The 72089-nt window shown below is 48.0% G+C and overlaps 6 pseudogenes; all 6 read left to right on the top strand.

Annotated features, from left to right (window-relative positions):
- The first annotated feature begins 38737 nt into the window (after nucleotides 1-38737).
- LOC143932328 (5S ribosomal RNA) lies at nucleotides 38738-38856 on the top strand (annotated as a pseudogene).
- A 273-nt stretch (nucleotides 38857-39129) lies between these two features.
- Nucleotides 39130-39248, top strand: LOC143931757 (5S ribosomal RNA; annotated as a pseudogene).
- Nucleotides 39249-39996: 748 nt separating this feature from the next.
- On the top strand, nucleotides 39997-40115 carry LOC143931370 (5S ribosomal RNA; annotated as a pseudogene).
- Nucleotides 40116-40647: 532 nt separating this feature from the next.
- Nucleotides 40648-40766, top strand: LOC143931249 (5S ribosomal RNA; annotated as a pseudogene).
- A 110-nt stretch (nucleotides 40767-40876) lies between these two features.
- On the top strand, nucleotides 40877-40995 carry LOC143931062 (5S ribosomal RNA; annotated as a pseudogene).
- Nucleotides 40996-41102: 107 nt separating this feature from the next.
- On the top strand, nucleotides 41103-41221 carry LOC143931587 (5S ribosomal RNA; annotated as a pseudogene).
- Nucleotides 41222-72089: the final 30868 nt, after the last annotated feature.

Here is a 72089-nt window from a genome sequence, read left to right as displayed (position 1 = left end):
TCCCATAGCAATGGCAACTGAAGGGGGGAGACAGAATCAAGGAAACAGCAGGCCAGAGGACTCATACTGCAGTCTGCAGTGTATACTGTGCCCAAAGGCAATATCCTCATGACCTTTAATATCGATTTGAAAAAAACAAATAAACGTCTGAACCAAAGACCAAGTTGCGGTCTTACAGATCTTAGCCATAGAGGCCTAATAATGCACCACCCAAGAGGCACTAATCGCCCTGGATGAATGTGCTCTTAATATGAGAAGGAAGAATTTTCTTCTTTAAGCTGAAGCTTGATCAATCACTTGACAAATCCATTTGGAAAATAGTGGCTATGGATGCTGCCTGTCCATATCTTGGACCCTCTGGCTGTACAAACAAAACCTGTGTTTTGCGAATCTGAGCGGTCGCCTTTAAATAGATTCTGATCGCTCTTACTACATCAAGTGACTGTAGTGCTTTCTCTTCCCCAGATTAAGGCTTCTGGGGAGAAAAAAGGAAGAATAATATCTTGGTTTAAATGAAAACCTGTTACCACCTTTGGTAAGAATTCAGGATGAGGACATCAAACCACCTCATCCTTATGCATGATGAAATATGGCTCTTACAAGACAGAGTCGTTAGTTCCAATACTCTTCTAGTAGAAGAAATGGCAAGCAAAAAAAGATTATCTTACTTGTCAAAGAACCAAGAGAATTTCTCGTAAGGTTCAAACGGCTGATTTAACAAAGCCGACAAGACCAATTTTAAATCCTAAGTATTTAGAGGTGCCTTGATATGGGGGATAAACTGTGTTACCCCCTGAATAAGCTACGCACCAAGAGTAGGAAGCAACAGGCCGTAGGAAAAGACATTGACATGGCCTGGATCTGGCTCTTGATAAAAGTCAAGGCCAGCTTCATTTCAGATCACATAGGCAGGAATCCTGCCTATTGACACACTTCCTGGGGTGCCAACTCCTGGATCCATACCAAGAAACCTATGCCTTCCAGATTCTATAGTAAGTAATTGTGGAAGCCGGCTTCCTGGCATTAGTCAAAGTAGACACTACTGAAGGAGATCACCCACGATCTTTTATAGAGTCTTATCTTTATCTTTTTATATACTCCTTATCCATAAAGTTGGATGAAATACCGGACCTTGTGCAAGAAAGGTCTGGCTATAATGGCAGAGTCCAAAGGACTCCTACTGCCATCTTTATGATCTTGAAAAATTAAGATCTTCTGGGACCTGGCTGGGGTCACCAGAATCGCCTCTTCTTGTTCCTGCTTAATCCTGCGGACAAGGCGCGGAAGTAGCAGAACTGGAGGAAAAGCATAGATCAGTGAAAACTGATCCCCTGGGAAGACTAATGCGTCTGTTCCTCCTGCTAGCGGACCCCTTGTTTGACATAAAGTTGTCGACCTTCTTTTTTTTTTATCCAGAAAAAAAACTAGTATCCAGCCACGGCCCCCATAGTTTTTCAAATTTATCAGGGCAACCTCTATGCTGATAGACAATTTTGTCTATTCTCAGCGTATTACTAACAGTGGTGGTCCACTACCGGACCGATGGAGTCCGATTTCCAGTGGAGCATTATCAACTTGCGGGCAATAAAGAGCGCCCTGGTCAGAGCCTCTCTAGTATGCCATTCCCAGTCCAACTCATCCAGCAAGTTCAGAATGCAACACCGAGGATCCCAGGGGACTGACACCCGAAACACCGTGCTCAGGGTGCCCCTCACCCCCCTCCAATAGACATGAAGTTTGGGGCATCGCCACAGCATGTGTAGTAAGTCACCGTGATCCCTTTTTACATCTGGTACACACCGGTGTCGGTGTAAGGCCCATAGAGTGTAGCCTACGGGGAGTATAGTAAATTCTCAGTATGGTGTACAGTTGGGTAAGTCTATGCGTCACATTCAGCGAGCAGATTGCCACCGATTGCAACACCTCCTCCCACTGCTCATCTTCCAGGGGTCCCACATCTAATTCCCATTTCCTTTTAACCGCAGGGGGTGTTTCAACAAGAACCTGCTTAAAAGGGTAGCATAGCTCTGCGAGATAAATCCTTTTGAGTTGGCAGCTGATTTAAGCTGGGACACAAGAGGCAATCCCTCCAGCTGCCAGTCCGAAACCTTTGATTTGGCCAGAAAGGCGTGCCTAAGTTGCATATAATAAAAGTACATATGTGCCGGGAGTTGATATCTCGCTCTCAGAGTATCAAAGGATAACAGTTGACCATTACTGATTATCTGCGTTAGATAAAACACTCCCCTCCTCTGCCACCTTTCCTTATGCTGCAGCTTTGCTAATTCAGGATATGACTCATTAGCCCAGATAGGGCTGTATTCACTAATACTCGTAGCTCCCTGCAAATATTTGGTTTTGTTACATACTTTCTGTATTAAGTTATATGTGGGGAAACTTTTTTGGGGGGGTTTGCCGAAGGCCTGAGCCTCCAGGGCAGTCCGAACAGATCCCCCGCCCACCGTGTACAACATGATGGCCTCAGAAGCGCTAGGGACTCTGCCAGTGGGGTCACTCTCAGGGGCCATAGTGCCTATTAAATGTTGTAGTTGAGAGGCTAAATAGTACAGCCAGGGATTCGGCAGCGCAAGCCCCCCGTCCCACTTTGGATGTTGGAGATGCTCTAATTTAATCCTAGGGGGTCGGCCTTTCCATATTAGCTCACGAAAGATGGAGTTCACTATCCTAAAAGTCTTCAGCGGGATCACCACAGGAGAGTTGTGCAACATGTATAACAGTTGGGGCATTAGGATTATTTTAATAAGGTTCACCTTGCCTGCAGCCAACATACACAGCAAATTCCAAGTCTTAGTCCTGGAGCGAAACCTGGTCAGCAGCGGTGCAATGTTTAACGCAACATAGTCTCTGATTTGCGGTGTCACCTGTATCCCCAGATATTTAAACTGGAGGGCGATAGGGATCTCTCCCACTTGTCCCCCCTGCTGTGGTTGTGGCTCATCTATAGGCATAAGTGCGGATTTGGACCAGTTTATCCTAAGACCAGAGAACTCCCCAAAGCGGGTCACTGTATCTAATGTGTTATCCAGAGACTGTGCTGAGTCCCCCAGCAAAATCATAGTATCATCTGCATAAAGCATCACCTTTTCCTGTCTATCCCCATAGCAGAAAACTGTGATGCCTCTGTGCTCCCTGATCCTAATGGCCAGTGGTTCTATTGCCAGGGCAAACAGCAGGGGAGATAAAGGGCCTCGACCAAGACAGAATGACAAAGATAGCCTACCGGCCTCCCTAATGGCCGCGCTCGGGTGGTAATAAAGCAGCCGTACTCAGGATATGTACCCAGCGCCAAAGCCAAAACGCCTCAGTATCTCCCAAAGATACGGCCGTTGTCGACTTTCTTAATGAATCTGGACACGAATAGCTCCATGTCAGGATACCCCATCTGACATATTGCTAGGAAGATATCAAGGTGAAGAGATCATTCTCCCAGAAATAATTGTTGGCGTCTCAAGTAGTACACCTGAAATATTAAAATTGCCGCTAGGCAAGGAGTGTTATGTTCTGCCAAAGCTAGAACATTATTCACCTCTTTTTTTGGGTTGCACGACTCCCCTGGTGATTGATGTAAACCACCGCCGTGGCTCTGTCAGACTGAATCCTGTCAGGACAGTCCCGTAATCTGACCACCAAGATTCTATGGCCAGATGTACTGCCTGAAAACCTCCAACAAAGTTGATAGGCAAGGTCCTCTAACCTGGACCATCTCCCCTGGACAGAATCTTCTTCCAGGGCTGCTCCCCAGCCTAGAAGGCTGGCATCTGTTGTTAACACCTTGCAGGATGAAGATTTTCCCTCCTGCTGGATAACAACCACCAATTTAGGCTCTAACCTATGTCGGGAGCCAAGTCACTGCTGTGTCCTTTATTGACATAGGGATTAAAGGGCATAGCACTAAGCACTATATGGTTGACAGAAGACGACACTCCCAGAGTGTCAGTTTCTGCATAGACATTAACTGAGAATTTCTCTTGATCAAAGCTGAGATCAATCGAGCAGGGAGCAGGAGAGTATTTACATTTCTCTTCACAGGTACAGTTTTAATTTATAAAAAAAAAAAAAGAAGTTTAGTGACAGTTAGGCCTCATGCACACGGACGTTTTTACAGCCGCTTTTTTGAGCCTTTTTTGCAGCTTAAAAACGCCTGTCCATGTTAGTCTATGGCTTCATGCCCACCTAGGCGTTTTTGAGCTGCAAATGGCATAGGCGTTTTTAAGCTGTAAAAAGAACCCAGGAACAGTGAGTTCCGTGGCGCGGAGCTAGAGCTGTAAAAACGCAAATCGCGGGAAAACGCGCAAAAACGCGCAAAAACGCGCATAAACGCGCAACATAATTTCTTTGTTTTCTGAGTGCTATAGCCAAGAGATGTGTTTCTTTCAAAAACGCTACATAACGCTAATGCTAAAAAACGCGCAAACACGCCAATGCAAAACGCGGTAAAAATCGCGTTTTTAACGCCGATTTTTCCAGGCGTCGGAGCTAGCTTTGCAGCCAGTATTTTAAAATGTCCGTGTGCATGAGCACTTAAAGTATATGTATAGCCAAAACTTTTTTTTTGTTTTTAAAGTTTTGGATAGAGTGAGAACAGGTTAGTTTTTATTGTTGTCTGTATCCCCATAAAGAATGATAAGATGCAGCTCTCTATACTAGTGACCATTGTCAGGGGAGCAGAAAATTATGCCAAATCATAAAATTTTAAAGTAAAACTGTAGGCATTTCGGATAGAGTAAGGAAGGGCTATAACACGTCCAATTTTTTCTTGTTATCTGTGCCCCATTGGAGAGATTTACCTTTATTTCCTGTCCCATAGCCTAAACAGGAAGTGAGAGGAAATCCCTGCAAATTAGTGGAATCCATTGGGGCCCGCCAGGTCACCAGAACGAATGTCCCCATTGGAAGATTTCCCCTCTATAACTGTTCTAGGGACAACCCAAAATTTGGCATTTTCTTTTACTGACACTTTTGATGATAATAGGAAACAAATATAAAGAATGAATATTCCTAATGGGGCATAGGTAGCAATACAAACCTAAAAGGTGTTCCAGTCCCTCTCCACTCTGTCTAAAACTTAAAAAAAAGTTTTGCATTTAGCTTTATTTTAAAAATAGTTGGTATCTACTTAGTAACCAGCAATTGTTGAGATGATTAACACTTTAGTCAGCACAGTAAAAAACGCACCCTAAATCATAGGTGGTTAGTCTTCTTCCCCATTCCCTCCCCCCACCAAGGCATTAGTAATCATTTGTAGATAGTGAAATCTCAAACTCAGAAGACCACACCAGAAGCAGACCCCCAAAGGCACCAGAAGCAGACCCCCCAAAAGCACCAGAAGACCGAAACAGAAGCAGACCGCACCAGAAGCAGACCCCCCTAAGGGCACCAGAAGCAGACCCCCCAAAAGGCACCAGAAGACCGCACCAGAAGCAGACCCCCCAAAAGGCACCAGAAGACCGCACCAGAAGCAGACCCCCAAAGGCACCAGAAGACCGCACCAGAAGCAGACCCCCAAAGACTGCAACAGAAGCAGACCCCCCAAAGGCACTAGAAGACCACACCAGAAGCAGGCCCCCCAAAGGTACCAGAAGACCGCACCAGAAGCAGACCCCCCAAAGGCACCAGAAGCAGACCCCCAAAGACTGCAACAGAAGCAGATGCAGAGGTTCTTGGGCAGGTACCTGGGCTTACGGGATGTCCTGAAGCAGGCCAGGAAAGTCTGTGTGCATTTCCGCCAATCATTTAATGCCTGTGCTCAGCTGGCTGAGCTCCAAAAGGAGTTGAACCTGCCCAAGAACCGCCTTATATGTGACATGCCCACCAGGTGGAAATCTCTGTTTGCAATTGAGATTGTTTCAATATTTTTTCTTCTTGCTCCATGCTTGATGAATATTCCCCTCAATACACATTTTAATGTTTCCCATTGAATTGGGAATGATGTTTCATCTCCTTCATGAGTTATTAAAAATTCTTTTATAGTTTGTTGTATCTCTACCTCACATTTATTATCTTTGATTAGATTATCATTCAATCTCCATATCCCACTCCTTTTCTTTGTCGCAATTACTGCAAACTCTAGATATATTGGGGCGTGATCTGACCATAGAAATCCCCCTATCTCTGATATTGGCTTCATTATTAAACCTTCCCTATTTACAAAAAAATAATCTAATCTGTGGTATGAGTTGTGAATATTTGAATAGTATGTATAATTTTTCTCCATTTGATGTTGGGCCCTCCATATATCAGTTAGCTGGTATTTTCTCAAGACATTTTTAAATTCCTTTATTTTTATGTTATTCTTCTTTTTTTGCATATTAATATTTGTAGTGTCCCTTTTTATATCCATCAGGAAATTAAAGTCGCCTCCCACAATTACTATTCCCTCAGCTTTCTCCATTGCGTCTGATAGGGCTTTTATTCCAGTCTCTATTTGCCCATAATTTGGAAGGTACAAATTTATTATTGTAAATATTTTTCCATACAGCTTAAGTTTTATTATTAATAACCTCCCATCCTTACCTTCATATTTTTGTATTATTTGGACTGGTATATCCCTATGAAACGCAATCGATACACCTTTTGATTTAGAGTAAGGAAATGTATCATGTATCCACACACTATAATTTCTATTATTTATTTTAGGTATGTGATCTGATCGAAAGTGTGTTTCTTGAAATAGCACTATATCAATTTTCTGTTTATTCATAAAATTCAATATTTGATTTCTTTTAGAGGGGGAGTTTAGACCTCTGACATTAAAGGAGCAAAACCTTACATTTCCCATAAAGAAAAAAAAAAAAAAGACAAAAAAAAATAATAAAAACACGCAAACACTTACTATACTAACACAAATATCACTTAATACCTTCCAATCTACTTCCTTATCCTACCCAATCCATTACCACTCATTCGCCCTAAAATTTACACCCACATATACTCCAACCCACTCCTTTGACACCTCTTATCCCCTAATTATTGACTATACTAGTCTATCTTACCCTAGGTAAGGTCCCTACCATTCGGCCGTTACATGCTATTTTTCTATTCCTATTCGAATTATTCTCCTTTTCTATATACATCTATTTGCCTTATCATTTATTTATACATCTTCCATCTTACCATCAAGCTTTGAGATATTTTTTCCCCTTCCAACTATAACGAGGAGACCATAGGAAAATAAACCAGGGGAGAGAGAGGGATATGGTGGAGAGTAGTGAAGAGGGGGAGAGAAAAAAAAAAAAAATATATTAAAAAAAAATTAAAAAAAAAAAAAAGGGGAGGGGGTAATATTACACACCAATTACTAAGTGTTTAATTAAGGTTAAATATACCACTACATATCTAACATATCCAAACTATATATTAACCTCCCATATCAATAGTGTTTTATTAACCCTAAATTAACATAACCAACCCCAATGTGTATATTTAATAATCTTGTTAACAAATTCATTATTACTATTAAGGCCTGTGACATATCAAATACAATACATCCATACAATTTAGTGACTCTTTCTTGCCTTTTCGACTTACTTCCTTTTACCCATTACCATTATACCCCCCTACATCCCCTCCCTCCCAACACCTATCCTCACCACCCCTTCCACCCTTTACCCACCTATATCCAACCCCCCCCCCCAATCCACTCCCCCTCCCCTCCACCTCAGCCCCCATTTCCCTCCTATCTCCTTCTAATAAAATCCTTAGGCCAGTCTAGTATTTTCACTTCTGGAAGCTGCAATTTCTTCTGAAAGTCCTCTAAATCAGCCATTTCTCTAAATATTACAGTCTGTCCTTCATGCTGAACCTGTAGCTGAAAGGGAAATTTCCATCTATATTGCTTATTTTTAATCCTTAACTGCTCCAATAATGGTTTCAGAGCCCTTCTTTTATCCAATGTTAATTTAGATAAGTCTTGAAAAAAAAGCAAATTTGATCCTTCATACTGTATATGATTATTTTTCCGTACTGCCGCCATGATCTTCTCCTTAGTTTAAGGATAGTGAAGTTTACATATCACATCTCTAGGCATATTGACATCCCCTTTCCTTGGTGCCATAGCCCGGTGCACTCTATCAATTAATATTTCTGCTTTTGATAAGTCCTGCAATATATTACTAAAGATCTTTTGAATTACTTCCAGGAGCATTTCTGAAGTCACGCTTTCCTTTAAGCCTCTTATTCTTATATTATTCCTTCTACTTCTGTTTTCTTGCTCATCCATAGTACTTACTGCTTGCTTTAAATCCTTTTCTTGCTGTTGCATTTTTTCCTTCACCTGCTTTAGCTCCTTCTCCAAACTTTCCATTCTTATATTCATACCTTCTATTTTACCATGCGTTTCCAACGCAATTGTTTTTATCTCTTGGATTTCTGTTTTATACGCTTTCTCCATCCTCTGAACATAGTGATCCATATCCACCCTTGTGGGTAAGGAGGTCATATAAGCTTTAATATCCCATTCTTCCTTCTCCCGGTAGGCTATCTTTGTCATTCTGTCTTGGTCGAGGCCCTTTATCTCCCCTGCTGTTTGCCCTGGCAATAGAACCACTGGCCATTAGGATCAGGGAGCACAGAGGCATCACAGTTTTCTGCTATGGGGATAGACAGGAAAAGGTGATGCTTTATGCAGATGATACTATGATTTTGCTGGGGGACTCAGCACAGTCTCTGGATAACACATTAGATACAGTGACCCGCTTTGGGGAGTTCTCTGGTCTTAGGATAAACTGGTCCAAATCCGCACTTATGCCTATAGATGAGCCACAACCACAGCAGGGGGGACAAGTGGGAGAGATCCCTATCGCCCTCCAGTTTAAATATCTGGGGATACAGGTGACACCGCAAATCAGAGACTATGTTGCGTTAAACATTGCACCGCTGCTGACCAGGTTTCGCTCCAGGACTAAGACTTGGAATTTGCTGTGTATGTTGGCTGCAGGCAAGGTGAACCTTATTGAAATGATCCTAATGCCCCAACTGTTATACATGTTGCACAACTCTCCTGTGGTGATCCCGCTGAAGACTTTTAGGATAGTGAACTCCATCTTTCATGAGCTAATATGGAAAGGCCGACCCCCTAGGATTAAATTAGAGCATCTCCAACACCCAAAGTGGGACGGGGGGCTTGCGCTGCCGAACCCCTGGCTGTACTATTTAGCCTCTCAACTAAAACATTTAATAGGCACTATGGCCCCTGAGAGTGACCCCACTGGCAGAGTCCCTAGCGCTTCTGAGGCCATCATGTTGTACACGGTGGGCGGGGGATCTGTTCCGACTGCCCTGGAGGCTCAGGCCTTCGGCAAACCCCCCCAAAAAAGTTTCCCCACATATAACTTAATACAGAAAGTATGGAACAAAACCATATCCACCCTTGTGGGTAAGGAGGTCATATAAGCTTTAATATCCCATTCTTCCTTCTCCTTCTCCTTTGTCATCTATTTCCATTTCCAGGATATCTTCTCCTGATATACCAGATACTAAAGATGATTCCACAGAGTTTATTACCTCCTGAGATAACTGTGATGAATGTGTTATATGTGATGTTTGCATCGATATTTGAGGCTGTAATTGTTGGAAAAATTCCTTAATATGAGTGGTTTGTGTGGCTTGAGCCTCTGTATTGCTTTTACCTTTACTGTCCTTTTTATTCCCTCCAGAGCAAAGTGGTTTATTACCCTTTTTAGGTGCCATTATTTATATATATATATATATATATATATATATATATATTCCTTTCTTTTTTCTTTTCTTCTCCTCCTCCCCTTTACTCTATTCCCATTTATCACTGTTTATGCTCCAAATCAAAGCCTCTCATATAACCTCTCATATACTATTCAAAAGCATCTACTTAAGATGGCTGAGGAAAAAAAAAAAAAAAACACACCATAGAAAAGATGCTATTAAGTTGGCAGTAATCACAGATATAAAGGTTGCTTACAGATTATTGGTAGCGATTTTCAAGCTTCATGGGGATATGCAAAAAATGCCAGAAAAATGCAATTAAGTTGCCAGTAATCGCAGATATAAAGGTTGCTTACAGATTATTGGTAGCGATTTTCAAGCTTCATGGGGATATGCAAAAAATGCCAGAAAAATGCAATTAAGTTGCCAGTAATCGCAGATATAAAGGTTGCTTACAGATTATTGGTAGCGATTTTCAAGCTTCATGGGGATATGCAAAAAATGCCAGAAAAATGCAATTAAGTTGCCAGTAATCGCAGATATAAAGGTTGCTTACAGATTATTGGTAGCGATTTTCAAGCTTCATGGGGATATGCAAAAAAAGCCAGAAAAATGCAGTCACTCAGCCCCCCCTGAGCCTTCAGTGATATCACTTTATGCAAAATTGCATCACAGTTTGTGCTCCACCTCGAAACCTCCCATATACTATTCAGCAGCGACCAGCGATAGCAGATGAAAAATAGAGTGCAGTTTAGTCCCCAATATTCACAAGTATATAGGCTGCTCACAAGCTGTTAGCTGTGCTTTTTAGGCTTCAAAGAGAAAAGCGCCCCCCCCCCCCCTGAGCTTTCAGCGGTATCGCCTTGTTCAAGATTGCTTCTCCTTTTACTTTTTTACTTTATTTACTTCTTTTTACTTTATTTCCTTACTAACCTTGAACAGTGTCCATAGAGTGGTGGTCAGCATCATATTTTGCTTGTTCAGCTTTACTTTCTCCTGTCACCTTTCACCATCCTTTCACCATCCAGCTCTGTTCTTTTTCGTACCCCCTCGGAGGTTCACGAGCTCTCCCGAGGTTCCCCGAAATCTTTCCGGGATCTCCCGATCTCTGCCGTCCTCTGCCCGACTCCTCTGTGACACTTCCGAGGCTTCCGAAGGGAGGATCACATCTGTCGGCTCCGTCTCTCAAGCCTTAGACACGGACCGGCGTTCGGATCCACTCCCTCCCCCAGCCTCTCTCAGCTTCAGATCTGGCGGCGCAGGGACCGGCACTCCACGGGGTCCTCCAATCCACCGGACGTACGGCTCCACAGAACGGCGTTCCACGGGCTCTCCACCTCCTCACAGTGATCACGCCAGGCACTCCATCCACTTAGCCACAGGTGAGGGGGTGAAAGGGATATCCCTTATGCAGCTTGGAAATTTGCTGTGTTAGCAATCCCTGAGTGAGTCCTTCCAGGGAGATTTCATATGCGGCTCAGAGTCTCCATAACGTAGCTTAACTTCTGTGCAGATATTAATATGTAGGCTCCATAATCTCTTTATGCCACAGCACAGGCACCAGCAGCAGCAGCTTCCTACACCAGTGTGTCAGCATGCCGACCTCATGGAGCTCACCTAGTCAGCAGCTCCTCCCCCCTCCATCAGGTGTCTGGTGCCTTTGGAGGTCTGCTTCTGGTGCCTTTGGGGGTCTGCTTCTGGTGCCTTTGGGGGGTCTGCTTCTGGAGCGGTCTTCTGGTGCCTTTGGGGGTCTGCTTCTGGTGTGGTCTTCTGGTGCCTTTAGGGGTCTGCTTCTTTTTCGGTCTTCTGGTGCCTTCTTTGGGGGTCTGCTTCTGTTTCGGTCTTCTGGTGCTTTTGGGGGGTCTGCTTCTGGTGCCTTTGGGGGTCTGCTTCTGGTGTGGTCTTCTGAGTTTAGGATTTCACTATCTACAAATGATTACTAATGCCTTGGTGGGACCAGGTTTCGCTCCAGGACTAAGACTTGGAATTTGCTGTGTATGTTGGCTGCAGGCAAGGTGAACCTTATTAAAATGATCCTAATGCCCCAACTGTTATACATGTTGCACAACTCTCCTGTGGTGATCCCGCTGAAGACTTTTAGGATAGTGAACTCCATCTTTCGTGAGCTAATATGGAAAGGCCGACCCCCTAGGATTAAATTAGAGCATCTCCAACACCCAAAGTGGGACGGGGGGCTTGCGCTGCCGAACCCCTGGCTGTACTATTTAGCCTCTCAACTAAAACATTTAATAGGCACTATGGCCCCTGAGAGTGACCCCACTGGCAGAGTCCCTAGCGCTTCTGAGGCCATCATGTTGTACACGGTGGGCGGGGGATCTGTTCCGACTGCCCTGGAGGCTCAGGCCTTCGGCAAACCCCCCCAAAAAAGTTTCCCCACATATAACTTAATACAGAAAGTATGGAACAAAACCAAATATTTGCAGGGAGCTACGAGTATTAGTGAATACAGCCCTATCTGGGCTAATGAGTCATATCCTGAATTAGCAAAGCTGCAGCATAAGGAAAGGTGGCAGAGGAGGGGAGTGTTTTATCTAACGCAGATAATCAGTAATGGTCGAATGTTATCCTTTGATACTCTGAGAGCGAGATATCAACTCCCGGCACATATGTACTTTTATTATATGCAACTTAGGCACGCCTTTCTGGCCCAATCAAAGGTTTCGGACTGGCAGCTGGAGGGATTGCCTCTTGTGTCCCAGCTTAAATCAGCTGCCAACTCAAAAGGATTTATCTCGCAGAGCTATGCTACCCTTTTAAGCAGGTTCTTGTTGAAACACCCCCTGCGGTTAAAAGGAAATGGGAATTAGATGTGGGACCCCTGGAAGATGAGCAGTGGGAGGAGGTGTTGCAATCGGTGGCAATCTGCTCGCTGAATGTGACGCATAGACTTACCCAACTGTACACCATACTGAGAATTTACTATACTCCCCGTAGGCTACACTCTATGGGCCTTACACCGACACCGGTGTGTACCAGATGTAAAAAGGGATCACGGTGACTTACTACACATGCTGTGGCGATGCCCCAAACTTCATGTCTATTGGAGGGGGGTGAGGGGCACCCTGAGCACGGTGTTTCGGGTGTCAGTCCCCTGGGATCCTCGGTGTTGCATTCTGAACTTGCTGGATGAGTTGGACTGGGAATGGCATACTAGAGAGGCTCTGACCAGGGCGCTCTTTATTGCCCGCAAGTTGATAATGCTCCACTGGAAATCGGACTCCATCGGTCCGGTAGTGGACCACCACTGTTAGTAATACGCTGAGAATAGACAAAATTGTCTATCAGCATAGAGGTTGCCCTGATAAATTTGAAAAACTATGGGGGCCGTGGCTGGATACTAGTTTTTTTTCTGGATAAAAAAAAAAGAAGGTCGACAACTTTATGTCAAACAAGGGGTCCGCTAGCAGGAGGAACAGACGCATTAGTCTTCCCAGGGGATCAGTTTTCACTGATCTATGCTTTTCCTCCAGTTCTGCTACTTCCGCGCCTTGTCCGCAGGATTAAGCAGGAACAAGAAGAGGCGATTCTGGTGACCCCAGCCAGGTCCCAGAAGATCTTAATTTTTCAAGATCATAAAGATGGCAGTAGGAGTCCTTTGGACTCTGCCATTATAGCCAGACCTTTCTTGCACAAGGTCCGGTATTTCATCCAACTTTATGGATAAGGAGTATATAAAAAGATAAGACTCTATAAAAGATCTTGGGTGATCTCCTTCAGTAGTGTCTACTTTGACTAATGCCAGGAAGCCGGCTTCCACAATTACTTACTATAGAATCTGGAAGGCATAGGTTTCTTGGTATGGATCCAGGAGTTGGCACCCCAGGAAGTATGTCAATAGGCAGGATTCCTGCCTATGTGATCTGAAATGAAGCTGGCCTTGACTTTTATCAAGAGCCAGATCCAGGCCATGTCAATGTCTTTTCCTACGGCCTGTTGCTTCCTACTCTTGGTGCGTAGCTTATTCAGGGGGTAACACAGTTTATCCCCCATATCAAGGCACCTCTAAATACTTAGGATTTAAAATTGGTCTTGTCGGCTTTGTTAAATCAGCCGTTTGAACCTTACGAGAAATTCTCTTGGTTCTTTGACAAGTAAGATAATCTTTTTTTGCTTGCCATTTCTTCTACTAGAAGAGTATTGGAACTAACGACTCTGTCTTGTAAGAGCCATATTTCATCATGCATAAGGATGAGGTGGTTTGATGTCCTCATCCTGAATTCTTACCAAAGGTGGTAACAGGTTTTCATTTAAACCAAGATATTATTCTTCCTTTTTTCTCCCCAGAAGCCTTAATCTGGGGAAGAGAAAGCACTACAGTCACTTGATGTAGTAAGAGCGATCAGAATCTATTTAAAGGCGACCGCTCAGATTCGCAAAACACAGGTTTTGTTTGTACAGCCAGAGGGTCCAAGATATGGACAGGCAGCATCCATAGCCACTATTTTCCAAATGGATTTGTCAAGTGATTGATCAAGCTTCAGCTTAAAGAAGAAAATTCTTCCTTCTCATATTAAGAGCACATTCATCCAGGGTGATTAGTGCCTCTTGGGTGGTGCATTATTAGGCCTCTATGGCTAAGATCTGTAAGACCGCAACTTGGTCTTTGGTTCAGACGTTTATCTGTTTTTTTCAAATCGATATTAAAGGTCATGAGGATATTGCCTTTGGGCACAGTATACACTGCAGACTGCAGTATGAGTCCTCTGGCCTGCTGTTTCCTTGATTCTGTCTCCCCCCTTCAGTTGCCATTGCTATGGGACATCCCACATAGTTATTACTATGGCTCTGTGTCCCCTGATGTAAGAAAAGAAAATAGGATTTTTAAAACAGCTTACCTGTAAAATCCTTTTCTTTGATGTACATCAGGGGACACAGAGGTCCCTCCCTTCTTCTTCTTATACACTTTGATTGCTTGGCTACAAAACTGAGGACTCCCAATAATGGGAGGGGTTACATGGGGGAAGTTCACGCCTTAAGGGGCGTGCCAGTGTCCAGCACCTGATATGTCGATATAACCCACATACCCTGTTTCCCCGAAAATAAGACCTAGCATGATTTTCGGTGATGGCTGCTAACCTTCAATCCTGTGTCTGGGTTTTGCTGGAAACTTGCAGCCTTGAGTTCTCATCCCAGGAGTCAGGTTTGCTCCTATCAAGAGGGCAGAGTGTGTATCTGTGCAGTAAAGCTGAACGATTCTGGCTAAAATGAGAATCATGATTTTTTTTCGCTTAAAATAAAGATCACGATTCTCGCTGCGTAACATCATCTTTTACAATATATAAAAAAATCGGGCTAACGTCATTGTTTTTTTATTTATTTTTTATTTGTTGAAGTGTATTTTTTTCCCAAAAAACTGTGCTTGAAAGACCCCTCCACAAATACAATGTGACATAAAATATTGCAACAACCGCCATTTTATTGTCTAGGCTCTGTTAAAAAAAATATATGTAATGTTTGGAAGTTCTAAGTAATTTTCTAGCAAAAAATACTGATTTTAACTTGTAAGCAACAAGTGTCAGAAAAAGGTTTAATCTTTAAGTGGTTGAACTGACCTCATTTACACAAAGTTCATCCCTTTCATCTCTAAAAGTACTAAATGTTACAATGTTTATAGTTATCTCCCAGCGCTGACAATTTTGTGAAAAATGTGGCAAGCTACCTGTTTTTTTGACAGCTGAGTGAGCAGAGAACTTTCTGCACTTGTTACGGGAATGAATCAGGGAAATGCGCATAGAGATCAGGAGGGGGGGTTGAATCAAGATCACAATTTTTGAACGAATAATTGTGCAGCTCTACTGTGCAGCAAGGTGCAGCAATCTTCAAGGCTAAGCGAGTCTGAACAGCCGCTGGTCTGAGGGACTGGTATGCATAGCAGCAGGACTATGGAAGCATAGCCAGGTTGGCTAGCATTTTCTCCAGTTCATGTTTTGATGTTGAAGAACTCTTGTATGGGAACCTATATTCATGGACTTTTTTAACACTAGGGCGGTGCTGGCGTCGGCGGTAAAGTGCTGCTATTTTTAGCGGGGCTTTACCGTCGTTTTAGCGACGGTATGCGGCCACTAGTGCTGCAGTTTTAACCCCCGCTAGCGGCCAAAAAAGGGTTAAAACCGCCCACAAAGCACCGCTGCAACGGAGCTTTGCCGGCAGTATAGCCGCACTGCCTTATTGATTTCAATGGGTAGGAGCGGTGAATAAACCGCTCCAAAGATGTGGCTAGCAGGACTTTTTTCACTGCCCTGCTAGCGCACCACTCCAGTGTGAAAGCCTTCCGGCTTTCACACTGGAGTGAAAGGGGCTGTTTTTTTCAGGCGCTACATAAGTGCTATTTTTAGCGCTGTAGCGCCTGAAAACCACCCCAGTGTGAAGGGGGCCTTAGGCTCGATTCACATCTATGCATGTTGCTTTTGAGCGTTTTTGCAGTTCTTGTTGCGTTTTTGGACATGCATTTTTGCCACGTTTTTTTTTTTTTTCTTCACTGTGGTTGCTTGCCAACCAGCTATATACAGTGGAAAAAAAAATGCAAATCGCAGTAAAAATGCAGTGCTTGCGTTTTTTGATGCAGCTCCATTGACTTCTATTACATGAAAAAACGCTGCATTTTTGCATGAAAAAAATGCCCCACCCTTTCCAAAAATGCAGAGGCACAAAAATGCATTGATGTGAACATGTTCCATAGGAACCCATGTTAAAAAAATGTCCCTGCATCTCTGCAAAATGCATCAAAAAACGCGTTAGTGTGAATCCAGCCTTAAAATCCATTATATTTTATTTAGAAATTTCCTCTAAATGACTATAGATGCAGCCGTCAAGGCCAGTGTAAATGAGGCCTAATAGTCAATAGTCTGGTGTAAAATGCATAAAAAAGCACACCTATGCTTTTTTTTTTTTTTTTTTTTTTTTTGTGCATTTTCAGTTTTGCATAAACACCCTACAGTCCATTTAACATGGTTTCCTATGGATGTAGTTCACATCTGTGCATTTTTTTTAAAGGGCCAGGGATTTTCTGTTTTTTGGTTACATTAGATGGTTTAAATGGTCTAAAGATGTGCATTGAAAAATGCTAAATACACCTGCAATATGCAAACTGCAAACTGCACAAGTGTGAATCAGACCTTGGACAGATTTAGAAGCTGCAGTGTGCATGGGCACTTAGGCTGGATTCACGCCTGTGCATTTTGGAGATTTGTACTACAGAATGTGTTCCATATGAAAACATGTTAAGTGGGCTGTAGTGAAAATCTGCAGAATGCAAAAATCACAAAAAATGCATGGGTGTGAATCAAGCCTTATAGCTTATGAAGAAAAAACTATCCAAGGAAAAACCCTTACCTTTTTTTATGTATAGGTTTTGCTTGCAAAAGCTTTCTTCTGTCTCCCAGGATGCCAGTTTTTCAGACAAGAGATTGGCAGCATTTTTTTAAAATTTGGAGCACTGGCCTTTGCTTGTGACCAGACAGTGAACCCTAAGGCTGCGTACACACGGGCGGACTGTCTGACGGACTTGGTCCGCTGAAACGTGTTTCAGCGGACAGTCCGCTCGTGTGTGGGCTTCAGCGGACTTTTTCAGCGGACAGTCTGGCGGACTAAGTCTTTCGGAATTTCCGTAATATTGTCCGTCCAAACTTGGTTTCAGCGGACAGTCCGCTCGTGAGTAGGCAAGTTGGACGGACTAAGTATGGCGCATGCTCAGAAAGGATTTACACGGCCGAAGGTTGCATTGCAGTGTATTGGACGTCGTATTTCTAGTCCCGTCGTACGTGCTGTACACGTCATCGCGCAAGCTTTCAGCGGACTGTCTGTTCATCGTGTGTGGTCAAGTCCGTTCATTCAAAAGTAGGACGGACTGTCTGTCGGATTGTCTGACGGACTTAGTTGGACGGATAGTCCGCCCGTGTGTACGCGGCCTAACTTGTTACAATGTTGTATCCTCCTATCAGGACATGTTTTGGACTTTTAAACTCAGGTGACTCTGTGCTGTTTCTTCCTTTGCATTTTGGATTTTATCTAGAGTGGATTGAATTTATCAGAGTCTGTGACCAGATCATCCAGTGCGTTGGAAGAAGTGAATATCAAGTCACATTCAGGTATGTACACCACTTTCATGTTGTGAAGTTTGTCAGTCACTAGAGAGGTGACATATGGGCTTATTTTTGAAGTGCAGTTTGCCGCTTTTGTAAACTTGCGTGATGCTGTCTATTGGTGAATGAGGGATTTATCTGGAAAGTTGGTTTGCAGGGTTTCTTCTTCCTTTTTTATTTTTCAATGTTATATACTTAGAATGCAAGGGTAGAGCATACTGCTGTATACTCTATATTGTGTAGTATGTGATATGTAATGCAAACATCTTGCATTCTGTAGTTTTTCTGTATTGTAAGCACATTTAAGCTCGCCATACACTGTACAATGTGATTTTACAACCTTCTTTAGAACTACCAGAAACTATACGGTGCAAGTGACTGTCCATTTGTGTTCTTTCGCATAGTTTTATTCAAGCCATACACATGGTGGTTTTTATTTTTTTATTTTTTTTATTTACTTTAACATGCAGGTTGAAGGAGGGAAAAGCGGATCCCCCCCCCCTCCCCCCATTCACACATTTCTCTTTGGATGGGGTAATCTTTCCTACTGTGGCATTGCAGTATGACAGTGGGCTGTTTTCAAATTACTAGTGTTGTCAGCTATAGCCACACTGATCATTGGGGAAAATTGTCTGGTTGTACACAAGTCATCCAATAGATCAACTTCTGTACAACCAGCCAGCCTGTACATGGATCAAAATTCAGCCATTCCTGCTAAACAAGCAACATTTTTTGACTCCATGTACAGCCAGGCTAAGGCCGCGTACACACGGGCGGATTGTCTGTCCAACTTAGTCCGCTGAACAGTGTTTCAGCGGACAATCCGCTCGTGTGTGGGCTTCAGCTGACTTTTTCAGCGGACTGTCTGACGAACAAAGTCTTACGGAATTTCCGTAATTTTGTCCGTTCAAACTTGGTTTTGTCCGTTCAAACTTGGTTTTGTCCGTCCAAACTTGGTTTCAGCGGACAGTCCGCTCGTGTGTAGGCAAGTTGGACGGACTAAGTATGGCGCATGCTCAGAAAGGATTTACACAGCCGAAGGTTGCATTGCAGTGTATACGTCGTTTTTCTAGTCCCGTCGTACGTACTGTACACATCATCACGCATGCTTTCAGCGGACTGTCTGCTCATCGTGTGTGGTCAAGTCCGTTCATTCAAATTTTGAACGGACTGTCTGTCGGATTGTCTGACGAACTTAGTTGGGCAGACAATCCGCCCGTGTGTACGCGGCCTAACTCTAAAGCACAACCTCTGTACAATCAGATTGTCTCTTGTATGGCCAGCTGAAAATGCAAAAGATTTTAGTGTCTCTTGTCAATAACAGTCCAGGTGATAGAGGGGCTTATTTTGAAGTGCAGATACCCAAGTGTATCTTTCAGTTTACTGTAAGTTGGCGATTATGTTCTATTTGTGAAATGAAGCATGAGGGAAATTGATTTGCTGTGTTCCTTATGTTTACTGTATTAAAGCGGTAGTAAACCCGCTATTTTCTTTTAACACCTGCAAATCAAAAGGCATAATGAGCTAGTATGCACCGCATACTAGCTCATTATGAAATACTTACCTTAGAACGAGGCCCCGACATCTGGCCCGATCCACGCCAAGGGAGCTGACATGCTCCCTCTGTGTTTCTTCCGGGTATCGCGGCTCCGGCGCTGTGAGTGGCCGGAGCCGCGATGTCGTCACTCCCACGCATGTGCGTGGGAGATTTCATTCCGGCCGGTCGGCCACTGCTGGATTTTCAGACCGAGAATCCCCTTGTGCGCATGCGCCGCTGCAGTCAGCGGTGCATACCGAGGGGAATATGTCCTAAACCGTACAGGTTTAGGAGATATTTTTTTTACCTACAGGTAAGCCTTATTATAGGCTTTCCTGTAGGTAAAAGTTAAAAAAATGAGTATACAACCACTTTAAGACACTACAGATTAGGGAATATGCCAGGGACTTGTATACTATTTGAGATCTTGACTTCAACCATAACAAAAAACGCATTGCATAGACCTAGTTTTTCTGTCTTGTTATGCACATTTAGGGTGGTCATACACTATACAATCTCCTTAAGACCCCTTTCACACTGAGGCAGTTTTCAGACATTTTAGCACTAGAAATGGCCTCTAAAAAGTGCCTGGAAACTGCCTCCCATTCTGTGCATTGTGTGCTTTCACACTGGGGCAGTGCACTTGCGGGATGTTAGAAAAATTCCTCCAAGCAGCATTTTTTGAGCGGCTTGGAAGCACTGTATTTAGCGCTTTCAAAATGCCCCTGCCCATTGAGTTTTACTTTTTCTACCTTTCCATTTTTAAATGCAACGCATAAACAGTGATCATTGCTGAGCTAGCAGTCTGTCAAAATGGACATGTCATGTGTGAAATGCACCTAACATTAACCACTTGCTTACTGTGCACTTAAACACCCTTCCTGCCAAGACCAATTTTCAGCTTTCGGTGCTCTCACACTTTGAATGACAATTACTCAGTCATGCAACACTGTACCCAAATGAATTTTTTGTCCTTTTTTTCCCACAAATAGAGCTTTCTTTTGGTGGTATTTGATCATCTCTGGGGTTTTTATTTTTTGCGCTATAAATGAAAAAAGACTGAAATTTTTGAAAAAAAAACGCATATTTCTTTGTTTCTGTGACAGAATTATGCAAATTATACATTTTTCTTCATAAATTTTGGCCACAATTTATACTGCTACATATCTTTGGTAAAAAATAACCCAAATTAGTGGATATTATTTGGTCTTTGTGAAAGTTAGAGAGTCTACAAGCTGTGGTGCGAATCGCGCAAAATTGATCACATCTGATGTACTGGTGGCCTATCTCGCTTCTTGTGACCCGAACAAGCCAGGGAAGTACAAATACCCCCCAAATGACCCCTTTTTGGAAAGTAGACATCCCAAGATATTTAGTAAGAGGCATAGTGAGCTTTTTGATGTTGTCATTTTTTTTCCCACAATTCTTTGCAAAATTAAGATTTTTTATTTTTTTAATTTTTCTCCACAAAATTGTCATTGTAATAGGTTATTTCTCTCACATGGCATGTGTATACCACAAATGACACCCCCAAAAAAATTCTGCTACTCCTCCTGAGTATTACAATACCACATGTGTGGGACTTTTTCACAGCCTGGCCACATAGAGAGGCCCAACATGCAGGGAGCGCCATCAGGTGTTCTAGGAGCATAAATTACACATCTAACTTGTTGACTACTTATTACACTTTTGAAGGCCCTGGAGCACCAGGACAATGACACGTAACACTGATGACAGATGGCACTGATACGTGGCAATGATGACACTTATACGTGGCACTGATGACACGTGGCACTGATGACAGATGGCACTAATATATGGCACTGATGACAGATGGCACTAATACGTGGCACTGATGACAGATGGCACCAATACGTGGCACTAATATGTGCCACCGATCACAGATGGCACTAATACGTGGCACCAATGACGCGTGACACTGATGACAGATGGCACTGATAAGTGGCATTGATGACACGTGACACTGACAACAGATGGCACGTGACACTGACAGGTGGCACTGATGACAAATGGCACTGATACATGGCACTGATGACAGATGGCACTAATATGTGGCACTGATGACTGATGGCACTATGTGGCACTGATGACACGTGGCACTGATGACAGATGGCACTGATACGTGGCACTGGGGACAAATGGCACTGACAACAGGTGGCACTGGGGACAGATAGCACTGACAACAGATGGCACTGGGGGCAGGTAGCACTGGGGTGGATGGCACTGGAGTGGATGGCACTAGATTTTGTTTTTGTGGGGAATGCTGGTATTTATGTGTTTGTTGTCATTCTTGTTGTCTGTGTTTTGCTTTTTCTTGCAGGTTTCGGTGATGAGGGTCATCATAGCAGCTGTAGCGGTGGTGTCTTTTGGTCTTTGCTGGGGCAAAAGAAAACAGATGATGGAAATGTGGGGGGGAGCTCATAGCGATATGGGCCCCCTTTTGGTGTATCCCAGCGGAAGGGTAGGCTGGAATACGGGATTTGGTGGCACTGCGGGAAAGGTGGTTGTCTCCGGGCTGATAAACGGCCGGAGGCCTGGTATGGTAAATGTGGTCCCACAGTGTAATGGTGGAGAATGTTATGTTTAAAATTGGAACGTGATACCGTCAAAGACCAACTGACTGGGAGTTCTTTCAAATTGCCGTTACTAAACAGTGGTTATATATATATATTTAATAAAGTTATTTAAGTTATTGGTTTGAAGAGTTGTTAATAAAGGCTGCTATGGCCATTTATACTCCAAAACTCCTGTGTGGCCTGATTATTGGGATAGAGGGGGAGTTATATAGAGTAAAAGGTAATGAGAAATATATGAAAGGTGAAGGGAAAGGTTAAAGCCAAGGGTAAAAGTTCCTGTACTACTTCAATCTAGGGTTGCCACCTTTTCTTCAAGCCAAACCTGAACATTTTCACGGCGCATGGCAATTTTTTTGTAGTACACGCTTTAGGATTGTAAAATACCTTGGGTTACCCAAAAAGAGTAGTAATGAAGTGTGCTACAGTGAACAGTTGCTATAGCCAAATTGCATTAAAAGTGGGGGGACTTAAAGGGGCATGATTAAATAAAACAAAAGCATTTAGTGTACCCATAAAATATGATTTGATTAATAAAAGAAATGTCAGTGAAAATAGCCTACCTTAAAAGTGGACACTGTCAGCCAGTAGAGCAGAGGACGGTGTCAGTAGGGCAGTGGACGGTGTCAATAGAGCAGTAAATGGTGTCAGTAGGGCAGTGGACAGTGTCAGTAGGGCAGGCAGTAGACAGTGTCAGTAGGGCAGGCAGTAGACAGTGTCAGTAAAGCAGTGGATGGTGTCAGTAGGGGCAGTAGACAGTGTCAGTAGAGCAGCGGACACTGTCAGTAGAGCAGCGGACACTGTCAGTAGAGCAGCGGACAGTGTCAGTAGAGCAGCGGACAGTGTCAGTAGGGCAGGCAGTAGACAGTGTCAGTAGGGCAGTAAATGGTGTCAGTAGAGCAGTGGACGGTGTCAATAGAGAAGTGGACGGTGCCAGTAGAGCAGTGGACGGTGCCAGTAGAGCAGCGGACGGTGTCAGTAGGGCAGGCAGTAGACAGTGTCAGTAGAGCAGTAAATGGTGTCAGTAGGGCAGTAAATGGTGTCAGTAGGGCAGCAGATGGTGTCAGTAGAGCAGCGGACGGTGTCAGTAGGGCAGGCAGTAGACAGTCAGTAGGGCAGGCAGTAGACAGTGTCAGTAGGGCAGTAAATGGTGTCAGTAGAGCAGTGGACGGTGTCAATAGAGCAGTGGACGGTGTCAATAGAGCAGTAAATGGTGTCAGTAGAGCAGTAAATGGTGTCAGTAGAGCAGAGGACGGTGTCAGTAGAGAAGTAAATGGTGTCAGTAGAGCAGTGGACGGTGTCAGTAGAGCATTGGACAATGTCAGTAGGGCAGTGGACAGTGTCAGTAGGGCAGGCAGTAGACAATGTCAGTAAGGCAGTAAATGGTGTCAGTAGAGCAGTGGACGGTGTCAGTAGGGCAGTAAATGGTGTCAGTAGAGCAGTGGACGGTGTCAGTAGAGCAGTGGAGCAGTAAATGGTGTCAGTGGAGCAGTAAATGGTGTCAGTAGAGCAGAGGACGGTGTCAGTAGAGCAGTGGACGGTGTCAATAGAGCAGTGGACGGTGTCAGTAGAGAAGTAAATGGTGTCAGTAGAGCAGTAAATGGTGTCAGTAGAGCAGAGGACGGTGTCAGTAGAGAAGTAAATGGTGTCAGTAGAGCAGTGGACGGTGTCAGTAGGGCAGTAAATGGTGTCAGTAGACCAGAGGACGGTGTCAGTAGAGCAGTAAATGGTGTCAGTAGAGAAGTGGACAGTGTCAGTAGAGCAGCGGACAGTGTCAGTAGAACAGGCAGTAAATGGTGTCAATAGAGCAGTTGACGGTGTCAGTAGAGCAGTGGACGGTGTCAGTAGAGCAGTGGATGGTGTCAATAGAGCAGTGGATGGTGTCAATAGAGCAGTGGACAGTGTCAGTAGGGCAGTGGACAGTGTCAGTAGGGCAGGCAGTAGACAATGTCAGTAAGGCAGTAAATGGTGTCAGTAGAGCAGTGGATGGGGTCAGTAGAACAGTGGAGCAGTAAATGGTGTCAGTAGAGCAGTAAATGGTGTCAGTAGAGCAGTAAGTGGTGTCAGTAGAGCAGTGCACGGTGTCAGTAGAGCAGTGGACGGTGTCAGTAGAGAAGTAAATGGTGTCAGTAGAGCAGTAAATGGTGTCAGTAGAGCAGTACATGGTGTCAGTAGGGCAGTGGACGGTGTCAGTAGAGCAGTGGGTGGTGTCAGTAGAGCAGTGGATGGTGTCAGTAGAGCAGTGGACGGTGTCAGTAGAGCAGTGGATGGTGTCAGTAGAGCAGTGGACGGTGTCATTAGAGCAGTAAACGGTGTCAGTAGGGCAGTAAGTGGTGTCAGTAGACCAGAGGACGGTGTCAGTAGAGCAGTGGACGGTGTCAGTAGAGCAGTGGACAGTGTCAGTAGAGCAGTAAACTGTGTCAGTAGACCAGAGGATGGTGTCAGTAGAGCAGTAAATGGTGTCAATAGGACAGTGGACGGTGTCAGTAGGGCAGAGGACGGTGTCACCCGGTGAGAACTCTATATATGGATGCTGTCTGGGGAGTGGAGAACAGTATATATGGGGGGACTGTATATATGGATAGTGTATGGAGGGGGGGTGTTTGCATAGTGTATGGTGGGGGAGGGGTGTGTGTAAATGGTGTCAGTAGAGCAGTAAACGGTGCCAGTAGGGCAGTAAATGGTGTCAGTAGGGCAGTGGACGGTGTCAGTAGGGCAGAGGACGGTGTCAGTAGGGCAGAGGACGGTGTCAGTAGAGCAGTAAACGGTGTCAGTAGGGCAGTAAAAGGTGTCAGTAGACCAGAGGACGGTGTCAGTAGAGCAGTAAATGGTGTCAGTAGGACAGTGGACGGTGTCAGTAGGGCAGAGGACGGTGTCAGTAGAGCAGAGGACGGTGTCAGCAGAGCAGGAGGACGGTGTCAGCAGAGCAGGAGGACGGTGTCAGCAGGGCAGGAGGACGGTGTCAGCAGGGCAGGAGGACGGTGTCAGTAGGGCAGGAGGGCGGTGTCAGTAGGGCAGAGGGGTGTGTGTATAGTGTATGGTGGGGGGAGGGGGGTGTATGTATAATGTATGGTGGGGGGGTGTATGGTGGGGGAGGGGGTGTATGTATATTTTTAGATTGCGAGCTCTAGCGAGCAGGGCCCTCTGATTCCTCTTGTACCAAATTGTAATGTAAATGTGATGTCTGCCCTCATGTTTGCACTATATAAAACCTGTATAATAATAATAATAATGTATGGTGGAGGAAGGGGGTGTATGGTGGGGGAGGGGTGTATGTATAGTGTATGGTGGGGGGAGGGGGGTGTATGTATAATGTATGGTGGGGGGAGGGGGGTGTATGGTGGGGGGAGGGGGGTGTATGTATAATGTATGGTGGGGGGAGGGTGCATGTATAGTGTATGGTGGGGGAAGGGGTGTATGTATAGTGTATGGTGGGGGGAGGGGGGTATGTATAATGTATGGTGGGGGAGGGGGGTGTATGGTGGGGGAGGGGGGTGTATGTATAGTGTATGTTTGGGGGAGGGGGTGTGTGGTGTGGGAGGGGGGTGTATGTATAATGTATGGTGGGGGAGGGGGTGTATGGTGGGGGGAGGGGTGTATGTATAGTGTATGGTGGGGGGAGGGGGGTGTATGGTGGGGGGAGGGGTGTATGTATAGTGTATGGTGGGGGAAGGGAGGTTTATGTATAATGTATGGTGGGGGGAGGGGGGTGTATGGTGGGGGAGGGGGTGTATGTATAGTGTATGGTGGGGGGAGGGGGTGTATGTATAATGTATGGTGGGGGAGGGGGGTGTATGTATAATGTATGGTGGGGGAGGGGGGTGTATGGTGGGGGAGGGGGGTGTATGGTGGGGGGAGGGGTGTATGTATAGTGTATGGTGGGGAGAGGGGGAATGAGAGGTGAGAGTACTTTGAAAACCTGACAATGAAAAAACGTACCTTACAAGCTTGGCTGCAGTCCAGCGCGATCTCTGCACACATTCCAGAGCAGCAGGGAATGGGGAGGCTCTGCCCACCTCCTTGTCCCTTCTACAGCCAGCCAGAGGATTGGAGGAGAGCACCATGGAGGCTCCGCCCACCTCCTTGTCCCTTCTGCAGCCAGCCAGGGGATTGGAGGAGAGCACCATGGAGGCTCCGCCTCGGCCTCCCGCCTCGCGTTCTGTACTCAGAGTCTCAGACAGCTAAACAGGAGCAGAAATTAATAAGCGATACGCCGCTGCGGACCCCGAAATTGAGGAGACACGGCCGTGCAGGAAGGGAGCCACTGACGGGTCTGAAAGGAATAATGTGCCCGGGTCTCAGGTGGTCAGAGACCCGGACACATGTTTCAAAACCCATACTGTCTGGGTTAATCTTGGACAGGTGGCAACTACTTCAATCTGACTTCTAGGCAACTTGTACCCATTGATTTCTATAGAAGTTGCCTCCAAGTCTGATCCCCTGTCTTAACTGAAGTAACTTTCCAGGAAGTAAAAATAGGCAAACCCCTCCCTCCCACAGAGCTGATTATTATGTGATTGACCACTGGTAAAGTCCCCTGTCCTGGAAGCAACTTCAAGTTGCCTTATAAGTTGCCTCAAGTCGTGCTGTGATTCATACTCAAGTCGTGTCCAAGTTGCCTCCCAAAGTCTTGCTCGAAGTCATGTTGCCCCTGTGTGAATGGACTATAACTGGACCCCTGCTGCGAGCCACATCTGTCTACCAAGCCTTAAGCCTCGTACACATGATTGGATTTTTGGCCAACAAAACGTCAGACTTTTGTCCGAAAGGCGTGTGCCGTAAACTTGTCCTGCATACAAGATTATACACAATTGTCGGCCAACAAACACGAATGCAGTGATGTACTACGTGGAATTTCAGCTCTTGGGCGCCACCCTTTGGGCACCTTCTGCTAATGTCGTGTTTGGTGAGCATTTATTCCGCTCATGCGTGCTTGTACTTTGGACTTTTGTGCAACAAGCTTGTGTACATACGATGCAAAAATCTGACAACAGACCATTGTCTGCCAAAAATGTCATCTAACATTTGTTGTGATTGGACACAGCTGATCATGTGGTAAAGAACCTATGTGTGAACCGTGTGTATACAACAGTTTCGGACAAAATCCGTCGGACAAAAGACGGATTTCGTTGTCGGAATCTCCGACCGTGTGTACAAGGGCTTATGCCCCATACACACGATGAGATTATCGGACGAATGAACGTCCGTTTTTTATTGCATGCTAATCTCAGATCGAATCTGATGAGTTTACTAAAGTCACGAAAATTCCCGCACGACATAAAAAAAATTCGTACGTGATGTCATGTGTTGTAATGCATTTGTATTGCATTTTCGAACGATAGCTGTACTGATTACACGAAAATCGTACGATCTAGCATCGTACGAAAAAAATTTCCGTGCACGTCCGATAGAATAATATCGGATGTACTGTTCGAATCGGCTCTCGAAAGCTCTGTACTAACGATCCGATTATCGTACGATCGCATCGAAAGCGGTATTTTCCGTACGATTTTCGTATCGTGTGTACGGGGCATTAGAGTTGCCCTCTCATCCCTTTAAAACCAAACACATGTGAATTTCACGGGTTCTGTGGCTGATTCAGGTGGTAATTAAACTCACTTGGTGCCTTATCTGCATTAAATTGGTTTCAGAACCTGTGCAATTCATATGTGTTTGGGTTTAAAGGGATGAGGTGGCAACTCTAGGTCCAGTGAGGCCAAATTTTTGGTGCCTTTTGGGGGGTCTGCTTCTGGTGCGGTCTTCTGGTGCCTTTGGGGGGTCTGCTTCTTGTGCGGTCTTCTGGTGCCTTTGGGGGGTCTGCTTCTGGTGCGGTCTTCTGGTGCCTTTGGGGGTCTGCTTCTGGTGCCTTTGGGGGGTCTGCTTCTGGTGCGGTCTTTGGGGGTCTGCTTCTGGTGCGGTCTTTGGGGGTCTGCTTCTGGTGCCTTTGGGGGTCTGCTTCTGGTGTGGTCTTCTGGTGCCTTTGGGGGTCTGCTTCTGTTTCAGTCTTCTGGTGCCTTCTTTGGGGTTCTGCTTCTGTTTCGGTCTTCTGGTGCTTTTGGGGGGTCTGCTTCTGGTGCCATTGGGGGTCTGCTTTTGGTGTGGTCTTCTGGTGCCTTTGGGGGGTCTGCTTCTGTTGTGGTCTTCTGGTGCCTTTGGGGGTCTGCTTCTGGTGTGGTCTTCTGGTGCCTTTGGGGGGTCTGCTTCTGTTTCGGTCTTCTGGTGCTTTTGGGGGGTCTGCTTCTGGTGCCTTTGGGGGTCTGCTTTTGGTGTGGTCTTCTGGTGCCTTTGGGGGGTCTGCTTCTGTTGTGGTCTTCTGGTGCCTTTGGGGGGTCTGCTTCTGGTGTGGTCTTCTGGTGCCATTGGGGGTCTGCTTCTGGTGTGGTCTTCTGGTGCCATTGGGGGTCTGCTTCTGGTGCAGTCTTCTGGTGCCATTGGGGGTCTGCTTCTGGTGCGGTCTTCTGGTGCCTTTTGGGAGGTCTGCTTCTGGTGCGGTCTTCTGGTGCCATTTGGGGGGTCTGCTTCTGGTGCGGTCTTCTGGTGCCTTTTGGGGGGGTCTGCTTCTTGTGCGGTCTTCTGGTGCCTTTGGGGGGTCTGCTTCTTGTGCGGTCTTCTGGTGCCTTTGGGGGGTCTGCTTCTGTTGCAGTGTTTGGGGGTCTGCTTCTGGTGCGGTCTTCTGGTGCCTTTGGGGGTCTGCTTCTGGTGCCTTTGGGGGGTCTTCTTCTGGTGCCTTTGGGGGGTCTGCGTCTGGTGCCTTTGGGGGGTCAGCGTCTGGTGTGGTCTTTTGGTGCCTTTGGGGGTCTGCTTCTGGTGCGGTCTTTGGGGGTCTTCTTCTGGTACGGTCTTCTGGTGCCTTTGGGGGTCTGCTTCTGGTGCGGTCTTCTAGTGCCTTTGGGGGTCTTCTTCTGGTGCGGTCTTTGGGGGTCTGCTTCTGGTGCCTTTGGGGGGTCTGCTTCTGGTGCGGTCTTCTGGTGCCTTTGGGGGGTCTGCTTCTGTTGTGGTCTTCTGGTGCCTTTGGGGGGTCTGCTTCTTGTGCGGTCTTCTGGTGCCATTGGGGGTCTGCTTCTGGTGCGGTCTTCTGGTGCCTTTTGGGGGGTCTGCTTCTGGTGCAGTCTTCTGGTGCCTTTTGGGGGGTCTGCTTCTGGTGCGGTCTTCTGGTGCCTTTGGGGGGTCTGCTTCTTGTGCGGTCTTCTGGTGCCTTTGGGGGTTCTGCTTCTGTTGCGGTTTTTGGGGGTCTGCTTCTGGTGCGGTCTTCTGGTGCCTTTGGGGGTCTGCTTCTGGTGCTTTTGGGGGGTCTTCTGGTGCCTTTGGGGGGTCTGCGTCTGGTGCCTTTGGGGGGTCTGCTTCTGGTGTGGTCTTCTGGTGCCTTTGGGGGTCTTTCTTCTGGTGCGGTCTTTGGGGATCTGCTTCTGGTACGGTCTTCTGGTGCCTTTGGGGGTCTGCTTCTGCTGCGGTCTTCTAGTGCCTTTGGGGGTCTTCTTCTGGTGCGGTCTTTGGGGTCTGCTTCTGGTGCCTTTGGGGGTCTGCTTCTGGTGGGGTCTTTTGGTACCTTTGGGGGGTCTGCTTCTGGTGCGGTCTTCTGGTGCCTTTGGGGGTCTGCTTCTGGTGCGGTCTTCTTGGTGCCTTTGGGGGTCTTCTTCTGGTGCAGTCTTTGGGGGTCTGCTTCTGGTGCGGTCTTCTGGTGCCTTTGGGGGGGGTCTGCTTCTGGTGCGGTCTTCTGGTACCTTTGGGGGGGTCTGCTTCTGGTGTGGTCTTCTGGTGCCTTTGGGGGTCTGCTTCTGTTTCAGTCTTCTGGTGCCTTCTTTGGGGGTCTGCTTCTGTTTCGGTCTTCTGGTGCTTTTGGGGGGTCTGCTTCTGGTGCCTTTGGGGGTCTGCTTCTGGTGTGGCCTTCTGGTGCCTTTGGGGGGTCTACTTCTTGTGCGATCTTCTGGTGCCTTTGGGGGTCTGCTTCTGGTGCGGTCTTCTAGTGCCTTTGGGGGTCTTCTTCTGGTGCGGTCTTGGGGGGTCTGCTTCTGGTGCCTTTGGGGGTCTGCTTCTGGTGCGGTCTTTTGGTACCTTTGGGGGGGTCTGCTTCTGGTGTGGTCGTGGTCATCTGGTGCCTTTGGGGGGTCTGCTTCTGGCGTGGTCTTCTGGTGCCTTTGGGGGTCTGCTTCTGGAGCGGTCTTCTGGTGCCTTTGGGGGTCTGCTTCTGGATTGGTCTTCTGGAGCCTTTGGGGGTCTGCTTCTCGTGTGGTCGTCTGGTGCCTTTGGGGGTCTGCTTCTGTTTCGGTCTTCTGGTGCCTTCTTTGGGGGCCTGCTTCTGTTTCGGTCTTCTGGTGCTTTTGGGGGGTCTGCTTCTGGTGCCTTTGGGGGTCTGCTTTTGGTGTGGTCTTCTGGTGCCTTTGGGGGGTCTGCTTCTTGTGCGGTCTTCTGGTGCCTTTGGGGGTCTGCTTCTTGTGCGGTCTTCTGGTGCCTTTGGGGGGTCTGCTTCTGTTTCGGTCTTTGGGGGTCTGCTTCTGGTGCGGTCTTCTGGTGCCTTTGGTGGTCTGCTTCTGGTGCCTTTGGGGGGTCTGCTTCTGGTGCATTTGGGGGGTCTGCTTCTGGTGTGGTCTTCTGGTGCCTTTGGGGGTCTGCTTCTGGTGCAGTCTTTGGGGGGTCTGCTCCTGGTACGGTCTTCTGGTGCCTTTGGGGGTCTGCTTTTGGTGCGGTCTTCTAGTGCCTTTTGGGGTCTTCTTCTGGTGCGGTCTTTGGGGGTCTGCTTCTGGTGCCTTTGGGGGTCTGCTTCTGGTGCGGTCTTTTGGTACCTTTGGGGGGTCTGCTTCTGGTGCGGTCTTCTAGTGCCTTTGGGGGGTCTGCTTCTGGTGCGGTCTTCTAGTGCCTTTGGGGGGTCTGCTTCTGGTGTGGTCTTCTGGTGCCTTTGGGGGGTCTGCTTCTGGTGTGGTTTTCTGGTGCCTTTGGGGGTCTGCTTCTGGTGCGGTCTTGTGGTGTTTCAAAAGTCCTTGCACCAGCCCTGCCACCACCAAATCTGCGGTGGAAGCGTCAGTTACTTCAAGAGTCCTTTTTACAATGAGAAAGACCTCCTCAGAGCAGTCTTTTGGGTGGGTGAATAACCTTTTGCTCTTGCTGTTCTTTAGGTTCTGGGGTTACAGGCACACTGGTTTCTTCTTCCTGCATATCAGCTTCAGTTTCCTCAATGAAGGATGGAAAGTCTTAGGGGTCTGTTGTCAGCAGGTAAGATTGAGCGTCTTCCAACTCTTCAAAAGGTGGACTTTAAGGTCCAAACTCAGGATCCTCTGGCCTGAGAGTCACCTCAATCACCTTGGGAGGAGAAGAAAAGGGGAGGTGGCAGGCCCTGACATTTGAGATGGCCACAGACAATCTTTCTCTTTATCCTCTGTTTTCATCTTCAGAAACGGGTAGAGAGTGAGATACAGTCACTGGCTGAGATCTTTGTGAGTCCATGGGTGTGAACTGTAAATCTGGCTCTGGTGGCACGTTGTGGAAAATGTTAGATGTATTTTTATATGTATTGTCATAAGAGTCCCCCTGCGTTCATTCTCCCCTAGCCCGCGCTAAAGAGCTGACTGGGGCAGACTGACACTGGTTGAGATCCGTTAGGTAACGTTAACACCACTTGATCTTACCGGATTTAACGAATATCTATTAGCCTGAATGATTTTTGGCCAGAAAATTTGATAAGGGGGGCTAACCCTTCCTTATGTACCACCTAATATCTCTTGATGTGGAATATCTCTGAAATGATGTGAGATCAAACGTTAAAACCAATTGCTCTTCCCGGATCTAATGAATATCTATTTTTCAGGGCTGGTTTAGCCCTTACTTCTCTGGGTTGGCTGCTCAACTGTCGGCTAATTGCCAGCTCTCATCTCTCTCCACAGTTACCAGCTGTTCCTTATCATGCTCGTCTGACCTGCCTACTTAAAGCTGTCCAGCTGACTTCATCTCTGCCTTCGCCTTGGTCACATCACAAGAAACCATCTCCTGCAGTTCTGTTTAAAGACTGGCTTGCTGACATCCCTTCTGGCTCCTTTTTCCGCTTGCTGCTGTTTCACTTGGATCCCTGACTTCTGGCCTGGCTGATTACCCAATCTGGTTATTGAACTCTGGCCTGGCTGACTACTCGATCGGGTTGCTGGAGTCTGGCTATGCTTTGACTACACTTTCTCTACTTACCTTTTTATTTTTATTTAATAAACAAGTGTGATTTAATTGTACTTCTGTCTCGGTCTGATTCATGGTTTCTGACACTATTAGCCTGAATGATTTTTGGGCAGAAAATTGCATGTGGGGGGGCTAACCCGTCCATATTTACTACGTAATATCTGTATTTTGATGTGTAATATCTCTGAAATGATGGGAGATCTAACATTAAAACTACTTGATCTTACCGGATCTAAGGAATATCTATTAGCCTGAATGGTTTTTGGGCAGAAAATTAAATAAGTGGGGCAACCCCCCTCATTATTCACTTAATAAGTCTCTAATTATGTGAGATCGAACGTCAAAACCACTTGATCTTACCGGATCTAATGAATATTTTTTTCTGGCCAAAATTGCATGTGGGGGGATAACCCGTCCATATGTACCACCTAATATCTCTATTTTGATGGGAAAGGAGATAAGGGGAGGGGGCAGCCCCCCTCATTAATCTCTTAATAAGTTTCTAATTATGTGAGATCTAACATTAAAACCACTTGATCTTACCGGATCTAACAAATATTTATCAGCCTGAATGATTTTTGGCCAGAAAATTTGATAAGGCGGGCTGATGACGGGTTAGCCCCCCCTGCAAATAACTGTTAATATTGCTCCTTCTGTATGAGATCTAACGCAAACAACAGTTGATCTAACCTGATCTAAAAAAGATCTAACAAACTGAATACGATTTTTTTAAAATACTGTACATTGTAATAAATCACAGCAGAGGGAGGCTAGAGGTTACAGAAAGGTCACTGTGCAATACAAACAACCAAACATTGAATACCAAAAATGGTCCTCAGTTACCAAAAAAAGCCCGGACCTTCTAGGCTAAATATTATCCTTGGAGGCCAAAAATGGGCCCCAGTGAAAAAAAACAGCACACCCAGCTATTTTTGGTCACCGACAGGGGCGGACTGACCAGTCGGTCACTCGGGTGCCGCCCGAGGTCATTAGGTGCCCGGCCCGGTCTCGGCCAGATGAGAGGCCACTTGAAGCGGATGTGCCGTATCACATGCCGCGATCATGCCGATTACAATACTGCAAACGGTACTTCTAACGGCACGCTGCTCCCCGCCGCCCCCTCCTTCCCTCCCGTCCGTCCCAGGTGATGTCGCAACGCATACCGTACAAGCACCTGGGACGGACGGGAGGGGAGGAGGGGCCGGTGGGGAGCAGCGCACCGTTAGCAGTATTGTAATTGGCATGATCACGGCATGTGATACGGGCACAGCAGATAAGTGGAGGGGCCGGCAGGGAGCTGCGCCGTTATTATCGGCATCCGGTAAGTGAAGCCTGGGCCTGCCACAAGTGATGGGAGGCGGCAGTACAGAATGCATGTGGCCCCGGATCCCCCCAACCCACAGTGTCCCCCTCTGTGAGTGCCCCCCCGTTTGTGAGTGTCCCCCTGTGTGTTTGTCCCCCTGTGCCCCCGTGTGAGTGTGTCCCCCTGTGTTTGTGTCCCCATGTGTGTGTCCCCCTGTGTGAGTGTCCCCCTGTGTGTGTGAGTGTCCCCCTGTGTGTGTGTGTGTCCCTGTGTATGTCCCCCTATGTGTGCGTCCCTGTGTGTGTGTCCCCGTGTGTGTGAGTGTCCCCGTGTGTGTGCGTCTCCCCGTGTGTGTGTCCCTGTATGTGTGTGTGTGAGAGTGTCCCCCTGTGTGGTGAGTGTGTGTCCATCTGTGTGTGTGTGTCCCCCTGTGTGTGTGTGTGTCCCCCTGTGTGTGTGTGTCCCCCTGTGTGAATGAGTGTGCGTGTCCCCCTGTGTGTGAGTGTGTATCCCCCTGTGTGTGTGGTGTGAGTGTGTGTGTGTCCCCCTGTGTGTGGTGTGTGTGAGTGTCCCCGTGTGTGTGTGTCCCTGTTTGAGAGAGTGTCCCCTGTGTGTGTGTGTGTGTCCCCCTGTGTGTGTGTCTCCCCTTGTGTGTGTGTGAGAGAGTGTCCCCCTGTGTGTGTGTCCATATGAGTGTGTGTGTGTCCCCATGTGATTGCGTGTGCCCCCCGTGTGAGTGTGCATGTCCCCATGTGTGGTGTGAATGTGTGTGTCCCCCTGTGTGTGTGTGTGTGTGTGTATGTTTCTTCCCCTGTGTGTGTGTGTCTCCCCCTGTGTGTGTATTTCTTCCCCTGTGTGTCTCTCCCCCTGTGTGTGTGTCTCTCTCCCCCTGTGTGTGTGTCCCCCTGTGTGTGTGTCCCCCTGTGTGTGTGTCCCACTGTGTGTGTCTTCCCCTGTGTGTGTGTGTGTCCCTGTGAGAGTGTGTCCCCCTGTGTGCGTGTTTTCCCCTTGTGTGAGTGTCCCCTGTGTTTGTGTGTGTGTGTGTGTGTCCCTGTGCTTGTGTGTGTGTGAGAGTGTCCCCCTGTGTGAATGTCCCCCTGTGTGTGTCTCCCCGTGTGTGTCTCCCCGTGTGTGAGTGTCCCTGTATGTGTGTGTGTGAGAGAGAGTGTCCCCCTGTGTGGTGTGAGTGTGTGTCCACCTGTGTGTGTGTCCCCCTGTGTGTGTGCCCCCTGTGTGAGTGAGTGTGCGTGTGTATCCCCCTGTGTGTGTGTGTGTGAGAGTGTATCCCCCTGTGTGTGTGTGGTGTGAGTGTGTGTGTGTGTGTGTGTCCCCCTGTGTGCGGCGTGTGTGAGTGTCCCCGTGTGTTTGTGTCCCCCTGTGTGTGTGTGAGTGTCCCCCTGTGTGTGTGCCTCCCCTTGTGTGTGTCTTCCCTCTTTGTGTGTGTGTGTGTGTCTCCCCCTGTGTGTGTGTGAGAGAGAGTGTCCCCCTGTGTGAGTGTGTGTCTCTGTGTGAGTGTGTCCCCCTGTGTGGTGTGTCCCCCTGTGTGTGTGTGTCCCCCTGTGTGTGTGTGTGTCCGTGTGAGTGTATGTCCCCCCATGTGATTGTGTGTCCCCCCTATGTGAGTGTGTGTGTCCCCCTGTGTGTGTGTCTCCCCCTGTGTGTGTGTGTCTCCCCCTGTGTGTGTGTGTCTCCCCCTGTGTGTGTATGTCTCCCCCTGTGTGTGTGTGAGTGTGTGTTTCTTCCCCTGTGTGTCTCTCCCCCTGTGTGTGTGTGTGTCTCTCCCCCTGTGTGTGAGTGTGACCCCCTGTGTGTGTCTCCCCCTGTGTGTGTGTCCCCCTGTGTGCGTCAGTGTGTCCCTGTGTGTGAGTGGTTCCCCCTGTGTGTGTAAGTGTGTCCCCCTGTGTGTGTGTGTGAGTGTGTCCCCCTGTGTGTGTGTGTCCCTGTGTGTGTGTGTCCCTGTGTGTGTGTGTCCCTGTGTGTGCGTGTGCGTTCTTCCTCTAGTTTCCCCCTGTGTGCTCCCCCCGTGTCTCCCTGTGCAGGTGTGGTGCCCAAGGGGGCCCCATGAGCTTCTATTGCCTGGGGGCCCCATTAGTTGTCAGTCCGCCCTTGGTCACCGAGGACCTTTTTGGCATTCAAAGGTCAGGAGTGTGCCTTTTTTAGTCACCAAGGACCATTTTGGGCATTTAATCACTTCAGCGCAGGACCATTTGGCTGGCCAAAGACCAGAGCACTTTTTGCGATTCGGCACTGCATCGCTTTAACCACTTGCCGACCATTGCACTCTGATGTACGTCCCTACTTTGGGAACAAACAGAGGCATCTTTAGGGGGTGGCTGTAGTCTGGGACCAGTAGCCCAGAGTCTCGGTCCAGAATGCAGGGAACAGGGGCAGACTGAGCCTTGGTTGGCTCCAGCTCCAGCTTTAGCTCTGCCCCGCTTCCACCCGACTTTACTCTTGGTCACTGATTGCTATAGCCGCCTGGCGGCTAGCAACCATTAACGTCACTGCCCACTGTGCCCACACTGCCCAACATTCAAAGCAGAGGAGGATTGCACTTCCTCCTCCTCCGTGCTAGTGCTCGTGGGGCCTGGCCTACGACTTCTGGTCTGGATTGTCCCGCAGCTGTTATGGTAGCGTGGAGTGTAGAGCCCAGGAGGGAGAGAAAGGGATGACGCCGCCACCCTGAGCAGCATTCGCAGCGGCTCCCTTAGCCTACACTCCTGCAATCTTAGTCCTCTCCCAGCTTGCTGTGCTGGAGCAGGAAGAAGGCAGAAATGACAATGCGGTGGCCGCACCACATCAATACCCACTTGGACGGGCGGCTCTCCTCTTCTCCTCTGGCTGCCTTGCACACCAGCACCACGGATGAGCTGCTGCTGTAGTACCTGAACACATGAAGTCTATCTCCTCCTGGTCAGGTAGGTCAATCAGAGTTTGTATGTCATGTCCCCCTATGTGTGTGTCCCTGTGTGTGTCCCCCGTGTGTGTGTGTCCCCCGTGTGTGTGAGTGTCCCCGTGTGTGTGTGTCTCCCCGTGTGTGTGTCCCTGTATGTGTGTGTGTGTGAGAGTGTCCCCCTGTGTGGTGAGTGTGTGTCCCCCTGTGTGTGTGTGTCCCCCTGTGTGTGTGTGTCCCCCTGTGTGTGTGTGTGAGTGTGTATCCCCCTGTGTGTGTGGTGGGAGTGTGTGTGTCCCCCTGTTTGAGAGAGTGTGTCCCCTGTGTGTGTGCCTCCCCTTGTGTGTGTCTCCCCTTGTGTGTGTGTGTGTGTGTCCCCCTGTGTGTGTGTCCCCCTGTGTGTGTCTCCCACTGTGTGTGTGTCCCTGTGTGTGTGTGTGTGTGTCCCTGTGTGTGTGTGTGTCCCCCCCTGTGTGTGTGTGTGTCCCTGTGTGTGTGTGTCCCTGTGTGTGTGTTCTTCCTCCAGTTTCCCCCTGTGTGCTCCCCCTGTGTCTCCCTGTGCAGGTGTGGGACACACACACACACACAGGGACACACACACACACAAGGGGACACACACACACAGGGACACACACACACACAGGGACACACACACACAGGGGAAGACACACACACAGTGGGAGACACACACAGGGAGACACACACACAGGGGGACACACACACACACACAAGGGGAGACACACACAAGGGGAGGCACACACACAGGGGACACACTCTCTCAAACAGGGGGACACACAAAAGATGGAAAATACCAGCAGTTGACACTGCAATTTACAATGTGAATAAAGACCTAACTTGTCCAGTAGACAATGCACCGATTCTTAAGGATCCAACAGATAAGGAGTTGAAATCCCTGTTAAGATCTACTTTTTCCATGGCAGGTGAAACTACTTAGTCTGCAGTCGCTGCAATAAGCGTCTGTCAATCCCTAAAGGACCAATTTAAACAGGCCCTTAGAGAGCTTCCTGCACAACAAGCCAGAGATTTGGCTGAACTACCAAAAGCATTATGCTTTGCCATATTTGCTATTAAAGATTCTATTCACCAGGCGTCATGTCTTATGCTTGTGCATATGCGTAGAATCCCGTGGTTAAAAAATTTGGTCAGCTGAAGCATCATGTAAAGACCTTGTAACTGGGCTCCTTTTCATGGGGAGTGACTATTTGGAGAAAACTTGGACAAATATATCCAAACAATTTCTAATGGGAAAAGTACTCTTTTGCCAGTCAAAAGAAAGTATAAACGCCCTTCATTTAAAAGGGCTCTTTCCCCCTATGCCAGGGGCTTCCGCCTCTAGGCAGAGGTGACGGCCTCCACCGTCACACTCTAGAGGAAAATCCCAAAGTCAGACCCAGGCTTTAAAAGAAGTCCTGGGGTCGGAAACCTGCAAAGCAGAATCATAAAGCCTCATCGTGAAGAGGCAACACCCCTCACCAAAGTGGGGGGAAGACTTCTACAGTTTCCAGAATTCTGGAAAGCAAGAAATTCTGGACAGATGGGTCATCTCCACTGTAACGATGAGGTACAAGCTGGAATTTTGGCACTTTCTACCGTCTTGCTTCCTGAGGTCAAGCACTAGACCAATTAATATCTCAAAGGGTGATCATACAGATCCCCCAAAAAGGAGCAAGGCTTGGGGTTTTATTCAAACCTTTTTACAGTACCGAAACCAAAAGGGACATGTCAGACCCATTCTAGATTTAAAAAATCTAAAGCCGTTCCTAAAGATACATGCCTTTCGCATGGAGACTATCAGGTCAGTAGTTTATATCCTAGGAGGAGAGCTTCTGGTATCAATCGACATCAGGGATACATATCTGTATGTCCCTATATTTCCCACTCATCAAGAGTTCTGCGGTTTGAGTTGGAACAGCAGCATTTCCAGTTCGTAGCCCTACCCTTTGGGCTAGCCACAGCACCCCAGGTGTTCACTAAAGTGCTGGGTCCACCTCTAGCCAGATTAAGGGCACATGGCATAAGTCGTAGCATACCTAGACAATCTGTTACTAATCAGTTGGCTCATTTGGAGCAAAGCATACGCACTACAACCATCTGAAGAGTTCGGATTCTAAACCTAGAGAAATCTTCCTTAATACTGCTAAAAAAGCTGGAGTACTTGGGTCTGATCGTAGACAGAGCCCACGAAAAAGGTGCTCTTGCCTCGGGCAAAGATCAACTCCATAAGAGTTGATGCGGATGGTCAGGTCAAATGGCCTAATCTCGGAGGCTAAGCAGGGTCAGGCCTGGTTAGTACCTGGATGGGAGACTGCCTGGGAATACCATGTGGCATAGGCTTCTTTTTTTTTTTGCCGTTGACTTGTTATTTTCCCTTGTTTACCAAGGTGACAATCTTGGTGTTTGTCAAGAGAGTTGAGGGTGCCCAAAGCAATTGCCTATGGGCACATCACCCTGAAAGCACCCTATCTTGTCCGATCTCGGAGGTTATGCAGGGTCGGGCCTGGTTAGTACCTGGATGGGAGACCACCTGGGAGTACCAGGTGCCGTAGGTTTATTTTTTTAAATTTTTTTGGTGTTGACTTTTTTTTCCTTGTTTGCCAAGGTGACAATCTTGGCATTTGTCAAGAGGGTTGAGGGTGCCCAAAGAGATTGTCTACGGCACATCACCCTACTACTCTGAGAAGTAAGGGCGGGCTGGGTTAGTACGCAGATGGGAGACCGCCTGGGAATACTAGGTGCTGTAGGTTTCTTTTCTTTTTTTCTCTTTTTACCCATGGATACCATCTTGGCATTTGTCAAGAGGGTTGAAGTTGCATAAAGAGCTTGCCTACGGCCACATCACCCTGAAAGCGAACCATCTCATCTGATCTCGGAGACTAAGCAGTGGCGGGCCTGGTTAGTACTTGGATGGGAGACCGCCTGGGAATATCAGGTGCTATAGGCTTCTTTTTTTTTTCTTTTTGGCATTGACTTGTTTTTTTCCCTTGTTTCTCAAGGTGACCATCTTGGCGTTTGTCAAAAAGGGTTGAGGATACCCAAAGGGATTGCCTACAGCCATATCACCGTGAAAGCGCCCAATCTCATCTGATCTCGGAGACTAAGCATGGTCGGGCCTAGTGGCCATCTTTGCATTTGTCAAGAGGGATGAGGGTGCCCATAGAGATTGCCCATGGGTAGGGTCGGGCCTGGTAAGTACCTGGATGGGAGACCACCTAGGAATAGGCTTCCTTTTTTTTTTCATTTGGGGCGTTGACTTGTTTTTTCCCTTGTTTCCCAAAGTGTATTTTGGCATTTGTCAAGGGGGTTGACGGTGCCCAAAAAGATTGGCTACGGCCACATCACCTTGAAAGCGCCCCATCTTGTCTCACCTCGGAGGCTAAGCAGGGGCTGAGCCTGGTTAATACCTGGATGGCCAGGTGCCGTAGGCTTATTTATTTTTTTGCGTTTACTTGTTTTTTTCCCTTGTTTCCCAAGGTGACTATATTGGCGTTTGTCAAGATGGTTGAGGGTGTCCGAAGAAATTGCCTATGGCCACATTGCCCTGAAAGTGACTAATCTCGGAGGCTAAGCATGATCAGGCCTGGTTAGTACCTGGATGAGAGACTGCCTGGGAATACAAGGTGCCATAGGCTTCTCTTTTTTTCTTTTTTGGGCTTTTTTTTTCAAGAGGGTTCAGGGTGCCCAAAGCGATTGCCTACAGCCACATCTCCCTGAAAGCAACTGATCTCATCTGATCTCGGATGCTTAGCAGGGTTGGGCCTGGTTAGAACCTGGATGGGAGACCCCCTAGGAATACTAAGTGCTGTAGGTTTCTTTTTTTTTTTTTGTTGACTTGTTTTTTTTCCCTTGTTTCCCAAGGTGACCATCTTGGCGTTTGTCAAGAGGGTTGAGGGTGCCGAAAGAGATTGCCTATGGCCACATCACCCTGAAAGCTCCTGATCTTGTCTGATCCCGGAGGTTGAGCAGCATTTGGCCTGGTTAGTAACAAATGGGAGACCTCCTGGGAATACCCAGTGCCACGGGCTTCTTTTTTTCTTTTTTTTTTGGCGTTGACTTGTTTTCTCCCTTGTTTCCCAAGGTGATTATCTTGGCGTTTGTCAAGACGGTTGAGGGCGCCCAAAGAAATTTCCTATGGCCAAAACACTTTGAAAGCGACCAATCTCGTCTAATCTCAGAGGATAAGCAGGGTCAGGCCTGGTTAGTACCTGGATGGGAGACTGCCTGGGAATACCAGGTGGCATAGACTTTTTTTTTTTTTTGGGTGTTGACTTGTTATTTTCCCTTGTTTACTAAGGTGACCATCTTTGCGTTTTTTATGAGGGTTGAGAGTGCCCAAAGCAATTGAATACGGCCATATCTCCCTGAAAGCAACAAATCTCATCTGATCTCGGAGGCTTAGCAGGGTCGGGCCTGGTTAGAACCTGGATGGGAGACCCCCTGGGAATACCAGGTGCCGTAGGCTTTTTTTTTTATATGTTGTTGGCGTTGAAGACCTGTTTTAATTTTTTTGCTTGTTTGCAGAGGTGACCATCTTGCCGTTTGTCAAGAGGGTTTAGAGTGGCCAGCACGATGGTCTACGGCTACATCACCCTGAATGCGCCTGATCTCATCTGATCTCGGATGTTAAGCAGGGTCGGGCCTGGTTAGTACCTGGATGGGAGACTGCCTGGGAATACCAGGTGGCATAGACTTTTTTTTTTTTTTTTTTTTTTTTGGGAGTTGACTTGTTAATTTCCCTTGTTTACCAAGGTGACCATCTTGGGATTTTTCAAGAGGGTTGAGAGTCCCCAAAGCGATTGCCTACGGCCACATCTCCCTGAAAGCAACCAATCTCATCTGATCTTGGAGGCTTAGCAGAGTTGGGCCTGGTTAAAACCTGGATGGGAGACCCCCTGGGAATACCAAGTGCCGTAGGTTTCTTTTTTTTTATGTTGACTTGTTTTTTTTCCCCTTGTTTCCTAAGGTGACCATCTTGGCGTTTGTCAAAAGGGTTGAGGGTGCCGAAAGAGATTGCCTATGGCCATATCACCGTGAAAGCGCCCAATCTCGTCTGCTCTCGGAGGCTAAGCAGGGTCGGGCTTAGTGACCATCTTTGCATTTGTCAAGAGGGATGAGGGTGCCCAAAGAGATTGCCTATGGGCAGGGTAGGGCCTGGTTAGTACCTGAATGGGAAACCGCCTGGTAATACAAGGTGATGTAGGCTTCTTTTTTTTTGGGGGGGGGGGGGGGGGGCGTTGACTTATTTTTTTCCCTTGTTTCCCAAGGTTATTATCTTGGCGTTTGTCAAGACGATTGAGGGCACCCAAAGAGATTTCCTATGGCCACATCACCTTGAAAGCGACCAATCTTGTCTAATCTCGGAGGCTAAGCAGGCTTAGGCCTGGTTAGTACCTGGATGGGAGACTGCCTGGGAATACCAGGTAGCATAGGCTTCTTTTATTTTTTTTTGGCGTTGACTTATTTTTCCTTGTTTTCCATGGTGACTATCTTGGCATTTGTGAAGGAGGTTTAGGGTGCCCAAAGAGATTGTCTTTGGCCTCATCACCCTGAAAGCTCAAAATCTCGTCTTATCTTGGAGGCTAAGCAGGTTCGGGCCTGATTAGCATCTGGAGGGGAGACCGCCTGGGAATACCAGGAGCTGCAGTCTTCTTTTTTTTTTTTTTGCGTCGACTTGTTTTTTTCCCTTGTTTCCCAAGGTGACCATCTTGAGGTTTGTCAAGAGGGTTGACGGTGCCTAAAGAGATTGCCTATGGCCACATCACCCTCAAAGCCCTAATCTCGTCTGATCTCGGAGGCTAAACAGGGTCAGGCCTGGTCAGTACCTGGATGGGAGACCGCCTGAGAATAGCATGTGCCATAGGCATCTTTTTTTTTTTTTTGCCGTTAACTTGTTTTGTTTTCCCTTGTTTGATGACCATCTTGGCGTTTGTCAAGAGGGTGGAGTGTGCCCAAAGAGATTGCCTACAGCCACATCACCCTGAAAGCACCTGATCTTGGAGGCTAAGCAGAGTCGGGCCTGGTTAGTACCTGCATTAGTTGACCTGTTTTGTATATCTGGTTTCCCAAGATGACCTTCTTGGCATTTCTCAAGAGGGTTTTGGGTGCCAGAAGAGATTGCCTATGGCCACTCCACTCTGAAAGCACCCGATCTCATCTGGTCTTGAAGACTAAGCAGAGATGGGCCTGCTTAGTACCTGGATGGGAGACTGCCTTTTTTTGTGGTTCCCCAAGGTGACCATCTTGGCATTTCTCAAGAGGGTATTCCCAGGCGGTCTCCCATCTAGGTACTAACCAGGCCCGTCCCTGCTTAGTATCAGATGCTTTCAGGGTGATGTTGCCATAGGCACTCACTTTTGGCACCCTCAACCCTCTTGACAAACACCAAGATGGTCACCTTGGGAAACAAGGGAAAAAAAGAAGTCAACCATGCCATATTAGCACCTCAAGAAATGAGATAGGCAGTCATAAACTAAAAGATGCGTAAATTCCAGAAAATGTACCATCGTTTTCAGACGCTATAACATTTGCGCAAACCAATAAATATACACTTATTAACATTACCAAAGACATGTGGCTGAATACATTTTGACCTAAAAGTATGAATAAAATTGAGTTTATTGGATTTTTCTTATAACAAAAAGCAGAAAATATAATTTTCTTTCAATATTTTTTAGATTTTTCCGTTTATATAGCAAAAAATAAAAAATAAAAAAATTGCAGAGGCAATCAAATACCTTAAAAAAAAAAAACCTCTCTATTTGTGGGGAAAAAAGGATAAACTACGTGACCCACACTGACCTACCTGACACACGCTGACCTACCTGACATACATACACTGACCTACCTGACACACACTGACCTGGTCCCTGACATACAAACTCTGATTGACCTACCTGACCAGGAGGAGATAGACTTCATGTGTTCAGGTACTACAGCAGCAGCTCATCCGTGGTGCTGGTGTGCAAGGAAGCCAGAGGAGAAGAGGAGAGCCGCCCGTCCAAGTGGGTATTGATGTGGTGCGGCCGCCGCATTGTCATTTCTGCCTTCTTCCTGCTCCAGCACAGCAAGCTGGGAGAGGACTAAGATTGCAGAAGTGTAGGCTAAGGGAGCTGCTGCGAATGCTGCTCAGGGTGGCGGCGTCATCCCTTTCTCTCCCTCCTGGGCTCTACACTCCACGCTACCATAACAGCTGCGGGACAATCCAGACCAGAAGTCGTAGGCCAGGCCCCACGAGCACTAGCGCGGAGGAGGAGGAAGTGCAATCCTCCTCTGCTTTGAATGTTGGGCAGTGTGGGCACAGTGGGCAGTGACGTTAATGGTTGCTAGCCGCCAGGCGGCTATAGCAATCAGTGACCAAGAGTAAAGTCGGGTGGAAGCGGGGCAGAGCTAAAGCTGGAGCTGGAGCCAACCATGGCTCAGTCTGCCCCTGTTCCCTGCATTCTGGACCGAGACTCTGGGCTACTGGTCCCAGACTACGGCCACCCCCTAAAGATGCCTCTGTTTGTTCCCAAAGTAGGGACGTACATCAGAGTGCAATGGTCGGCAAGTGGTTAAAGCGACACAGTGCTGAATCGCAAAAAGTGCTCTGGTCTTTGGCCAGCCAAATGGTCCTGCGCTGAAGTGATTAAATGCCCACTCTCACACAGGGGGACACTCTCACACACATACAGGGACACTCACACACGGGGAGACACTCACACAGGGGGACACTCTCACACACACACACACAGGGGGACACACACACACACACACACACACAGGGGGACACACACACACACAAACAAACACAGGGGGACACACACACAGGGGGACACTCACACAGGGGGACACACACACACACACAGGGGGACACACACACACACACACAGGGGGACACACACACACACAGGGGGACACACACACACACACACAGGGGGACACACACACACACACAGGGGGACACACACACACACACAGGGGGACACACACACACACACAGGGACACACACACACACAGGGACACACACACACACAGGGACACACACACACACAGGGACACACACACACAGGAAGACACACACACAGTGGGAGACACACACACAAGGGGAGACACACACAAGGGGAGGCACACACACAGGGGACACACTCTCTCAAACAGGGACACACACACACACACGGGGACACACACACTCCCACCACACACACAGGGGGATACACACTCACACACACACACACAGGGGGACACACACTCACCACACAGGGGGACACTCTCACACACACACACATACAGGGACACACACACGGGGAGACACACACACACGGGGACACTCACACACACCGGGGACACACACACACATGGGGGGACACACACAGGGACACACACATAGGGGGACATGACATACAAACTCTGATTGACCTACCTGACCAGGAGGAGATAGACTTCATGTGTTCAGGTACTACAGCAGCAGCTCATCCGTGGTGCTGGTGTGCAAGGCAGCCAGAGGAGAAGAGGAGAGCCGCCCGTCCAAGTGGGTATTGATGTGGTGCGGCCGCCGCATTGTCATTTCTGCCTTCTTCCTGCTCCAGCACAGCAAGCTGGGAGAGGACTAAGATTGCAGGAGTGTAGGCTAAGGGAGCCGCTGCGAATGCTGCTCAGGGTGGCGGCGTCATCCCTTTCTCTCCCTCCTGGGCTCTACAATCCACGCTACCATAACAACTGCGGGACAATCCAGACCAGAAGTCGTAGGCCAGGCCCCACGAGCACTAGCGCGGAGGAGGAGGAAGTGCAATCCTCCTCTGCTTTGAATGTTGGGCAGTGTGGGCACAGTGGGCAGTGACGTTAATGGTTGCTAGCCGCCAGGCGGCTATAGCAATCAGCGACCAAGAGTAAAGTTGGGTGGAAGCGGGGCAGAGCTAAAGCTGGAGCCAACCAAGGCTCAGTCTGCCCCTGTTCCCTGCATTCTGTTTCCTGGATACAACCTGCCAGGTGTCGCTAACATCCATTGAAGCTGGTGGAGACGTGTGAGATTCTGATTGAGCTGGAAGGATGTCCCATGCTCTAAGCAGCTTCAGTCCTTCCTCCAGAGAATTGACCACAGACACCTGCTCATCTTTAGTGATATGTAACTTAGCCGGATATCCCCAGCGGTATAAGATGGCGTGGTTACGCAGAGCTTTAGTAATGGATAACAGGGCTTTACGTTTCTGCATGGTGTACTGGGACAAGTCCGCAAAAAGCTGAATATGTGCATAGCATTCAGGTGGTTGTTTGTTTTTGCGATGAGCAGACATGAAATTTTCTTTAATGTGGTAAAAATGTACCCGCATAAGGACATCCCTAGGGATGTTGTCTGGTAGATGGGATGGTTTGGGGAGTCGATGGATCCTGTCAATCACTAAATCAGAGTCAGTGGCGTCCGGCAGAAAGGATCTCATCATAGTTTGAGCATATTGCAATAGTTGGCCCGGGGTGATCACTTCGGGGATCCCCCTAATTTTGAGGTTGTTGCGGCAGGATCTATCTTCAAGGTCAGCGACCTTTGACCTAAGCCAGGACACCTCGTCAGCTTGCTCATTATGGGCATCAACTAATGAGTTATAAGAGGTGGCATAATCGCCCATTTTTTCCTCCACATGAGATACTCTGTCTCCCAGCTCCCCCATGTCTGCCTTAAAACTCCGCATGCAGTCCATTAGGTCCGCGTGGAGGGAGCTGCGAAGGGACACCAGCATGTCTTTCAACGTGGTGTCAGACACCGGCTGGTTGGTGGTGGGGAACGAATGGAGCGTTTCAGCTAGTTCCCTAGTATCATCCAAGCCCTCGTGGTCCCCGCTCACCTTGTCGGCGGTCACGTCCACCGTCAGACGGGGTTTAGATTTCGCCGGGCTCCGGGACAGCGGGGATGAGACATCCGGAGGGTCTCTGGACACGCTGGGGCTGTGTTTCGGGCTCGGAGAGGATGTCGCAGACTCGCTGGAGGTAGGCGGCGAGGCGTCTCCGGCGCCATCTTGGAGTAGGCCGCGGTCTTTCTGCGGGAAGAAGTGTTGAAGTTTATGGAGCTGTGAGACTCCTTTCCTCTTTTTGGCCATGCGGAGGGAATGAGGGATAGTTCCCACGCAGGTAGTGGTTAGTTAGAGTTAAAGTCCTCTCCGTTAAGCGTCGTTCCCCGGTCTCCAGCACGGAGCTATCTGCTCACACGTCCATGCAGTAGCTCGGTAGCCACGCCCCCCGTTCCCTGCATTCTGGACCGAGACTCTGGGCTACTGGTCCCAGACTACGGCCACCCCCTAAAGATGCCTCTGTTTGTTCCCAAAGTAGGGACGTACATCAGAGTGCAATGGTCGGCAAGTGGTTAAAGCGATGCAGTGCCGAATCGCAAAAAGTGCTCTGGTCTTTGGCCAGCCAAATGGTCCTGCGCTGAAGTGATTAAATGCCCAAAATGGTCCTTGGTGACTAAAAAAGGCACACTCCTGACCTTTGAATGCCAAAAAGGTCCTCGGTGACCAGGGGCGGACTGACAGCTAATGGGGCCCCCAGGCAATAGAAGCTCATGGGGCCCCCTTGGGCACCACACCTGCACAGGGAGACACGGGGGGAGCACACAGGGGGAAACTGGAGGAAGAACGCACACGCACACACAGGGACACACACACACAGGGACACACACACACACAGGGGGACACACTCACACACACACACACAGGGGGACACACTTACACACACAGGGGAAACCACTCACACACAGGGACACACTGACGCACACAGGGGGACACACACACAGGGGGAGACACACACAGGGGGTCACACTCACACACAGGGGGAGAGACACACACACACAGGGGAAGAAACAGACACTCACACACACACAGGGGGAGACATACACACACAGGGGGAGACACACACACAGGGGGACACACACACTCACACCACACACAGGGGGACACGCACACTCACACAGGGGAGCACACACACACTCACACGGGGGGGACACACAATCACATGGGGGGACATACACTCACACGGACACACACACACACAGGGGGGACACACCACACAGGGACACACACTCACACAGGGGGACACTCTCTCTCACACACACACAGGGGGAGACACACACACAAAGAGGGAAGACACACACAAGGGGAGGCACACACACAGGGGGACACTCACACACACCGCACACAGGGGGACACACACACACACTCACACCCCACACACACACACAGGGGGATTCACACGCACACTCACTCACACAGGGGGCACACACACAGGTGGACACACACTCACACCACACAGGGGGACACTCTCTCTCACACACACACACATACAGGGACACTCACACACGGGGAGACACACACAGGGGAACATTCACACAGGGGGACACTCTCACACACACACACACAAGGACAGGGACACACACACACACACACACAAACACAGGGGGACACTCACACAAGGGGAAAACACGCACACAGGGGGACACACACTCACAGGGACACACACACACACACAGGGGAAGACACACACAGTGGGACACACACACAGGGGGACACACACCCAGGGGGAGAGAGACACACACACAGGGGGAGAGACACACAGGGGAAGAAATACACACACAGGGGGAGACACACACACAGGGGAAGAAACATACACACACACACACACACACACACACACACACACAGGGGGACACACACATTCACACCACACATGGGGACACGCACACTCACACGGGGGGCACACGCAATCACATGGGGACACACACACACTCATACGGACACACACACAGGGGGACACTCTCTCACACACACACACACACAAGGGGAGACACACACACACAGGGGGACACACACACACACACAGGGGACACTCTCTCAAACAGGGACACACACACACGGGGACACTCACACACACCACACACAGGGGGGCACACACACACTCACACCACACACACAGGGGGATACACACTCACACACAGGGGGACACGCACACTCACTCACACAGGGGGACACACACACACAGGGGGACACACACACACAGATGGACACACACTCACCACACACGGGGAGACGCACACACACGGGAACACTCACACACACGGGGGGGGGACACACACGGGGAGACACACACAGGGACGCACACATAGGGGGACATACACAGGGACACACACAGGGGGACACTCACACACACATGGGGACACTCACACACACAGGGGGACACACACATGGGGACACAAACACAGGGGGACACAAACACAGGGGGGCACAGGGGGACAAACGCACAGGGGGACACACACATGGGGACACAAACACAGGGGGACACACTCACACACACATGGGGACACTCACACACACAGGGGGACACTCACACAGGGGGACACACACATGGGGACACAAACACAGGGGGACACACTCACACGGAGGCACAGGGGGACAAACACACAGGGGGACACACACATGGGGACACAAACACAGGGGGACACACTCACACGGGGGCACAGGGGGACAAACACACAGGGGGACACTCACAAACGGGGGGGCACTCACAGAGGGGGACACTGTGGGTTGGGGGGATCCGGGGCCACATGCATTCTGTACTGCCGCCTCCCATCACTTGTGGCAGGCCCAGGCTTCACTTACCGGATGCCGATAATAACGGCGCAGCTCCCTGCCGGCCCCTCCACTTATCTGCTGTGCCCGTATCACATGCCGCGATCATGCCAATTACAATACTGCTAACGGTGCGCTGCTCCCCACCGGCCCCTCCTCCCCTCCCGTGCGTCCCAGGTGCTTGTACCGTATGACCGTACCAGAAGCAGATCCCCAAAGACCGCACCAGAAGAAAGACCCCCAAAGGCACCAGAAGACCACACCAGAAGCAGACCCCCCAAAGGCACCAGACGCAGACCCCCCAAAGGCACCAGAAGACCCCCCAAAAGCACCAGAAGCAGACCCCCAAAGGCACCAGAAGACCGCACCAGAAGCAGACCCCCAAAAACCGCAACAGAAGCAGACCCCCCAAAGGCACCAGAAGACCGCACAAGAAGCAGACCCCCCAAAGGCACCAGAAGACCGCACCAGAAGCAGACCCCCCAAAAGGCACCAGAAGACTGCACCAGAAGCAGACCCCCCAAAAGGCACCAGAAGACCGCACCAGAAGCAGACCCCCAATGGCACCAGAAGACCGCACCAGAAGCAGACCCCCCAAAGGCACCAGAAGACCACAACAGAAGCAGACCCCCCAAAGGCACCAGAAGACCGCACCAGAAGCAGACCCCCCAAAGGCACCAGAAGCAGACCCCCAAAGACCGCACCAGAAGAAGACCCCCAAAGGCACTAGAAGACCGCACCAGAAGCAGACCCCCAAAGGCACCAGAAGACCGTACCAGAAGAAGACCCCCAAAGACCGCACCAGAAGCAGACCCCCAAAGGCACCAAAAGACCACACCAGACGCTGACCCCCCAAAGGCACCAGACGCAGACCCCCCAAAGGCACCAGAAGAAGACCCCCCAAAGGCACCAGAAGCAGACCCCCAAAGGCACCAGAAGACCGCACCAGAAGCAGACCCCCAAACACTGCAACAGAAGCAGACCCCCCAAAGGCACCAGAAGACCGCACAAGAAGCAGACCCCCCAAAGGCACCAGAAGACCGCACAAGAAGCAGACCCCCCAAAAGGCACCAGAAGACCGCACCAGAAGCAGACCCCCCAAATGGCACCAGAAGACCGCACCAGAAGCAGACCTCCCAAAAGGCACCAGAAGACCGCACCAGAAGCAGACCCCCCAAAGGCACCAGAAGCAGACCCCCAAAGACCGCACCAGAAGAAGACCCCCAAAGGCACTAGAAGACCGCACCAGAAGCAGACCCCCAAAGGCACCAGAAGACCGTACCAGAAGAAGACCCCCAAAGACCGCACCAGAAGCAGACCCCCAAAGGCACCAAAAGACCACACCAGACGCTGACCCCCCAAAGGCACCAGACGCAGACCCCCCAAAGGCACCAGAAGAAGACCCCCCAAAGGCACCAGAAGCAGACCCCCAAAGGCACCAGAAGACCGCACCAGAAGAAGACCCCCAAACACTGCAACAGAAGCAGACCCCCCAAAGGCACCAGAAGACCGCACAAGAAGCAGACCCCCCAAAGGCACCAGAAGACCGCACAAGAAGCAGACCCCCCCAAAGGCACCAGAAGACCGCACCAGAAGCATACCCCCCAAAAGGCACCAGAAGACCGCATCAGAAGCAGACCCCCCAAAAGGCACCAGAAGCAGACCTCCCAAAAGGCACCAGAAGACCGCACCAGAAGCAGACCCCCAAAGACTGCAACAGAAGCAGACCCCCCAAAGGCACCAGAAGACCACACCAGAAGCAGACCCCCCAAAAGGCACCAGAAGACCACAACAGAAGCAGACCCCCCAAAGGCACCAGAAGACCACACCAAAAGCAGACACCCAAAGGCACCAGAAGCAGACCCCCCAAAAGCACCAGAAGACCGAAACAGAAGCAGACCCCCCAAAAGCACCAGAAGACCGAAACAGAAGCAGAACCCCAAAGAAGGCACCAGAAGACCGAAACAGAAGCAGACCCCCAAAGGCACCAGAAGACCACACCAGAAGCAGACCCCCAAAGGCACCAGAAGCAGACCCCCAAAGACCGCACCAGAAGCAGACCCCCAAAGACCGCACCAGAAGCAGAGCCCCAAAGGCACCAGAAGACCACACCAGAAGCAGACCCCCCAAAGGCACCAGAAGCACACCCCCAAAGGCACCAGAAGCAGACCCCCCAAAGGCACCAGAAGACCGCACAAGAAGCAGACCCCCCAAAGGCACCAGAAGACCGCACCAGAAGCAGACCCCCCAAAAGGCACCAAAAATTTGGCCTCACTGGACCTAGAGTTGCCAACTCATCCCTTTAAACCCAAACACATATGAATTGCACAGGTTCTGAAACCAATTTAATGCAGATAAGGCACCAAGTGAGTTTAATTACCACCTGAATCAGCCACAGAACCCGTGAAATTCACATGTGTTTGGTTTTAAAGGGGTGAGAGGGCAACTCTAAGCCCTTGTACACACGGTCGGAGATTCCGACAACGAAATCCGTCAGATTTTGTCCGACGGATTTTGTCCGAAACTGTTGTATACACACGGTTCACACATAGGTTCTTTACCACATGATCAGCTGTGTCCAATCACAACAAATGTTAGATGACATGCTAGTACATTTTTGGCAGACAACGGTCTGTTGTCAGATTTTTGCATCGTATGTACACAAGCTTGTTGCACAAAAGTCCAAAGTACAAGCACGCATGAGCGGAATAAATGCTCACCAAACACGACATTAGCAGAAGGTGCCCAAAGGGTGGCGCCCAAGAGCTGAAATTCCACGTAGTACATCACTGCATTCGTGTTTGTTGGCCGACAATTGTGTATAATCTTGTATGCAGGACAAGTTTACGGCACACGCCTTTCGGACAAAAGTCTGACGTTTTGTTGGCCAAAAATCCAATCATGTGTACGAGGCTTAAGGCTTGGTAGACAGATGTGGCTCGCAGCAGGGGTCCAGTTATAGTCCATTCACACAGGGGCAACATGACTTCGAGCGAGACTTTGGGAGGCAACTTGGACACGACTTGAGTATGAATCACAGCACGACTTGAGGCAACTTATAAGGCAACTTGAAGTTGCTTCCAGGACAGGGGACTTTACCAGTGGTCAATCACATAATAATCAGCTCTGTGGGAGGGAGGGGTTTGCCTATTTTTACTTCCTGGAAAGTTACTTCAGTTAAGACAGGGGATCAGACTTGGAGGCAACTTCTATTGAAATCAATGGGTACAAGTTGCCTAGAAGTCAGATTGAAGTAGTTGCCACCTGTCCAAGATTAACCCAGACAGTATGGGTTTTGAAACATGTGCCCGGGTCTCTGACCACCTGAGACCCGGGCACATTATTCCTTTCAGACCCGTCAGTGGCTCCCTTCCTGCGCGGCCGTGTCTCCTCAATTTCGGGGTCCGCAGCGGCGTAGCGCTTATTAATTTCTGCTCCTGTTTAGCTGTCTGAGACTCTGAGTACAGAACGCGAGGCAGGAGGCAGAGGCGGAGCCTCCATGGTGCTCTCCTCCAATCCCCTGGCTGGCTGCAGAAGGGACAAGGAGGTGGGCAGAGCCTCCATGGTGCTCTCCTCCAATCCTCTGGCTGGCTGTAGAAGGGACAAGGAGGTGGGCGGAGCCTCCCCATTCCCTGCTGCTCTGGAATGTGTGCAGAGATCGCGCTGGACTGCAGCCAAGCTTGTAAGGTACGTTTTTTCATTGTCAGGTTTTCAAAGTACTCTCACCTCTCATTCCCCCTCTCCCCACCATACACTATACATACACCCCTCCCCCCACCATACACCCCCCTCCCCCCACCATACATTATACATACACCCCCCTCCCCCACCATACACCCCCCTCCCCCACCATACATTATACATACACCCCCCTCCCCCACCATACACCCCCCTCCCCCACCATACATTATACATACACCCCCTCCCCCCACCATACACTATACATACACCCCCTCCCCCACCATACACCCCCCTCCCCCCACCATACATTATACATAAACCTCCCTCCCCCCACCATACACTATACATACACCCCTCCCCCCACCATACACCCCCCTCCCCCCACCATACACTATACATACACCCCTCCCCCCACCATACACCCCCTCCCCCCACCATACATTATACATACAACCCCCTTCCACACCACACACCCCCTCCCCCCAACATACACTATACATACACCCCCTTCCCCCACCATACATTATACATACCCCCCTCCCCCCACCATACACTATACATACACCCCTTCCCCCACCATACATGCACCCTCCCCCCCACCATACATTATACATACACCCCCCTCCCCCCACCATACACCCCCTCCCCCCACCATACATTATACATACACACCCCTCCCCCCACCATACACTATACATACACCCCTCCCCCACCATACACCCCCTTCCTCCACCATACATTATTATACAGGTTTTATATAGTGCAAACATGAGGGCAGACATCACATTTACATTACAATTTGGTACAAGAGGAATCAGAGGGCCCTGCTCGCTAGAGCTCGCAATCTAAAAATATACATACACCCCCTCCCCCACCATACACCCCCCCACCATACATTATACATACACCCCCCTCCCCCCACCATACACTATACACACACCCCTCTGCCCTACTGACACCGCCCTCCTGCCCTACTGACACCGTCCTCCTGCCCTACTGACACCGTCCTCCTGCTCTGCTGACACCGTCCTCCTGCTCTGCTGACACCGTCCTCCTGCTCTGCTGACACCGTCCTCCTGCTCTGCTGACACCGTCCTCCTGCTCTGCTGACACCGTCCTCCTGCTCTGCTGACACCGTCCTCCTGCTCTGCTGACACCGTCCTCCTGCTCTACTGACGCCGTCCTCCTGCTCTACTGACGCCGTCCTCCTGCTCTACTGACGCCGTCCTCTGCCCTACTGACACCGTCCTCTGCCCTACTGACACCGTCCACTGTCCTACTGACACCATTTACTGCTCTACTGACACCGTCCTCTGGTCTACTGACACCTTTTACTGCCCTACTGACACTGTTTACTGCTCTACTGACACCGTCCTCTGCCCTACTGACACCGTCCTCTGCCCTACTGACACCGTCCACTGCCCTACTGACACCGTCCACTGCCCTACTGACACCGTCCACTGCCCTACTGACACCGTCCACTGCCCTACTGGCACCGTTTACTGCTCTACTGACACCATTTACACACCCCTCCCCCCACCATACACTATGCAAACACCCCCCCTCCATACACTATCCATATATACAGTCCCCCCATATATACTGTTCTCCACTCCCCAGACAGCATCCATATATACAGTTCTCACCGGGTGACACCGTCCTCTGCCCTACTGACACCGTCCACTGTCCTATTGACACCACTTACTGCCCTACTGACACCGTTTACTGCTCTACTGACACCGTCCACTGCTCTACTGACACCGTCCACTGCCCTACTGACACCATTTACTGCTTTACTGACACCGTCCACTGCTCTACTGACACCGTCCACTGCTCTACTGACACCGTCCACTGCTCTACTGACACCATTTACTGCTCCACTGCTCTACTGACCCCATCCACTGCTCTACTGACACCATTTACTGCCTTACTGACATTGTCTACTGCCTGCCCTACTGACACTGTCCACTGCCCTACTGACACCATCCACTGCTCTATTGACACCGTCCACTGCTCTACTGACACAGTCCACTGCTCTACTGACACCATTTACTGCCTGCTCTACTGACACTGTCCGCTGCTCTACTGACACTGTCCACTTCTCTACTGACACCATTTACTGCTCTACTGACACCGTCCTCTGGTCTACTGACACCATTTACTGCTCTACTGACACCGTCCACTGCTCTACTGACACCGTCCACTGCTCTACTGACACCATTTACTTCTCTACTGACACCGTCCACTGCTCTACTGACACCGTCCACTGCTCTACTGACACCGTCCACTGCTCTACTGACACCGTCCACTGCTCCACTGACACCATTTACTGCTCCACTGCTCTACTGACACCGTCCACTGCTCTACTGACACCATTTACTGCCCTACTGACACCGTCCACTGCTCTGACACCATTTACTGCCTTACTGACATTGTCTACTGCCTGCCCTACTGACATTGTCCAATGCTCTACTGACACCGTCCACTGCTCTACTGACACCATTAACTTCTCTACTGACACCGTCCTCTGCTCTACTGACACCATTTACTGCTCTACTGACACCATTTACTGCTCTACTGACACCGCCCACTGCTCTACTGACACCGTCCACTGCCCTACTGACACCGTCCACTGCCCTACTGACACCGTCCACTGCCCTACTGACACCGTCCACTGCCCTACTGACACTGTCTACTGCCTGTCCTACTGACACCGTCCGCTGCTCTACTGACACCATTTACTGCCCTACTGACACCATTTACTGCCCTACTGACACTGTCTACTGCCTGCCCTACTGACACCGTCCGCTGCTCTACTGACACCATCCACTGCTCTACTGGCACCGTCCACTTCTCTATTGACACCGTCCACTGCTCTACTGACACCATTTACTGCCCTACTGACACTGTCTACTGCCTCCCCTACTGACACCGTCCGCTGCTCTACTGACACCCTTTATTGCCCTACTGACACTGTCTACTGCCTGCCCTACTGACACTCTCCGCTGCTCTACTGACACCGTCCACTGCTCTACTGACACCGTCCACTGCTCTACTGGCTGACAGTGTCTACTTTTAAGGTAGGCTATTTTCACTGACATTTCTTTCATTAATCGAATCATATTTTATGGGTACACTAAATGCTTTTTGGCAATTTGGCTATAGCAACTGTTCACTGTAGCACACTTCATTACTACTCTTTTTGGGTAACCCAAGGTATTTTACAATCCTATAGCGTGTACTACAAAAAAATTGCCATGCGCCGTGAAAATGTTTAGGTTTGGCTTGAAGAAAAGGTGGCAACCCTAGATTGAAGTAGTACAGGAACTTTTACCCTTGGCTTTAACCTTTCCCTTCACCTTTCATATATTTCTTATTACCTTTTACTCTATATAACTCCCCCTCTATCCCAATAATCAGGCCACACAGGAGTTTTGGCGTATAAATGGCCATAGCAGCCTTTATTAACAACTCTTCAAACCAATAACTTAAATAACTTTATTAAATATATATATATATAACCACTGTTTAGTAACGGCAATTTGAAAGAACTCCCAGTCAGTTGGTCTTTGACGGTACCACTTTCCACCTTTTAAACATAACATTATCCACCATTACACTGTGGGACCACATTTACCATACCAGGCCTCCGGCTGTTTATCAGCCCGGAGACAACCACCTCTCCCGCAGTGCCACCAAATCCCGTATTCCAGCCTACCCTTCCGCTGGGATACACCAAAAGGGGGCCCATATCGCTATGAGCTCCCCCCACATTTCCATCATCTGTTTTCTTTTGCCCCAGCAAAGACCAAAAGACACCACCGCTACAGCTGCTATGATGACCCTCATCACCGAAACCTGCAAGAAAAAGCAAAACACAGACAACAAGAATGACAACAAACACATAAATACCAGCATTCCCCACAAAAACAAAATCTAGTGCCATCCACTCCAGTGCCATCCACCCCAGTGCTACCTGCCCCCAGTGCCATCTGTTGTCAGTGCTATCTGTCCCCAGTGCCACCTGTTGTCAGTGCCATTTGTCCCCAGTGCCACGTATCAGTGCCATCTGTCATCAGTGCCACGTGTCATCAGTGCCACATAGTGCCATCTGTCATCAGTGCCACATATTAGTGCCATCTGTCATCAGTGCCACGTATCAGTGCCATTTGTCATCAGTGCCACCTGTCAGTGTCACGTGCCATCTGTTGTCAGTGTCACGTGTCATCAATGCCACTTATCAGTGCCATCTGTCATCAGTGTCACGCGTCATCGGTGCCACGTATTAGTGCCATCTGTCATCGGTGGCACGTATTAGTGCCACGTATTGGTGCCATCTGTCATCAGTGCCACGTATTAGTGCCACGTGTCTTCAGTGCCACATGTCATCAGTGCCACATATTAGTGCCATCTGTCATCAGTGCCACATATTAGTGCCATCTGTCATTAGTGCCATATATTAGTGCCATCTGTCATCAGTGCAATGTGTCATCAGTGCCACGTATAAGTGTCATCATTGCCACGTATCAGTGCCATCTGTCATCAGTGTTACGTGTCATTGTCCTGGTGCTCCAGGGCCTTCAAAAGTGTAATAAGTAGTCAACAAGTTAGGCCGCGTACACACGGGCGGACTGTTCGCCCAACCTTGTCCGCTGAACAGTGTTTGGGCGGACAGTCCGCTCGTGTGTGGGGCTTCAGCGGACAGTTTCAGCGGACAGTTGGACGGACAAGGTCTTACGGAAATTCCGAAAAACTGTCCGCTGAAACAAGGTTTCAGCGGACTGTTCGCTCGTGTGTAGGCTTGTTCGGCCAACTAAGTCTCGCGCATGCTCAGAAAGGATTTTCACGCCGAAAGCTATAATGCAGTGTATAGGACGTCGTATTTTCCGTCCCGTCGTACGTGCCGTTCACGTCATCGCGCACGGTTTCAGCAAACTGTTCGTCCGTCGTGTGTGGCCATGTCCGTCCATGCTAAGTTTGAGCGGACTGTTTGCCGAAACTGTTGGACGGACAAAGTTGGGCGAACAGTCCGCGCGTGTGTACGCGGCCTAAGATGTGTAATTTATGCTCCTAGAACACCTGATGGCGCTCCCTGCATGTTGGGCCTCTCTATGTGGCCAGGCTGTGAAAAAGTCCCACACATGTGGTATTGTAATACTCAGGAGGAGTAGCAGAATTTTTTTGGGAGTGTCATTTGTGGTATACACATGCCATGTGAGAGAAATAACCTATTACAATGACAATTTTGTGGAGAAAAATTAAAAAAATTAAAAATCTTAATTATGCAAAGAATTGTGGGAAAAAAATGACAACATCAAAAAGCTCACTATGCCTCTTACTAAATACCTTGGGATGTCTACTTTCCAAAAAGGGGTCATTTGGGGGGTATTTGTACTTCCCTGGCTTGTTCGGGTCACAAGAAGCAAGATAGGCCACCAGTACTTTCACAAAGACCAAATAATATCCACTAATTTGGGGTATTTTTTACCAAAGATATGTAGCAGTATAAATTGTGGCCAAAATTGATGAAGAAAAATTAATAATTTGCATAATTCTGTCACAGAAACAAAGAAATATGCGTTTTTTTCCCAAAATTTTCGGTCTTTTTTCATTTATAGCGCAAAAAATAAAAACCCCAGAGATGATCAAATACCACCAAAAGAAAGCTCTATTTCTGGGGAAAAAAAAGGACAAAAAATTCATTTGGGTACAGTGTTGCATGACTGAGTAATTGTCATTCAAAGTGTGAGAGCACCGAAAGCTGAAAATTGGTCTTGGCAGGAAGGGTGTTTAAGTGCACAGTAAGCAAGTGGTTAATGTTAGGTGCATTTCACACATGACATGTCCATTTTGACAGACTGCTAGCTCAGCAATGATCACTCTGTTTATGCGTTGCATTTAAAAATGGAAAGGTAGAAAAAGTAAAACTCAATGGGCAGGGGCATTTTGAAAGCGCTAAATACAGTGCTTCCAAGCCGCTCAAAAAATGCTGCTTGGAGGAATTTTTCTAACATCCCGCAAGTGCACTGCCCCAGTGTGAAAGCACACAATGCACAGAATGGGAGGCAGTTTCCAGGCACTTTTTAGAGGCCATTTCTAGTGCTAAAATGTCTGAAAACTGCCTCAGTGTGAAAGGGGTCTTAAGGAGATTGTATAGTGTATGACCACCCTAAATGTGCATAACAAGACAGAAAAACTAGGTCTATGCAATGCGTTTTTTGTTATGGTTGAAGTCAAGATCTCAAATAGGATACAAGTCCCTGGCATATTCCCTAATCTGTAGTGTCTTAAAGTGGTTGTATATTCATTTTTTTAACTTTTACCTACAGGAAAGCCTATAATAAGGCTTACCTGTAGGTAAAAAAAATATCTCCTAAACCTGTACGGTTTAGGACATATTCCCCTCGGTATGCGCCGCTGACTGCAGCGGCGCATGCGCACAAGGGGATTCTCGGTCTGAAAATCCAGCAGTGGCCGACCGGCCGGAATGAAATCTCCTGCGCATCGACATCGTGGCTCCGGCCACTCACAGCGCCGGAGCCGCGATACCCAGAAGATACACAGAGGGAGCACGTCAGCTCCCTCGGCGTGGATCGGGCCAGATGTCGGGGCCTCGTTCTAAGGTAAGTATTTCATAATGAGCTAGTATGTGGTGCATACTAGCTCATTATGCCTTTTGATTTGCAGGTGTTAAAAAAAAAATAGCGGGTTTACTACCGCTTTAATACAGTAAACATAAGGAACACAGCAAATCAATTTACCTCATGCTTCATTCACAAATAGAACATAATCGCCAACTTACATTAAACTGAAAGATACACTTGGGTATCTGCACTTCAAAATAAGCCCCTCTATCACCTGGACTGTTATTGACAAGAGACACTAAAATCTTTTGCATTTTCAGCTGGCCATACAAGAGACAATCTGATTGTACAGAGGTTGTGCTTTAGAGTTAGCCTGGCTGTACATGGAGTCAAAAAATGTTGCTTGTTTAGCAGGAATGGCTGAATTTTGATCCATGTACAGGCTGGCTGGTTGTACAGAAGTTGATCTATTGGATGACTTGTGTACAACCAGACAATTTTCCCCAATGATCAGTGTGGCTATAGCTGACAACACTAGTAATTTGAAAACAGCCCACTGTCATACTGCAATGCCACAGTAGGAAAGATTACCCCATCCAAAGAGAAATGTGTGAATGGGGGGGGGGGGGGGGGGATCCGCTTTTCCCTCCTTCAACCTGCATGTTAAAGTAAAAAAAAAAACTAAAAACCACCATGTGTATGGCTTGAATAAAACTATGCGAAAGAACACAAATGGACAGTCACTTGCACCGTATAGTTTCTGGTAGTTCTAAAGAAGGTTGTAAAATCACATTGTACAGTGTATGGCAAGCTTAAATGTGCTTACAATACAGAAAAACTACAGAATGCAAGATGTTTGCATTACATATCACATACTACACAATATAGAGTATACGGCAGTATGCTCTACCCTTGCATTCTAAGTATATAACATTGAAAAATAAAAAAGGAAGAAGAAACCCTGCAAACCAACTTTCCAGATAAATCCCTCATTCACCAATAGACAGCATCACGCAAGTTTACAAAAGCGGCAAACTGCACTTCAAAAATAAGCCCACATGTCATCTCTCTAGTGACTGACAAACTTCACAACATGAAAGTGGTGTACATACCTGAATGTGACTTGATATTCACTTCTTCCAACGCACTGGATGATCTGGTCACAGACTCTGATAAATTCAATCCACTCTAGATAAAATCCAAAATGCAAAGGAAGAAACAGCACAGAGTCACCTGGGTTTAAAAGTCCAAAACATGTCCTGATAGGAGGATACAACATTGTAACAAGTTAGGGTTCACTGTCTGGTCACAAGCAATGGCCAGTGCTCCAAATTTAAAAAAAATGCTGCCAATCTCTTGTCTGAAAAACTGGCATCCTGGGAGACAGAAGAAAGCTTTTGCAAGCAAAACCTATACATAAAAAAAAGGTAAGTGTTTTTCCTTGGATTGTTTTTTCTTCATAAGCTATAAGGCTTAATTCACACCCATGCATTTTTTGTGATTTTTGCATTCTGCAGATTTTCACTACAGCCCACTTAACATGTTTTCATATGGAACACATTCTGTAGTACAAATCTCCAAAATGCACAGGCGTGAATCCAGCCTAAGTGCCCATGCACACTGCAGCTTCTAAATCTGTCCAAGGTCTGATTCACACTTGTGCAGTTTGCAGTTTGCATATTGCAGGTGTATTTAGCATTTTTCAATGCACATCTTTAGACCATTTAAACCATCTAATGTAACCAAAAAACAGAAAATCCCTGGCCCTTTCCAAAAAATGCACAGATGTGAACTACATCCATAGGAAACCATGTTAAATGGACTGTAGGGTGTTTATGCAAAACTGAAAATGCACAAAAAAAAAAAAAAAAAAAAAAAAAAGCATAGGTGTGCTTTTTTATGCATTTTACACCAGACTATTGACACTCATTTACACTGGCCTTGACTGGATTTTAAGGCTGGATTCACACTAACGCGTTTTTTGATGCATTTTGCAGAGATGCAGGGACATTTTTTTTAACATGGGTTCCTATGGAACATGTTCACATCAATGCATTTTTGTGCCTCTGCATTTTTGGAAAGGGCAGGGCATTTTTTTCATGCAAAAATGCAGCGTTTTTTCATTAATAGAAGTCAATGGAGCTGCATCAAAAAACGCAAGCACTGCATTTTTACTGCGATTTGCAGTTTTTTTTTTTTTTTTTGTTTTTTTCACTGTATATAGCTGGTTGGCAAGCAACCACAGTGAAGAAAAAAAAAAATAAACGCGGCAAAAACGCATGTCCAAAAACGCAACAAGCACTGCAAAAATGCTCAAAAGCAACATGCATAGATGTGAATCGAGCCTAAGGCCCCCTTCACACTGGGGTGGTTTTCAGGCGCTACAGCGCTAAAAATAGCACTTATGTAGCGCCTGAAAAAAACAGCCGCTTTCACACTGGAGTGGTGCGCTAGCAGGGCAGTGAAAAAAGTCCTGCTAGCCACATCTTTGGAGCGGTTTATTCACCGCTCCTACCCATTGAAATCAATGGGGCAGTGCGGCTATACTGCCGGCAAAGCGCCGTTGCAGCGGTGCTTTGTGGGCGGTTTTAACCCTTTTTTGGCCGCTAGCGGGGTTTAAAACTGCAGCACTAGTGGCCGCATACCGTCGCTAAAACGACGGTAAAGCCCGCTAAAAATAGCAGCACTTTACCGCCGACGCCAGCACCGCCCTAGTGTTAAAAAAGTCCATGAATATAGGTTCCCATACAAGAGTTCTTCAACATCAAAACATGAACTGGAGAAAATGCTAGCCAACCTGGCTATGCTTTCATAGTCCTGCTGCTATGCATACCAGTCCCTCAGACAAGCGGCTGTTCAGACTCGCTTAGCCTTGAAGATTGCTGCACCTTGCTGCACAGTAGAGCTGCACAATTATTCGTTCAAAAATTGTGATCTTGATTCAACCCCCCCTCCCGATCTCTATGCGCATTTCCCTGATTCATTCCCGTAACAAGTGCAGAAAGTTCTCTGCTCACTCAGCTGTCAAAAAAACAGGTAGCTTGCCACATTTTTCACAAAATTGTCAGCGCTGGGAGATAACTATAAACATTGTAACATTTAGTACTTTTAGAGATGAAAGGGATGAACTTTGTGTAAATGAGGTCAGTTTAACCACTTCAAGATTAAACCTTTTTCTGACACTTGTTGCTTACAAGTTAAAATCAGTATTTTTTGCTAGAAAATTACTTAGAACTTCCAAACATTACATATATTTTTTTTAACAGAGCCTAGACAATAAAATGGTGGTTGTTGCAATATTTTATGTCACATTGTATTTGTGCAGGGGTCTTTCAAGCACAGTTTTTTGGGAAAAAATACACTTCAACAAATAAAAAATAAATAGAAAAACAGTGACGCTAGCCCGATTTTTTTATATATTGTAAAAGATGATGTTACGCAGCGAGAATCGTGATCTTTATTTTAAGCAAAAAAAATCATGATTCTCATTTTAGCCAGAATCGTTCAGCTTTACTGCACAGATACACACTCTGACCTCTTGATAGGAGCCCATCTGACTCCTGGGATGAGAACTCGAGGCTGCAAGTTTCCAGCAAAACCCAGACACAGGATTGAAGGTTAGCAGCCATCACCGAAAATCATGCTAGGTCTTATTTTCGGGGAAACAGGGTATATGGGTTATATCGACATATCAGGTGCTGGACACTGGCACGCCCCTTAAGGCGTGAACTTCCCCCATGTAACCCCTCCCATTATTGGGAGTCCTCAGTTTTGTAGCCAAGCAAAGTGTATAAGAAGAAGAAGGGAGGGACCTCTGTGTCCCCTGATGTACATCAAAGAAAAGGATTTTACAGGTAAGCTGTTTTAAAAATCCTATTTTCTTTTCTTACATCAGGGGACACAGAGCCATAGTAATAACTATGTGGGATGTCCCATAGCAATGGCAACTGAAGGGGGGAGACAGAATCAAGGAAACAGCAGGCCAGAGGACTCATACTGCAGTCTGCAGTGTATATTGTGCCCAAAGGCAATATCCTCATGACCTTTAATATCGATTTGAAAAAAACAGATAAACGTCTGAACCAAAGACCAAGTTGCGGTCTTACAGATCTTAGCCATAGAGGCCTAATAATGCACCACCCAAGAGGCACTAATCGCCCTGGATGAATGTGCTCTTAATATGAGAAGGAAGAATTTTCTTCTTTAAGCTGAAGCTTGATCAATCACTTGACAAATCCATTTGGAAAATAGTGTCTCTTGATGCTGCCTGTCCATATCTTGGACCCTCTGGCTGTACAAACAAAACCCGTGTTTTGCGAATCTGAGCGGTCGCCTTTAAATAGATTCTGATCGCTCTTACTACATCAAGTGACTGTAGTGCTTTCTCTTCCCCAGATTAAGGCTTCTGGGGAGAAAAAAGGAAGAATAATATCTTGGTTTAAATGAAAACCTGTTACCACCTTTGGTAAGAATTCAGGATGAGGACATCAAACCACCTCATCCTTATGCATGATGAAATATGGCTCTTACAAGACAGAGTCGTTAGTTCCAATACTCTTCTAGTAGAAGAAATGGCAAGCAAAAAAAGATTATCTTACTTGTCAAAGAACCAAGAGAATTTCTCGTAAGGTTCAAACGGCTGATTTAACAAAGCCGACAAGACCAATTTTAAATCCTAAGTATTTAGAGGTGCCTTGATATGGGGGATAAACTGTGTTACCCCCTGAATAAGCTACGCACCAAGAGTAGGAAGCAACAGGCTGTAGGAAAAGACATTGACATGGCCTGGATCTGGCTCTTGATAAAAGTCAAGGCCAGCTTCATTTCAGATCACATAGGCAGGAATCCTGCCTATTGACATACTTCCTGGGGTGCCAACTCCTGGATCCATACCAAGAAACCTATGCCTTCCAGATTCTATAGTAAGTAATTGTGGAAGCCGGCTTCCTGGCATTAGTCAAAGTAGACACTACTGAAGGAGATCACCCACGATCTTTTATAGAGTCTTATCTTTATCTTTTTATAAACTCCTTGTCCATAAAGTTGGATGAAATACCGGACCTTGTGCAAGAAAGGTCTGGCTATAATGGCAGAGTCCAAAGGACTCCTACTGCCATCTTTATGATCTTGAAAAATTAAGATCTTCTGGGACCTGGCTGGGGTCACCAGAATCGCCTCTTCTTGTTCCTGCTTAATCCTGCGGACAAGGCGCGGAAGTATCAGAACTGGAGGAAAAGCATAGATCAGTGAAAACTGATCCCCTGGGAAGACTAATGTGTCTGTTCCTCCTGCTAGCGGACCCCTTGTTTGACATAAAGTTGTCGACCTTCTTTTTTTTTTTATCCAGAAAAAAAACTAGTATCCAGCCACGGCCCCCATAGTTTTTCAAATTTATCAGGGCAACCTCTATGCTGATAGACAATTTTGTCTATTCTCAGCGTATTACCAACTGTCAGGGAAATAGGCGCAATCTCACGAGGTACGTTCGTGTTAACGGGCGTCAGCGCCTACGGAAGCATAAGGTCGTTTCAAGACGAACGGCCAACGCTACGTCTAACCAGGCGGGCATACGCGGTGTTGATACGAACACGCAACGTACTCGACGTAGCCGTACGATCGCCTCGACTCGCTCACGACGTGACCTGGGCACCTCGCCTATTTAAACGTTCGCCTGACAGTGCTGCACCGCTGAATTATTGTCAGCTCCCCTGTGTACCTGTACCCGTGATTTCTGCTATCCGATCTCCTGTGTACCGACCCGGCTTGCTCGACCTGCTCCTGTTGTTCTCCTGGCTCTTACTCCTGGCTTGTACCCAACGTTCCTTGTCTGCTCCCTGCACCCGATCCCGGCTTGGCTTGACTACTCTTCTGGACTTCTGCTGCTCCGCTCTTGGACTTCCTAGCACGGTTGCCCCCAGAGACTTGTTTACCCAGGCTCTTGTCCTCTGCTGCTGCTACCTGGCAACCTGTGCTACTGTGGGCACTGCATCCCTGTGTCATCTTCACGGTTGTGCTGCACTCGGCCGCAAGGGGAGCCCTCTCAGCATCTCGGCCTCACTCCTGATCGTGACACCAACAGTGGTGGTCCACAACCCGACCGATGGGGCTATTTTATCTCAACGACAAGGTTCTAAGGCATTACTGCATCCCGTAGCCTTTTTCTCTCGGAAAATGAGTTCCCCAGAGAGGAACTACGATGTGAGGGATCGGGAACTTCTAGCGATTAAAACCGCTCTTGAAGAATGGAGGTATCTCCTGGAAGGTGCCGCTCACCCCATTCTAATTTTTACCGACCATAAGAACTTAGAGTACCTCCGCACAGCCAAACGTCTGAGACCCCGACAGGCCCGATGGGCTTTGTTCTTTTCAAGGTTTAATTTCCACATAACCTATCGCCCAGGGTCTAAGAACAGTAAAGCGGATGCTTTATCCCGGATGTTTCCTGATACCCCGGAAGAAGTCCCACCCAGTACAATTTTGTCCCCCCAAAATTTCTTACTGATTCAACCGGATCTAAGGTCTTCAATCGAGCAGGCCACTAGTCAGTGTATGGAAACTGAAGTTTCTTCCCTGAGAAGCCAAGGAGGGCTTCTATGGCATCGGGACAAGATTTTTGTTCCTCGGCAAGCCAGGTTACTGGTATTAAAGACTTTCCATGACCACCAACTAGCAGGCCACTTTGGAGTCCGGAAGACGATTGACCTTGTACAGCGGTCCTTATGGTGGCCTACCTTAAGGGCAGACTGTAAAGAATACGTTGACTCCTGTACCATCTGCCAACGTAACAAGGGATATAACGCCAGACCCTGGGGTCTGTTAAGGCCACTGCCAGTCCCGGAGAAACCATGGAAAGAAATTTCCATGGATTTTATTGTAGAGTTACCTCCCTCTGAAGGGTTTACGACCATCTTGGTGGTAGTAGACCGCCTGTCCAAGATGGCGCATTTTTTGCCGTTAAAAGGGACTCCCTCTGCCCTGGATACGGCAAAAACTTTTATAAAAGAAATTGTCCGATTACACAGGGTACCTGACAGCATCGTATCGGACAGAGGGGTACAATTCACCTCCAAGTTTTGGAAAGAACTTTGTAAATTACTCTCAATTGGAATATGTTTGTCCTCTGCCTATCACCCACAGAGCAAGGGTCAAACTGAAAGAACCAACCAGACGTTGGAACAGTACCTGCGATGCTTCTGTTCCTTTTCCCAGGATGATTGGGTTTCCTTGTTACCTTGTACAGAATTTGCCTATAACAACTCAGTGCACGCCTCTACCAACCAATCACCTTTCTGGGCAAACTACGGATTCCACCCCTCATTTCTGCCTAATGCCATTCCTGAATCCTCTGTCCCGGCAGTTCAAGACAGAGTAAACCTCATTCACACAAACTACCAAATACTTCAAGATACCATGAAGAAGGCTCAGGAGGAGTACAAAAGACAGTACGATAAAAGGAAGAGAGTTAACCCTACCTTCAAGACAGGGGATAAGGTGTGGCTTTCAGCAGCAAATCTTAAACTGCCATGTCCATCCCGGAAATTGGGACCTAAATTCCTGGGTCCTTTTGAGATTAAACGGGAGATTAATCCCGTAGCATTTGAACTTGTTTTGCCTGAATCTTTTAAAATCCATCCTGTATTTCATGTTTCCCTTCTTAAGCGTGTTACCTTTAGTCCCTTTTCAGGAAGAGAAGAAGTTCCCCCGCCTCCAGTTCAGGTTGGTGAAGAAACTGAATATGAAGTTGAGTCTATCCTTGACTGTCGTCGGAGAGGTAGGACTATCCAGTTTTTAATCAAATGGAAGGGGTATTCTGCTGAAGAGAACTCCTGGGAACCTGCAAGTTATGTACATGCTCCTAGGCTTATGCACAGGTTCCGCAGCCGTTATCCTGAAAAATGGGCTCGTTTGGGCATCCGGAGGCTGCCCCTTGGGAGAGGCACTGTCAGGGAAATAGGCGCAATCTCACGAGGTACGTTCGTGTTAACGTGTGTCAGCGCCTACGGAAGCGTAAGGTACTTTCAAGACAAACGGCCGACGCTACGTCTAACCAGGCGGGCATACGCGGTGTTGATACGAACACGCAACGTACACAGATCCCCTGTGTACCTGTACCCGTGATTTCTGCTATCCGATCTCCTGTGTACCGACCCGGCTTGCTCGACCTGCTCCTGTTGTTCTCCTGGCTCTTACTCCTGGCTTGCACCCGACGTTCCTTGTCTGCTCCCGATCCCGGCTTGGCTTGACTACTTTTCTGGACTTCTGCTGCTCTGCTCTTGGACTTCCTAGCACGGTTGCCCCCAATGACTTGTTTACCCAGGCTCTTGTCCTCTGCTGCTGCTACCTGGCAACCTGTGCTACTGTGGGCACTGCATCCCTGTGTCATCTTCACGGTTGTGCTGCACTCGGCCGCAAGGGGAGCCCTCTCAGCATCTCGGCCTCACTCCTGATCGTGACACCAACAGTGGTGGTCCACAACCCGACCGATGGAGTCCGATTTCCAGTGGAGCATTATCAACTTGCGGGCAATAAAGAGCGCCCTGGTCAGAGCCTCTCTAGTATGCCATTCCCAGTCCAACTCATCCAGCAAGTTCAGAATGCAACACCGAGGATCCCAGGGGACTGACACCCGAAACACCGTGCTCAGGGTGCCCCTCACCCCCCTCCAATAGACATGAAGTTTGGGGCATCGCCACAGCATGTGTAGTAAGTCACCGTGATCCCTTTTTACATCTGGTACACACCGGTGTCGGTGTAAGGCCCATAGAGTGTAGCCTATGGGGAGTATAGTAAATTCTCAGTATGGTGTACAGTTGGGTAAGTCTATGCGTCACATTCAGTGAGCAGATTGCCACCGATTGTAACACCTCCTCCCACTGCTCATCTTCCAGGGGTCCCACATCTAATTCCCATTTCCTTTTAACCGCAGGGGGTGTTTCAACAAGAACCTGCTTAAAAGGGTAGCATAGCTCTGCGAGATAAATCCTTTTGAGTTGGCAGCTGATTTAAGCTGGGACACAAGAGGCAATCCCTCCAGCTGCCAGTCCGAAACCTTTGATTGGGCCAGAAAGGCGTGCCTAAGTTGCATATAATAAAAGTACATATGTGCCCGGAGTTGATATCTTGCTCTCAGAGTATCAAAGGATAACAGTTGACCATTACTGATTATCTGCGTTAGATAAAACACTCCCCTCCTCTGCCACCTTTCCTTATGCTGCAGCTTTGCTAATACAGGATATGACTCATTAGCCCAGATAGGGCTGTATTCACTAATACTCGTAGCTCCCTGCAAATATTTGGTTTTGTTCCATACTTTCTGTATTAAGTTATATGTGGGGAAACTTTTTTGGGGGGGGTTTGCCGAAGGCCTGAGCCTCCAGCGAAGTTGGAACAGATCCCCCGCCCACCGTGTACAACATGATGGCCTCAGAAGCGCTAGGGACTCTGCCAGTGGGGTCACTCTCAGGGGCCATAGTGCCTATTAAATGTTGTAGTTGAGAGGCTAAATAGTACAGCCAGGGGTTCGGCAGCGCAAGCCCCCCGTCCCCCTTTGGGTGTTGGAGATGCTCTAATTTAATCCTAGGGGGTCGGCCTTTCCATATTAGCTCACGAAAGATGGAGTTCACTATCCTAAAAGTCTTCAGCGGGATCACCACAGGAGAGTTGTGCAACATGTATAACAGTTGGGGCATTAGGATCATTTTAATAAGGTTCACCTTGCCTACAGCCAACATATACAGCAAATTCCAAGTCTTAGCCCTGGAGCGAAACCTGGTCAGCAGCGGTGCAATGTTTAGCGCAACATAGTCTCTGATTTGCGGCGTCACCTGTATCCCCAGATATTTAAACTGGAGGGCGATAGGGATCTCTCCCACTTGTCCCCCCTGCTGTGGTTGTGGCTCATCTATAGGCATAAGTGCGGATTTGGACCAGTTTATCCTAAGACCAGAGAACTCCCCAAAGCGGGTCACTGTATCTAACGTGTTATCCAGAGACTGTGCTGAGTCCCCCAGCAAAATCATAGTATCATCTGCATAAAGCATCACCTTTTCCTGTCTATCCCCATAGCAGAAAACTGTGATGCCTCTGTGCTCCCTGATCCTAATGGCCAGTGGTTCTATTGCCAGGGCAAACAGCAGGGGAAGATAAAGGGCCTCGACCAAGACAGAATGACAAAGATAGCCTACCGGCCTCCCTAATGGCCGCGCTCGGGTGGTAATAAAGCAGCCGTACTTAGGATGTAGGATGTACCCAGCGCCAAAGCCAAAATGCCTCAGTATCTCCCAAAGATACGGCCGTTGTCGACTTTCTTAATGAATCTGGACACGAATAGCTCCATGTCAGGATACCCCATCTGACATATTGCTAGGAAGATATCGAGGTGAAGAGATCATTCTCCCAGAAATAATTGTTGGCGTCTCAAGTAGTACACCTGAAATATTAAAATTGCCGCTAGGCAAGGAGTGTTATGTTCTGCCAAAGCTAGAACATTATTCACCTCTTTTTTTTGGGTTGCACGACTCCCCTGGTGATTGATGTAAACCACCGCCGTGGCTCTGTCAGACTGAATCCTGTCAGGACAGTCCCGTAATCTGACCACCAAGATTCTATGGCCAGATGTACTGCCTGAAAACCTCCAACAAAGTTGATAGGCAAGGTCCTCTAACCTGGACCATCTCCCCTGGACAGAATCTTCTTCCAGGGCTGCTCCCCAGCCTAGAAGGCTGGCATCTGTTGTTAACACCTTGCAGGATGAAGATTTTCCCTCCTGCTGGATAACAACCACCAATTTAGGCTCTAACCTATGTCGGGAGCCAAGTCACTGCTGTGTCCTTTATTGACATAGGGATTAAAGGGCATAGCACTAAGCACTATATGGTTGACAGAAGACGACACTCCCAGAATGTCAGTTTCTGCATAGACATTAACTGAGGATTTCTCTTGATCAAAGCTGAGATCAATCGAGCAGGGAGTAGGAGAGTATTTACATTTCTCTTCACAGGTACAGTTTTAATTTATAAAAAAAAAAAAAGAAGTTTAGTGACAGTTAGGCCTCATGCACACGGACGTTTTTACAGCCGCTTTTTTGAGCGTTTTTTGCAGCTTAAAAACGCCTGTCCATGTTAGTCTATGGCTTCATGCCCACCTAGGCGTTTTTGAGCTGCAAATGGCATAGGCGTTTTTAAGCTTTAAAAAGAACCCAGGACCAGTGCGTTCCGTGGCGCGGAGCTAGAGCTGTAAAAACGCGAATCGCGGGAAAACGCGCATAAACGCGCAACATAATTTCTTTGTTTTCTGAGTGCTATAGCCAAGAGATGTGTTTCTTTCAAAAACGCTACTTAACGCTAATGCTAAAAAACGCGCAAACACGCCAATGCAAAACGCGGTAAAAATCGCGTTTTTAGCGCTGATTTTTCCAGGCGTCGGAGCTAGCTTTGCAGCCAGTTTTTTAAAACGTCCGTGTGCATGAGCACTTAAAGTATATGTATAGCCAAAACTTTTTTTTGGTTTTTAAAGTTTTGGATAGAGTGAGAACAGGTTAGTTTTTATTGTTGTCTGTATCCCCATAAGGAATGATAAGATGCAGCTCTCTATACTAGTGACCATTGTCAGGGGAGCAGAAAATTATGCCAAATCATAAAATTTTAAAGTACAACTGTAGGCATTTCGGATAGAGTAAGGAAGGGCTATAACACGTCCAATTTTTTCTTGTTATCTGTGCCCCATTGGAGAGATTTACCTTTATTTCCTGTCCCATAGCCTAAACAGGAAGTGAGAGGAAATCCCTGCAAATTAGTGGAATCCATTGGGGCCCGCCAGGTCACCAGAACGAATGTCCCCATTGGAAGATTTCCCCTCTATAACTGTTCTAGGGACAACCCAAAATTTGGCATTTTCTTTTACTGACACTTTTGATGATAATAGGAAACAAATATAAAGAATGAATATTCCTAATGGGGCATAGGTAGCAATACAAACCTAAAAGGTGTTCCAGTCCCTCTCCACTCTGTCCAAAACTTAAAAAAAAGTTTTGCATTTAGCTTTATTTTAAAAATAGTTGGTATCTACTTAGTAACCAGCAATTGTTGAGATGATTAACACTTTAGTCAGCACAGTAAAAAACGCACCCTAAATCATAAGTCTTCTTCCCCATTCCCTCCCCCCACCAAGGCATTAGTAATCATTTGTAGATAGTGAAATCTCAAACTCAGAAGACCACACCAGAAGCAGACCCCCAAAGGCACCAGAAGCAGACCCCCCAAAAGCACCAGAAGACCGAAACAGAAGCAGACCGCACCAGAAGCAGACCCCCCAAAAGGCACCAGAAGCAGACCCCCCAAAAGGCACCAGAAGACCGCACCAGAAGCAGACCCCCCAAAAGGCACCAGAAGACCGCACCAGAAGCAGACCCCCAAAGGCACCAGAAGACCGCACCAGAAGCAGACCCCCAAAGACTGCAACAGAAGCTGACCCCCCAAAGGCACTAGAAGACCACACCAGAAGCAGGCCCCCCAAAGGTACCAGAAGACCGCACCAGAAGCAGACCCCCCAAAGGCACCAGAAGCAGACCCCCAAAGACTGCAACAGAAGCAGATGCAGAGGTTCTTGGGCAGGTACCTGGGCTTACGGGATGTCCTGAAGCAGGCCAGGAAAGTCTGTGTGCATTTCCGCCAATCATTTAATGCCTGTGCTCAGCTGGCTGAGCTCCAAAAGGAGTTGAACCTGCCCAAGAACCGCCTTATATGTGATATGCCCACCAGGTGGAAATCTCTGTTTCCAATTGAGATTGTTTCAATATTTTTTCTTTTTTTCTTCTTGCTCCATGCTTGATGAATATTCCCCTCAATACACATTTTAATGTTTCCCATTGAATTGGGAATGATGTTTCATCTCCTTCATGAGTTATTAAAAATTCTTTTATAGTTTGTTGTATC

The sequence above is a fragment of the Lithobates pipiens genome, unplaced genomic scaffold, assembly GCF_037356315.1.
Source record: "Lithobates pipiens isolate NorthernLeopardFrog02 unplaced genomic scaffold, aLitPip1_a1.2 Scaffold_25, whole genome shotgun sequence".
Lineage (NCBI taxonomy): Eukaryota > Metazoa > Chordata > Amphibia > Anura > Ranidae > Lithobates > Lithobates pipiens.
Note: the sequence above shows the minus strand (reverse complement) of the source record. Positions and strands in the feature narration are given on the sequence as shown.